The sequence below is a fragment of the Lethenteron reissneri genome, chromosome 29 (assembly GCF_015708825.2).
Source record: "Lethenteron reissneri isolate LAM-NWPU_2019-01 chromosome 29, ASM1570882v1, whole genome shotgun sequence".
Classification (NCBI taxonomy): domain Eukaryota; kingdom Metazoa; phylum Chordata; class Hyperoartia; order Petromyzontiformes; family Petromyzontidae; genus Lethenteron; species Lethenteron reissneri.
Window position 1 is genome coordinate 12979149 of NC_083807.1, and position 66015 is coordinate 13045163.

Below are 66015 nucleotides of genomic sequence, written 5' to 3' on the forward strand. Positions count from 1 at the left end.
CCGTCATCAGGTCGTGATTAATTTTGTTTTATTTTATACCTACGTGACTTTCCAGAAAGAACCAAGGAGTATGGATTCCTGTAGTGACGGAAGCTTCAAACCAAGAGAGTTGATGCTAACAAACGTTCTTCGAAGAAAAAAGCCCCAACAACCCCGTGTCTCTTCACGTTTTGAAACACGATCATGCGCTGAAGACGGATTGCTTTCAGAATAAGCTAACGCCGCCGCGAGAGCAGAGGAGAAGTTGGATACACTCCGTTCCCCGAAGTGAGTAAGCCCAGCTTCAGTACACTTTTGTGGTCGGTCTAACACCGTCTGACATTGAACAGGGAAGACAGCCCTGTAGCGTGACCTTGTTTAAGGGGGGGGGGGGGGTCATACATGAACTCAGGGGGCGCGATAAAGGCAATGTTGGCTAGGAGATGTTAACTCCCTCGCCTGGCATGCAGGAGGGCGTGGGTTCGATCCCGACCCTGACGCCTGCTGTATATTTGGAATGTGCGTGTTTCTCTCTCCCCGTGGTTGTGCAGAGTTTTCCCCTCCACGATTAGAAACACGCGTTTAGAGTATTTGGTTGCTGTCAATTTCGAGACGATAAGCCGCTTCGTTGAGCTGTCGTTTGCGGCCAGGTCGCTTCTGATAAAGAGCTCCATAGCTCAGCGGGCCTTACCTGGTAAAATACATTTTTCATCGTTTTTAAACAAATGTTAAACTATAAACAGAATGAGTACAGATACCATTGCTCTTCGTCGAGCATCCTTTCTGCTCAAGCTCTCATTCTTTACTCATATATATGAAATATGGACAATATTTATCATCTTTCATTTAGAGGAGGGGGAGGGGGGCTGAGCCCTTAGCATAGGGGCTTTGAGCCCCCCCCCTCCATCCCCACTGAAGCTACATGGCTGACGGGATGTCGAGCAGTGGTTACGTGACCCCTGGGAACATTTTGAGGGAGTGGTTGGGGTGCGGCATCGTTGGCTGGGCCAAAGGTTTCCCGGTCCATAATACAAGTTGTTTTTTTTGGGGTTAGATCGTGTAAACATATATAAATGTGTCGTTAAACCCGCCACCACCCGACACAGCCAATTAGTAATGTTTGTCACGTAAACAGAACGTGCCTATTCGTCACTGGTACAGCACACCGGTGCATTGGAGAGCCAAGCCACAACATTTACAATCTGAGTACGACGTTTCGCCAGTAATTACAACCAGCTTCATCAGGCGCCAGCCAGATGCCCGGCGCTGCCACGGCAACTGCTATATTGGGAGACGTGCACTTTCCGCAGGTTATTTCCAAGGTGCCAGGCCGTATGGGACCAGACTTATCTCAAGAGAGAGAGAGAGCAATTTGAAGGCTACCCCAACACCGAGCGGCATGAAGCAGAGTTTACAGCCGCACTGGGAGGATGTTTCCGTGAACCCGGTGATGCGAACGTGTTTGCTTTTTTAATTTTTTTCCACACACAAATTTGTTTCGTACTGGATTCATTTTCCGGTGCCGGCGGCAAATTCATACATTCATCCGAAAGATAATCTTGCAGATGTGAGGATATTTTTGCGGATATATGCCGATAATGGGATTCGGTATTATCACCACACCACACTGTTATCAAAGCGGATTAGAGCCGTTACACTGCATTTGTTTACACGATTTGACAATTATACACGTGTAAATGCAACACAGATTGTATTTATATCACGTGCGTTTTTTTGTTAGCTTACAGCATCTAAATGCAACCCAATCTCAATAATCTGCAGATAAATTGATGTAGTTGTAAGAACACTGCGGTGGCTGACAATTGAGCCGCTTGTGAGCCACACAACACCTCACGTCAGCACAAACTCCTTCTGGATGTCGTATTGCCCCATTTTGATCTGATAGGAGAGGAACGCAAAGTTTAACGTCATTATCCTGATGTCTCGGGCAGCACAACTTGTACGTTGTCAGTACGCGTGACGTAAACACGACTTGGCTCAGTAAAACAACACGTGCTGCGATAAATCACTTCTTCCCGATGCAAGACAGTTTAAGTCGCTGCCACTCCGGATGCATATTCCTATTAGGACGTCATTAAAGCTATCAACGCGGTCCCCCCGGTTGAGCAGGTGCAAGCCTATCCCTGTCTCTATGGTGCACCCATTGATGGCAGCTTGGGCAGCTGAAGACATAATTGTGTTCTTGTCGGGCAATGCGTATGATGCCCCCCCCCCCTCTCATTGGGTCTCCAAAGGCCACAGTGATGATGGCCTCCGCTGGGCAAGCCGACATGTGCCAGCGTGCCCTGTCTGGGCCAAAATTATTTGTACTATGCCCTCTTGAAATGTCGGAGACGTCCTGTACAAGAAGTGCTCGTAAAGCTAAGGATAGTGTGGCGTGACTTCATCGCGCTGCTGCTGCGCTGATACTTACTCCAACACGAGGGGAGCGTGTTGAGGCAAGGAGTTAATCAAAGTTGCAAAACTCTTTACCTACCCATGAATATCTCACTGAGGCTCAAGACTATTTTCAAGAGAGTCTTGCATGGGGATGTTTTGGATATATTCCATGAATGAGTGTTTGGATTTTTTTATTTATCGCAAGAGCAGGATTATTTGTGCGTGAAAAAAAGCACGCCACTCAAATGTGTTTATTCCAAGAGTTTAACTGAATACCGCTTTTCAGGAGGAGTTAATGGTCAAATGAGAGAGAGTTACACAATGCCATTTTTGAACCTTTTATTCAACTATTGCTGGAAGAACCTCCCCATGTCACATCGATCGTGGAAGCTGATTGACCATACTTCACCACGCTGGCCAGTACGGGTTTGTGTCGGGAGTGGGGGCCCACAATCGGTTCGAGTATCATTTGCCACTGATGTTGGCCATGGCTGGGAATTGAACTCAGGTCGCCGGGTCTACAGCGCAGTGCCCTAACCATTGTCCCAGTGCTCCACCTTCAATGGACTCAGATACACGCCTTTGGATACTATTTCTATTTTCTCTCCCCAGCTCACTCTGTGTAAGGACACCCGCCCCCTCATCTCATTCATGTGGCCTCCTCGCAGTTCTTAGCCACTGAATGGTGAGTTGGGTGGCATAAATTCTGGCTAATTGGGTTAAAAAGAGACACAGTTAAACACAAAAGTACTGCATTTATCATACCTTAATTGTTGTAAATGCTTCATAGTAATTTTAGTAGGTCTTAGCTGCCAAATACGCCAAACTTAAGGACATTTAAAACTTTTAAAGAATGCAATTCCCGTGCCCCAATGCAAAGTTCTTATTAAAATGTGGCCAGTGTTCTGTTTCCTGCCGGTCTAAATGCCTTCGTTGTTTATTTTGTTCACCAATAAAAAGAGGACATTAGTGTGGCCATATCTTGTGTGGCAGCATATGTGACATTACTTTGAAAGGATGAAAACATTTTTAGACATTTCGTGGGTGCCAAAAAAACAAGTGTGTGCAGGCTCTGCTTCCGCGTGTTTATGTTTTTGTTACATTATGAAGCAACATCTGTTGATTTTCTGCCGTCTACATTATAGCCACCCAATATTTCAAAATCAAGCACATGTCTGTGTATATCTTATATATAATGTATTCAGCAGGGAAACTGATTTTCTTTAATATATTTAAAAAAAACACCTAAATGGCATAGAACACTAACGCAGACTGGAACTAAGCGTACTTTGTTTTTATATATCCAGCGTGGCGTTTAGGGCTGGCTGTGAAAAGCTTTTTTAACTGCCGTGCCTCACGTGTGATCTTGTGCATGGTGCAGCAAAGTGCCGAGCCAAATTCTATGTTCATGAACAAAATGTTCTCTCCATTTTTTTCCCCAATTCCTTTGAGACCTTCCCAGCATGAGCGAGCTATTCTGCAAGTGGAATTAACCTCATCACAACAAAACACACGAGTGCTTGCTCGTTCATGGCGCATGTTTTCGGTCTCTTAGAATTTCAAACGTTGTAACCTTTGTTGCCGGTTTTGATGTGCCTGAAACAGATACCTCTGCACGGCGGCTTCGGGAGGGGGTAGACGTGGCCCAGCGGGGGGCGAGTTCGATCTGGCCACATATGATAGCTAATCATTAGCTCCAATTATCCCGCACCTCCGTTGAGTACAGTTTTGCTACGTATGGCGCAAAATAGGTTCAAAGTACGTACATAACATAGAGGAATTTATAGTCGTGGCAAAATAACCTAAAAGGATGTTTCTAAATGTGGACGGCAAAACCGGAGGAACCGGAGAAAAATCCACACGACCACGGGGTGAGAGAACATGCAAACTCAAAATATGTAACAGGCGTCAGGGTTTGGATAAGGAGTGAACCCACTACCTCCTGCATGCCAGGCAAGGGAGATCATGTCTCGCCACAGTGTTCATTAAAGATCCCTTGATATCATTGGCAAAACTAGGCCACTGTGTGCCGTTGTTAGAAACGTATCCGCAGAATGAGTAATTTTGGGATTATACATAGCAATCATCGCCTCCCACTGGCAGGCCGCTTGCTCCAGGTCACTCGAGAAAATTAGACTCTTCTGGTCTCTTGAAGTTCTCGCCTGGTTGTACTCAATACGCTTGAAACTCGCGGTTAGAGCAGCGAGCGGAGTTGCAGAGAGGTAGCCAACAACGGGCAGTGTTTTCATAATAGAGTTGTTGTTTTCTTTAACCCAAAAAAACAACTCTATTATGGATGATGTTGGTCGCGAAAGCCTACGTGTTAAACTGGTCAGTGTTGTGTCAGCCCATATGTTGCCTGTGCCGTTTGGTCACGCGTATCATCTTGAGGAGCACGCATTGTTTTGCCCCATTTTTTGTTTTTGTGCATTCCTGTACTTTTCCCTAACTTTAAGCAAACGAACAATTAAACAGATAGATAAACGCCCATACTGTACGTTTGTTATGTAATATTTCTCGCTCGAAGTCCGGGCAGAAATAACAACATCTGCTTATTGCAACGTAAGTAGTGTTGTAATTTTCGGTCCAGAGTTTAAGCAAAAATGTACCCAGGAGTAAGCCAACTTAAGTCACCCCAAACACTCGCAGACATTAGAGCGCAAATACGGTCACGTGTCACCCGGGCAATGCCGGGTACTTCCCGCTAGTAGGGGGCCGTCCATAAATGACGTCACGCACCTGGGGGGGGGGGGGTCAGACATTTGCGACGATGTGTGACGAGGGGGGGGGGGTTTGAGAAATGTGACGTCACATCAGAATGCGCAACTTTCATTTAATATACTTTTTTTAAATAAATGTTTTCTCCTACAACATCAGAGTGCAGCGCCACATTAAATACGCCCTACAATGACAATAGTTTAAAGCGATTTGAAGCATGTTTTATTTTCAAAATGGAAATATGGTTTGGGGGGGGCAGAGCTTTGTGACGTCATATTTGAGGGGGGGTCTGACTTTTTGTGACGCCATGTGACGAGGGGGGGGGGGTCAAAAATCGTCCAAATTCGCGTGACGTCATTTATGGACGGCCCCTAGGTAATAAAACACAACAGGCTTGTCCACAAAAGGCATTTTTGAAGTGGGCATAGTAAACGACAGCCCTTCGTAAAGCCAATGTTATTCGTGCTTGAAGAATAAAACACGTTAACATTGACCAGTGGCTGTAGCCTAACCCTAAACCCTGACTATAGGACGAGTTTATCTGGCTGTCACCATGCAAAGTTGTCGCTTCCAGTAAGAGTTCCACACACATATCGAGAGTAAATGTTCTCCGTTATAGTTTACAACACCAGTTATACACGTACAATTGGCAATAAAGAAAGTGTAGATAGGTTCAAAGAAAATAACCAAAAACTACGACGTTCTAGCCAAAGGGTTGAATTTCGTAGTCACCCCTAAACACTTCTCAGTTGATGATATCATTGCCCAGGTCGACGTAGCCCTTAAGGGTTTTGGACACCTAACTGCAAACGAGGCAAGATCGGAAATCGCTGCAATCCTCAAAAACGCTAAGACACCTATTAGCAACATCAGCAAGGATGAGCGCTTTGAGCTTTCTCAACTAAAAAAGAGAGATGATATAGTCATCCTCTCAGCCGACAAGGGCAATGCCACGGTCATCATGGACAAAACCACATACAATGACAAAATTCAGGACCTACTTAATGATGGCAGCTATAGCAAAATTAAAAGAGATCCCACCAACCGCCTCGTTACGAAAACCAACAATATCATCACTGATTCCCCATCTTTGATTGAACCAACCAACCAACCAAGTGGTTTTCCTTAAAACCCTCTGCTGCTCGACCACCCAGGTTTTATGGCTTACTAAAAATCCATAAAGAAGGGACACCCCTTCGTCCTATCGTCTCCACCACTGACTCACCCACCTACAGACTGGCCTGATTTCTGTCTGAGACCTTACAAACATTCACTGGTAAGACCACCTCAGCTGTACTCAACTCAGCTCACTTGGTATCGTTAATTAAGGACATCTCACTCTCTCCAGGTGATTTGCTCGTTAGTTTCGATGTGGTCTCTTTGTCTACCAAAGTTACTGTGCCTGACACCATCGCAATCATTGAAGATTTGGTCCAACAAGAACTGAATGCTGATGTACCGGCCCTGGTGAGACACTGCCTCACCAACACTTACTTCACCTGGAATGGAACATTCTACAAAGAAGTTGAATGCACCCCAATGTGTTCTCTCTTATCTCCAGTTGTAGCCAATGTTTTCATGGGAAATTTTGAGACAGATGCCATCCAGGAATCCACTCTACGTCCGTCCTTGTGGAAGAGGTACGTAGATGACACGTTCGTCATCTGGCCACATGGCAGACCAGCTCTGAACCAATTCCTCATACACCCAATCATCAAATTCACCATGGAAGTGGAAAAGGATGGCAAGTTACCATTCTTGGATGTTTTAATGGAAAAGAGACCAGATGGCTCAATGGGACACTCTGTTTACAGGAAAGCCACCCATACTGATGCCTACCTAAAAGCTGACTCCCACCAGCATCCATCCCAGAAGAATTCCCTCATAAAAACTCTACACCATAGATCTTGATGTATTTCCGGCCGTCACCACCTAGCCAGTGAACTGGAGCACGTACACCAAGCCCTCAAGATGAATGGATATTCAGACTACACAATCTGTAAAGCTATCACCCCAACCGTTTGGAAAGAACCATCTGAGGACCCAATCAAAACCATCACCTTACCATACATAGCAGGGGTCACTAAAAATATTTCCAAAATCATGAGCAAACACAAGATCCAGGTTCGATTTAACACAGTACATAAAATTCGTGCTCTGATCCCATCTGTGAAGGATGTGATCCCTGACATGCAATACCCCGGTGTAGTTACATTGGGGAAACTAAGCGACATGTCACGGACCGTGTTCGTGAAAACAAGGCAGATCTGAACCACGGTAGGACCAATACCTCGGCCGTGGCTGATCATTGTTGTAATGCGGTGGGCTCACACGAAATTGATTTCTCTAAGACGATGGTACTTTGCAAGCCCACTGGCTATCAACAAATATTCGTTCATGAAGCCATCTATATATATAGACACAGACAATTTCAACCGAGAAGATGGGTACAAACTGAGCAATCATCGGAAGGACGTTATCAACCAGTTTAAGTCATAATTGGCTGTGATGTTCCCATCCTGCCACCCTCCGATGTGAGTTGTGCTTTACGCCCATTTCAAACTTGTGCTTTCTTCACAGTCACTTCGCGCGCCGACCCCTTGGTTGCGGCGCTGCGATCTCCCATTAACATGCTAATCTCTCATTAACATGCTCATTTTCACCTGGCAGCCCTTTGATTGGTAAAAAACCAACCACCGTGGGGTTGGCTGCCCACCACTTACATTATCATTGGCTGCTGACATTTGGGCTACGCCCATTTCAGACCCTTATAAACAGTTTGCCTTGGAAGCTAATCCCCTTTTCCTGAAGACGAACCTATCTACGTGACTTTACTGAAAGACCCAAGAATATGAATTCCTGCAGTCACGAAAGCTTTAAGTCAATATTTATATACATATTTTATATGATCAGTTATAACCCCCTCAATAATCAAATGCGTTTCGAGCAGCCCTCGTCTCTTACGCCCAGTCGGGCAGCTTTCAGCCATCAACACCCATAACCAGATTGTTTTCAGGTTAAATTTCTCATCATCATCATAATCATCCTGTGGCTATGTACCAGTCTGGTCAACAACAAAATGTATCTATATATATAAAATCGTTCATGTCTGTCTGTCTGTGTGTGTGTGTGTGGACTTTGGCCCATACGCACTTTCATTGGACGGCGGTTGCCCCTGGCAACGGCTAGCCACGCCTTCGCCGCTTTCATTGGACCTGGCAACGGCTAGCCACGCCTTCGCCAAGGGCTGCAGTTTCATTGGACGGCGGTTGCCCCTGCCAACGGCTAGCCACGCCTTCGCCACTTTCATAAGCTCCGTATTTAATTAAATAATAGCCATTACACAGTTTTGTTGGAGCGCTAGGGGGGGGGGGGGGGGAAGGAATGCCACCCGTACCCTGCCTTTTCCAAGCCGACAATTTTAGGCGAGGCCGCAGGCTTTGCACGCTACTAGGCCTCGACACCCACCACGCCACTCTGAGGTAAATTCATCAAAGTTTTTCCTACTCTTCACTACACCCCCACCACAATGTGTGCTATTAATATTACTTTTAAACCCAACGCGCCAACAATCGATTACTTTAATGTTCACTGTACAAATACTCATTAAGCTGGGTGAGCGTACTGCCAGTCTATCATGTACACTGTAGCCTGCTTATTAAGCTCGGTGAGCGTACTGCCACTCTATCATGTACACTCTAGCCTGCTTATGAAGCTGAGTGCGTGTACTGGCAGTCTATAATGTGGACTCTTGCCTGGTTATTATAATCGATTCTTTATATGTTCTTTGTACAAACAGTCATTAAGCTGCTTGAGCGACCCCAGTTCGATTCCAACTCACGCCCACCACCGCTGACGATTATTTGAAACGGACCTGGCCCTCCCCTAGGTCCACTCAGCCTCAAAAGCGTAACTGCTGTCGTGTGTGAACATCGTCACTGGGGAGACAAAGGCGGCGGGGCATCGTGGATCCAAGTCCCGGGCGAAGCCGGGTCATGTGTATGTGTGTTTGTGTTTATGTGTATGTCTGTGTGTCTCTATGTATGTGTGTATGTATGTGTATGTATGTGTTTGTATGTATGTGTGTGTGTATGTATGTGGTTTTTTGTGTATGTCTGCGTGTCTCTATGTATGTGTGTATGTACGTGTGTGCATGTGTTTGTGTGTATGTGTGTGTATGTATGTGTGTGTATGTGTTTGTATGTGTTTGTGTGTTTACGCTCGCATTACACAAATGTGTTGCTGGTCTAAGGCGTTCCTCGCACAGCATTGCCGCTTTATTATTTCAGTCGTTTACTGCCTTACGCACCCTGAAAGTCGTGTGTGTCTGCAGCAAGCGCGTGTATGTGTACCTATGGACGCGCGCGCGTGTGTTGTGTAGGGGGAACGGTAGTGTAGTGCTTAGCGTGCTGTCTGTGTCTGTGTGTGTGTGTCTGTCTGTGTGTGTCTGCGTGTGTCTGTGTGTGTGTCTGTGTGTGTGCGTGTGTGGTGTGTGGGGAGCGGTAGTGTAGTGCTTAGCGTGCTGTCTGTGTGTCTGTGTGTGTGTCTGTCTGTGTCTGTCTGTGTGTGTCTGCGTGTGTCTGTGTGTGTGTCTGTGCGTGTGTGGTGTGTGAGGAGCGGTGGGTGTAGTGCTTAATGCTACGCTGCGCTACCAACCCGGCGAACCCAGTTCCATTCCCGCTCACGGCCACCACCGGTGACGATTATTTGAACCTCCCCTAGGTCCACTCAGCCTCAAACGAGTAACTGGTGTGGCGTATTAACATCGGCACTTGGGAGACAAAGGCGGCTGGGCGTGGTAGATCCAAGTCCCGGGCGAAGCCGGGTCATGTGTATGTGTTTATGTGTATGTCTGTGTGTCTGTATGCATGTGTGTATGTATGTGTGTGTATGTGTTTGTGTGTATGTCTGTGTGTGTATGTATGTCGGTTTTGCCGCCGTGGTGGATCCAAGTCCCGGGCGAAGCCGGGTCATGTGTATGTGTGTATGTGTTTATGTGTATGTCTGTGTGTCTGTATGCATGTGTGTATGTATGTGTGTGCATGTGTTTGTGTGTATGTATGTGTGTGTGTATGTATGTGGGTTTTTTTGTATGTGTTTATGTGTATGTCTGCGTGCCTGTATGTATGTGTGTATGTACGTCTGTGGATGTGTTTCTGTGTTTGTATGTGTGTGTATGTATGTGTGTTATGTGTCTGTCTGTGTGTCTGCATGTATGTGTGTGTGTATTGTGTATGTGTTTGTGTGTTTACGCTCGCATTACACAAATGTATAATGCGGGTCTAAGGCGTTCCTTACACAGCATTGCCGCTTTATTATTTCAGTCGTTTACTGCCGTATGCACCCTGAAAGTCGTGTGTGTCTGCAGCAATGGACGCGCGCGCGTGTGTTGTGTAGGGGGAACGGTAGTGTAGTGCTTAGCGTGCTGCCTGTGTCTGTGTGTGTGTGTCTGTGTGTGTGTCTGTGTGTGTGTCTGTGTGTGTGCGTGTGTGGTGTGTGGGGAGCGGTAGTGTAGTGGTTAGCGTGCTGTCTGTGTGTGTGTTTCTGTCTGTGTGTGTCTGCGTGTGTCTGTGTGTGTGTCTGTGTGTGTGTCTGTGCGTGTGTGGTGTGTGAGGAGCGGTGGGTGTAGTGCTTAACGCTACGCTGCGCTACCAACCCGGCAAACCCAGTTCGATTCCCGCTCACGGCCACCACCGGTGACGATTATTTGAACCTCCCCTAGGTCGACTCTGCCTCAAACGAGTAACTTAACTACTGTAGCGTATTAACATCGCCACTGGGGAGACAAAGGCGGCCGGCCGTGGTAGATACAAGTCCCGGGCGAAGCCGGGTAGTACAGCTAGTACAGTATATACAACCCCCCTGTGGCCTCGACACACACACAAAGACCCCTGCGGTGGTGGGGAGGGAGGAGGGGGGCGGCATCGTTGGTTGTGCCGCAGCGAAGCAACCGCGACGGGAGGGCGCTCGAGTCGACGACGTTTCGCATTCAGAGCACGCCCGGGGCGGCACGCGGCTGCGACTCGGCAGCCTTGGCGAGGGGAGGGGGGGAGGGAGGTGCGGGCTGGAGGGTGGTGTGTGTGCGGGCTGGGGGGGTGGGTGTTGTGTGCGGGCTGGGGGGGTGGGTGTTGTGTGCGGGCTGGGGGGGTGGGTGTTGTGTGCGGGCTGGAGGGTGGGTGTTGTGTGCGGGCTGGGGGGGTGGGTGTTGTGTGTGGGCTGGGGGTGTGGGTGTTGTGTGCGGGCTGGGTGGGTGTTGTGTGCGGGCTGGGGGGGTGGGTGTTGTGTGTGGGCTGGGGTGTGGGTGTTGTGTGCGGGCTGGGTGGGTGGGTGTTGTGTGCGGGCTGGGGGGGTGGGTGTTGTGTGCGGGCTGGGGGGGTGGGTGTTGTGTGCGGGCTGGGGGGGTGTGTGTTGTGTGCGGGCTGGGTGGGTGGGTGTTGTGTGCGGGCTGGGTGGGTGGGTGTTGTGTGCGGGCTGGGGGGGTGGGTGTTGTGTGTGGGCTGGGGTGTGGGTGTTGTGTGCGGGCTGGGTGGGTGGGTGTTGTGTGCGGGCTGGGGGGGTGGGTGTTGTGTGCGGGCTGGGGGGGTGGGTGTTGTGTGCGGGCTGGGGGGGTGGGTGTTGTGTGCGGGCTGGGTGGGTGGGTGTTGTGTGCGGGCTGGGGGGGGGTGGGTGTTGTGTGCGGGCTGTGGGGGGGGGGGGGGTGTGCGGGCTGGGTGGGTGGGTGTTGTGTGCGGGCTGGGTGGGTGGGTGTTGTGTGCGGGCTGGGGGGGGTGGGTGTTGTGTGCGGGCTGGGGGGGGGTGTTGTGTGCGGGCTGGGTGGGTGGGTGTTGTGTGCGGGCTGGGGGGGGTGGGTGTTGTGTGCGGGCTGTGGGGGGGGGTGTGTGCGGGCTGGGGGTGGGTGTTGTGTGCGGGCTGGGGGGGGGGTGTGTGCGGGCTGGGGGTGGGTGTTGTGTGCGGGCTGGGGGTGGGTGTTGTGTGCGGGCTGGGGGGGGGGTGTTGTGTGCGGGCTGGGGGGGGGGTGTTGTGTGCGGGCTGGGGGGGGGGTGTGCAGGCTGGGGGTGGGTGTTGTGTGCGGGCTGGGGGTGGGTGTTGTGTGCGGGCTGGGGGGGTGGGTGTTGTGTGCGCTGGGGAGAGTCGTTGCGAGGAGCAGAGTGGTCCCCTGATCGTCCGGCACGACGGAGCAGACACGACAACAACAACAAGAACAACAACGACAGCAAGACCGGTGCACGGCACACGAGACCCACCCCACCCCCGCCACTCCCTGCCGCGTGCCCCGTTGATAACCGAGGAAATCTTCTTGGTTCTTTCGGTAAAGTCACGTAGAAGGGAAATAATAAAATAATAATAATAAAACATAATAAAATAATTATCTGAAGACGCTGTCTTCCCGACAGACCTGTTCTTCACCTGAGGACGGCTGCTTGCGTTGTGGCCGAAACGTCGTGAGAATTGAATTATTTAATGTTTTATTTTTATTATTTTATTATTTCCATTCTACGTGACTTTACCGAAAGAACCAAGAAGATGAATCCCTGCAGTCACGAACGCTTTAAATCGAAATTTTATTATATTTTATAATGTTTTATTTTTATTATTTTATTATTTCCCTTCTACGTGACTTTACCGAAAGAACCCAGAATATGAATCCCTGCAGTCACGAAAGCTTTAAATCGAAATTTAACCTAGGAAATGTACAGGGTGGTCCGGATGTCTTGTGACCCCCTACGTTGTCGAGATGTTAACTACTTCGCCTGGTATGCAGGAGGTCGTGGTTTCAATCCCGATCCTGTCGATCGCTGTATATTTGGAGCTTGCATGTTCTCCCTGTGGATCACGTGGATCTTGCTCCGGGTCCTCCGGTTTTCCCTCCACATTTAGACACGCGTTTAGCGTATTTGGCTGCTATACATTTCGACGTGATAAGCCACTTCGTTTAGCTATCATTTGTGGCCAGGTTGCTTCTGTAAAGGAGCTCTGTGGCTCAGTGGGCCTTACCTGGTAAAATAAAAAAGATAGATTTGACACAATCTGCATATTCATTCATGTTTTCAAATAAATCTTACTTAAAAAAATACACATTACGTCTTGGAGAATTAAAGAGGGCCACATGACATCTGGACTGCTGTTTGTGTTTAGTTTAGTCCCCTTCCCCCGCACCTCCGATTAGCATGGTTGGCTATGTACGGTGCAAAAGAAGTTCAACATACAGACGGACCACCCTGTGCGCATCCTCACTAATTCACGGGTGTGGGGTTTTAAATATCCCTTCTTCTCAACAGCGTCCTTTTGAAAGTGCTGCGGAGTAACATCAATTATTAAAGTGGAAAAGCGTTGCAGCCGGAGTGAACGAGTCTGTGAAACCACTGGTAAATGAACCTCGCAATTTTTTTGGGATTTGTTTTAACCCTTGGAGGTGAAATATCTCCATGACTACTGCACATGTGTACATGTCCATGCACTGCTGGATGATTTCTGGCCAACGCTGCATGGGTAATCGTTGTGGTAATTGCTGAGGTCACGATTCACAGCACGCTGGTCGGCATGGCGCGGATGAGTGAAGAAAGCTGGGAGCATCGGCACATCCCAGTAACCAAACGTTGGGCCCACGGTTCCAATAACATGTCAACGTTGACACAACGTTGACACAACGTTTGCATGTTTACAGTACAGCAATGTATTTTTCTGCACTGCCTGCTGCTGCCCACAATGTAGTCCCACAGCAGCCTATAACCATGCTTGGTTCTCGTTGATATAACTACAATACATACGTACCCAGTCTCAAACCCTCTCAACGCCCTGGGATATGACAAGATCGGGCACATGCACATCGCGGCTAATTTGGTCATTGGCTGTGAGATATGTACAGTATACGAGAGAAAGTTATTTCCACAGTCCGTATCATTTTCTTCATGAGTGCTTTTACAGGATCACCAATTTATAGAATGTACAGAAAAAGCACTCATATTTTAAATAAGTATACAAAAAAATGTTAAATGAGTGAAAACTGATGTAGCCACAAATACTGTACATTGCAGATGCATTGCAGCATTTCCAAATATGAAAGCACTTGGTATAATTTGATTTAAAATGTTTTGAATTTTTAAAAAATATTATAAAAATAACTTTGAAGACGTGCGTTTAATTACAGTGGCAACAGGGAGATGTAATTGGAGAAGAAGTCCCTTTAGGGGTTTAGGGGAGCCGGAGGTCAAGGGATTGATCCCGACCCTGACGCTTGTATATTTGGGGTTTTCATGTTTCCCCCCCCCCCACCCGTGGTCGCGTGGAATTTTTTTCTCCAGGTCCTCCGATTTGTGTTCCTCCACATTTAGAAATGTGTTTATTTAGATTATTTTTGCTGATATAAATGCCCAAGTGATCAGCCACTTTGTTGAGCTATCATTTGAAAAACAAGTTAATACCTCAGTGGGTTTTCTCTGGTAGGATGGGGATGCTAAATTTCGATTTAAAGCTTTCGTGACTGCAGGGATTCATCTTCTTGGTTCTTTCGGTAAAGTCACGTAGAATGTAAATAATAAAATAATAAAAATAAAAGATAATTAAATATTTTTCACGACGTTTCGGCCACAACGCAAGCAGCCGTCCTCAGGTGGAGAGCAGGTCGGTCGAGTAGACAGAGTCTTTACCGAAAGAACCAAGAAGAGGATGGGGATGGTTTCGTTTTATTTGTATGTTTTTGGGTGAATTGTGTTGCCTTTCTTGTACTTTGCACTTTCATCGTGTTTTTGTGCTGTTTGTTGTTGTAACGTCCTTACCCGCCCCGACTGGACATCTGTGAAAAAGAGCTGAATAGCTCATCGGATTCCGGTAGTATAAATAAAAATTATCATTCTGATTCTACAAGTGCGCATACTTACACAGTATTGTAATTATATAACGAGCCGACTGATTGGACGTGCAATCGTTTTACGCCTGGATTGGCACCTCGATATAATGGGAGATTGATCTCTCATTCGAAGGATTTTACCCCGAAATTGCCTCGAGATGGTTTCGCTGGAAAACACACAAATGCTTACTTCATCAAATTAGAATTTGGCCGTGTTTTTTGTTTGTGGAAGCATTTGCGAAATGACTTGGCACGCGCACAGTTAAGGTTTAAAAAAATGCAGAACGTGGTGTTTTTTATATAGACTGTGATTCGTAATTATGTAGCATTTATGGGCTACCAATGTGTAACAAAACACCTTCAGTGCTAGAACATGACGTGTACAGGTCCAGAAAGATTAAAATAAAGTACAGCGCTTAATATTCAACATTTGGGGGTGGTGTTTACATGAATGACGCTGCATAACATCAAACTATGTTATTGCTATGTTTGTTCTTCCCAAGATTTTCTCAGACGTCAGGAGCTTAAGTGTTTGCTGTCCCCTCCCCTGGTTCGAGGTTAGTTCACCTCCGTTGATCGTCTTTGTCTATCTCCTCGCCGGTGTTCTCGTGCCATATTCTACGTGGGGTGCGCGATGTTCAGAACACATTTCTGCAGAGGGAGCTGGTAGGAACGTTGGGTTGCTCGGTCAATGGCCAGGGTCAACGGCGGCGTGGTGTATTCCGCAAATATGCCCGACTGTGAGGGCGGGCACAAGCCGGCGTGAGTAGGTTAAACGTTGAGAGTTATAAGGGCACCACGGGGTGACCAGCCCCTCCCCACCCAGCCCCACCCTCCCCACCCAGCCCCTCCCCACCCTCCCCACCTAGCCCCTCCCCACGCATTCCCACCCAGCCCCTCCCCACCCTCCCCTCCCCACCCAGCCCCTCCCTGCACGACGGACGGACGGAGACAATAATCCCCTGTGGGCTGATGTAACCAGGAGGTTCCTACCAGTAATATTGAGATGCAATAGCATGGATTACGCGATATGTAATACAATCATGATTATTGATGTTATCGCTCTTGTCAAGCCACTGCTGCATTAAGGGCTCTCCATGCACTGTTGCTGATCATGGGGGTTGTTTCACCATACTTGAACATGCTGGTCAATGCGAGTTGGTGAACAGGGGACTGACGTTTTTCAGACATCACTCGCCACTGATGTTAACCATAGCCGGGAATCAAACCTGGCTGGCTGGGTTCATACCGTAGTCCTCGAATAGTCGCACCACCACTGCACCCCAACATAGAGTGGCAATCGAAATATTTGTGTTACCTCCAGAAATACGATGAGCTTTCAAAGCTCTTACTGGTAGGAACCTCCTGGTTACACCAGCCCACAGGGGATTATTGTGTCCGTCCGTCCGTCGTGCAGGGAGGGGCTGGGTGGGTAGGGAGAGGAGGGGCTGGGTGAGGAGGGTGGGGAGGGGCTGGGTGGGGCTGGGTGGGGAGGGAGGGGCTGGGTGGGGAGGGTGGGGAGGGGCTGGGTGGGGAGGGTGGGGCTGGGTGGGGGTGGGAGGGGTGGGGTTGGGTGGGGAGGTGCTGGTCACCCCGTGGTGCCCTTATAAAACTCAACGTTTAACCTACTCACGCCGGCTTATGCCCGCCCTCACAGTCGGGCATATTTGCGGAATACACCACGCCGCCGTTGACCCTGGCCATTGAACGAGCAACCCAACGTTCCTAGCAGCTCCCTCCGCAGGAATGTGTTTTTCACAAATGTCCAGTAGGGGCGGGGTGGGTAAGAATGTTTCAACAACAAACAATACAAAAACACGATAGGAGTACTAAGTATAGGAAATGTAAACAAATTTTACATCTTATCAGGAAAAGCCCCCCCCCGACCTGTGGCTATGTGCCACTCTGGTCATGTTCCGTGATACATTATGTACCACTTTGTGGGAAACCACCTGCGGTTGTATCATGAAGTGATTGGTCCTTGCCGTAGAGAAACGAGAAAATGGCACCCACAGCCAAGGAACGTCAACAGAAATTAGTACTAAGAGTAGTAATAGGCAATTTATGCGATTCCGTACTGTACTGATGATTCCTAACAAGAAATGAAACAAGTATATAGATATATAATTGTCCTTGTAGAAAATAGTCTGGCCACAATTTACATGTTCTCCCTGTGGTCGTCTGAATTCTTTCTCTGGGTCCTCTGGGTTTCCGCTCCACATTTAGAAACATGCATTGAGATTATTTACATAATTTTGGTGCTATGAATGTCAAATGATGGGCCACATTGTTAAACTCTTATTTGTGGCCAGATTGCTTCTGAAGAATAAGTTAATACCTCAGTGACCTTTGCCTGGTTGGATGGGGATGGTTAAGTTGTATTTGTATGTGTGTGGGTGATTTGTTTACATTTCTTGTACTTTACACTACTATCACGTTTTGTACTGTTTGTTGTTGTAAGGTTCTTACCAGTCCCTACTGGACATCTCTATAAAAGCGCTGTATAGCCAACCGGAATCCTCCAGTATACGTTAATATTCTGATTCTGATTCTACAAGTGCGCATGCTTATACAGTATTGTCATTTATAACGAGTCGACTGATTGGATACGCATCCGTTTTGCGCCTGGATTGTGAGTTGGTGGTCTAAAACCAGGCTGTGTGCATTATACACACAAGCATGGTGGTGTCACATCACATACAAGGTATGATGGGAGGACCGAGCCTTTGGTCACAATCGTGCCTTTGCTGCGAATAAATCACCTTTCGTGTATAATAATTATCATCATCAGCCGTGGTCATTCCACTGCTGGACGAAGGCCTCCTCAAGGTATGTATGCTGAATTTCTTTCGCACCGTACGTAGTCAATATCTAGATACTGTATAGTAATCCACAGTGCACCTAGACACGCGCTAATGTCATCGCTCCTCTTGGAAGCGTTCAGCTTGTCCACACCTTTTTATTCGTACGATTAATCATTTACTGAAAGTGCTAGAATTGGTTTACAGATGAATGCTACTCAATGATCATGTGCGAGTGGCGGAGATACACTTTGTGTATCCACACTACTAAGGCACTTACTGGGCCGTGTGTAAATGGGTGGCGTGCGGGAGTTGCGAATTCCCGTTCGCACGCATCACATCTCAAATGCGGACCACGAATCGGAGATGAGTCAGCCAGCTCGCATTACATAAAGCCCCACTCGTGGAATGAAAAGAGGCCCGGTTTCCCGTAACCTCTTCATTATCATCACAGCCATTGCTGTGAAGTCAGCGTGGAACGGTTGGCAGGGCACGTTAATGGGCGATGGGGGTTGTTTAAGGATGATCCACATTTAGCCATGTCACTGGATAGCCAGTCAGCGGAAATTCTGCATGGAAGCTGTTGTGACAAACCAAACACGGTTTATAGGAGGGCAGACACAACTGTGTGTAGGAACACAAGTCAGGCGGAAGGGAATACGAGTGAAAATTATTATAATTATGTGTGGGCTTGCTGGAGTGAATATAAAAATGTTCTCAACCTTAGACCGGTGTTGAGAGCATAAGGGTTGACAGCAACAGGAACATTAAAAATGCGTTGTTCGGAAAATGGAAGGAACCGGGAAGAGAAGAAGACCTGGCAGAGAACGACTTGACGACATTTAAGATTTTGTGCCAGAAAGCTGTTGCACTACTGGAGCATATTGGCACAAGGCAGAGGAAAGTGGAAACAAATGCGAAATGTGCAGTGGACACCTTTTGGGCTAATTGCCCATGGATCGTGATGTTGATGATCATGCTGTACATGCAATGTGGCGGTGACGTGACATGCATGGAACACGTGATGGAAGTCGTACACGCCCTGGCTATTCGTGAGCACACCTTGCCGTGTTGTTATATAAACAATGGTCTGCAGGTGCGAGGTGTGGATTGTTGCATAGCAGGATTTGGGGAGGCCTTCATCCAGCAGTGGCTGATGATGGTCTGTTTCAACACAACACATCAATAGTCCATCAACCTCTGTGCCACAATCCTCTGATGACAGACAAGCCTTAAACCAGCTGACCCACCACCCCTACGTCTTTCCACGTTTACCAAGTTACTCTCATTCAAATACAAATTAACTCGTACCACGCTGCACGCGCCCAATGCGTCATGTGGAACACGTGCACATACACACGTGGAACACGTGCACACACACACGTGGAACACGTGCACACACACACGTGGAACACGTGTACACAAACAGACATATATCAATCTTGATTTGAAGCTTTCGTGACTGCAGGGATCCATACTCTGGTTCTTTCGGTAAAGTCACATCTTAATTTGAATGACTTTATTAACTAAGCGTTAATCGCATAGCACGTCACTTGGGGCATATTTAACAAACATTGGGCGCGTGCAGCGAAGATCGACTGAATTTGTATGAGAATGGGAGACAATTGGTCCTCTAACACGGGGAGTCGGAGCGCGGTGGTGGATGGCCGGGAGGACCGAAGTTTGGGAAACCCTAAATTACGTCCATTTTACGAGGTGCATGGATCAATGTTCATACGTCTCTTCTTCCCCACAAGTTGGAACCAACGTTTCTGACTGTGTAATGCTGCAGCCTTCGCCACCTTATTAATTACATTGTCACATTTGAATTTCATTCATACCTTGCCCTATGCGGTTTTATTGAACGCGTGTTTCGGCTATACGCGGTTTACATATTGAGGTCCATTTTCCGGAACACTTGGGTGATATTTCGGCTCGGCGCGGTTTGACGTTGCTAAGATTCTCATCTCCGAATGCTGTTTGGGGTCTCCACCTGACCTTGATCTGCTTACATAATCATTGCAAGTCAAAACATGATTGATTTTCACTTAATTTCATTCAGTCTTAATATATAGTTTTATTATATTTACATGTACATCATTACCAAGCGGGCAAAAATAATGTAGAATTACTGTAGTTAAACAAAGAGGAAAGGGTGCTAATTTCGGACGTGGTTTGCCCAACACTGAATTTTCCAGGAATGCGTTTGGCGAGGTATCAACTCTACTCTTAACCTATTACAACAGACGTATCACCAGAGTTTTTCGAATAAGGATCATGTGTTTTAAAGCTTTCGTGACTGCAGGGATTCATCTTCTTGGTTCTTTCGGTAAAGTCACGCTGTCTCCCCGACAGACCTGGTCTTCACCTGATGACGGCTGCTTGCGTTGTGGCCGAAACGTCGTGAGAATTATTTTATTATGTTTTATTTTATTATTTTTATTGTTTCCATTCTACGTGACGTTACCGAAAGGACCAAGAAGTTAGGATCATGTGCTCATGGCCTTAAACCATTATGAAATATCTCCAAGTATTGTGGACCTTTCTACTTGTTCAGCCATACTCTATCTGCTGCTGGGCAACACGTGCCATGCTGGGTTCGGTGTCTCGCTCCCACAAGTTCCCCGATGTCAGACATCTCCTCGTGTCCCCGTCAACATGCAGCCCCATAGTGAAAACCAAAAACGCATGTCAGCATGCCACATAGAAGAAGAAACATATTTTAATAGACATTTCGAACAGTGGCCCTTATTCACAGCACTCACGTGTAGTGGGGGGGGGGGCTGGGTGGGCCCATTTTCAAAGAAAACAAGATACATTTCACCGCAAACTATTATAATGATTAAACCTCTGTGACATGGGCTTTCCACGTTCCCACCCGCAATGGCCACGCGGTGGTTAACACTCCCCTGACAGCCGAGGTGGGTGCAAGTGTACACAATAAATCCCGACTAATGCCCCCCCCCATCCACTAAGGCTACCACCACCAATAGCCGCCAACCACCCCAGACGTCAACAACAGCAGCAGCAATGCGCAACAGATCAGAGGCGGGCGAGGGTGTGTCGGCTCCCCTCACACAATTAAGCCCCGCCCATAGTGCCGTATGCCCCGCCCCCTATCTGCAGTAGCCCCGCCCATAGTGCCGTATGCCCCGCCCCCTATCTGCAGTAGCCCGCCCCTAGCCACGGTAGACCACGCCCCTTGCCCGCATTAGCCCGCCCTAGCTGTGGTAGCCCCGCCCCTAGCCAGGGTAGACCACGCCCCTTGCCCGCATTAGCCCGCCCTAGCTGTGGTAGCCCCGCCCCTAGCCAAGGTAGACCACGCCCCTAGCTGCGGTAGCCCCGCCCCTAGCTGCGGTAGCCCCGCCCCTAGCCGCGGTAGCCCCGCCCCCTGCCCGCATTAGCCCCGCCCCCTGGCCGTGAGTGCCGCAGCGATGCAATCGCCCCGCAGTGACGTCATGGCTTTGCGACGGAGTCGGGCAGAGAAGAGCAATTTGTGAACTTCTCTTTGAATGGACCCCACTGGAGATTGTTTTATTGGAAATGACCCATCCTTTTTGGCAACACACATAAGCAGACGAGACGTCTGCCTCGCGCAGCCGTCTCTCTCTCTCTCTGCACAAAAGTAACACGAGTTTGCTATTGCGTGACCCATCTCGTGGAGCGTTACGCAAGCACATCTCTGTGGGCCGGTTTGAACACTCAAAATGGCTCATCAGCTGAGTTCGAACTCGTTTGAGTCAGTGCAGGTGGAACTGCCGATCATAAGGGCAAGGACGCCTCTTAACCATATGGGTCCTCGTTGGACGCAGATGTTATATGGTGGGAATTAACTCGGGATAGTTCAGCATCCTGCAATGTCTCCATGTAACCGTCTCTCCACACAAACATGCTTTCGCACAACCCATCATTTTTTGGCATTTGAAGGTGTCACGGCGTATACTTGAGTCGTGAAAAGTCTTATTGCTTAGCATTTGATGCAGTAGCACGTATAAATAATAGATTTTCTAAACTGACAAATCTGTCGGGTGGTGGAGGGTTCACGAAATAAATTTTGGTATAAAGCCACCACGTGACCCAACCAAAAAACAAATATGAACATTGCATTGGCTATGAAAACTTGTTTTATTTCATGGTTCATCTGTTACTACATACATACTGCTCATGTGCCGAATTAATATTTCATCTGGAAACATTCCTAAAATGACATCTATATCAGGTCCCCATGATTGTATAAAGGCAAGCAGTCTCCCAACTTTAATTCACTCAATTATCTCCGATCTCTGAGCAAGCTCTTACAAACTTGCTCAGTGGAAGACATGTCAGCTCTTAACTTTTACAACTTTGACAGTGCTCACCAACTGTTAAATACATCTGGCCTCTTTGTGCTGTGACGAAGGGACATTGTCCAAACGTCACCGATTGCAGAACTGTATGCTGTCCTTTTCGGGCAGCACTATTTGATCTCAGAATATTTGTAGTGGAGGAATCCGATGAGCTATTAAGTTATTTTTCGTATGTTGAGCTTTTGTTAGGTGTCCGTGTGCACCACTGCCAATAGAATATCACAACAACAAAAACACATTTAGTTCATAATCTTCAGGGCATATTCTATCTACTGCTGTATATAAAAAAGCTTGCTTCTTACAGTCACCACCATGGGCCATAATTTGTGTCAACTCCTGCACACAAGCGAATTCAATCTCCCCATCTGCGTGGTGGGATGTCTTCTCGGGCATGTGCCCTGCATGGGCTACCATTCCATTACCAGTCTCGTCCACAGGCCATCAGCCTCTGTCGTGAATGTGTCCTCCTGTTCAAGCCCAATTAGCTTCCTGAATTAATGTCTGTGTTTGTTCTCTGATCCACTGTGTCCTCCTTTTCACTTCTCACTGTAACTCCCAAGAACATACCTGTCAACCCATACGGTTCACACTTATTCTTGTGCATGGAAATTGAGCTTTCAGGTCTAAACGGCAGTAAAGACGTTTCAATGGTAATGTTTTTGTCTGTTTGTGTTTCTCCCTAGTGATGGAACTTTGTATGGTGAACGTTGAGATGTATAAGGGCACGGAGGTGACTCATAAGGTCTGTAATAAGGTAGGCACTGATAAGGGGTTGACAGTTATGCAAGTATGACATTTTCTTTGAGCTTTTATTCAATTTGTCAGTGTCCATGTTTCTTGATCCATGCCCTGGCAGAATGTACAATCAGACTCTTCATTTAGACTGGAGGAATCCGATGACCCACCAAGCTCTATTTCGCAGATGCCTAGCAGTTTCGGTGAGTCAGCGAGATACGCTAAGTGGTAGTGACGTCAGAACGGTGTTTGTGCCAGGCTAGGTGCACTTTGAGGCCACGTTAAGTGTCAAACGCCCGCTGACAGGTCACGGGACAGACCCAGGTTCCATGGGTTGGCTGAGTCATGGCCGATGCATCATCTGATCCTCCTACAATAACACAGTATGACAATCATTGAAGGCGGACCCGGGATCAGAAATTATATATTCGGACAAGCAACAAAAAAACATGATGGCGTGATTCTTTGCGGAAATTTCACTTTAGTCATGAAAAACCAAAGCAGTAGCAGGAGCACATGCCAACGCGTCCCGTCGTGAAATGTGGGCAACAGGGAGCGGGGTGGCGGTAAAGAATAAATAAATTTCCACTATTTTTGTCTCGCGCGACGCCGCCAACCAATGGGCGGCTGTTGCTGGGGCTCCGGCTCGACCAATGGGCGCGTCGCTGCCGTCCAAGGCGGCGACCTCGCCACGTGCGACGAGACTCTGGGGGCGGCCATCTTTCTCAGGGTTTGTCAAACGCCTTTGTGTTAACGCTCGTTTGATCGATTTTAATTCGATTTAAAGTCGATCCACGCGCTTTTAACATCCCTTTTGGTAACATCGCAGCGATAAACTGAAATGTGACATTGTAGTCGTTAGTTCCCTGCATAGTCGCATCAAGGACGGAATGGAGCTCCTTGGGAAAGACGACCACGTGAGGCTGCTGCAATTTTAGATTAAAAAATTATCTTCAAATATACACGCGGATGTCGTGATCGCGAATGCGGAGGGGAGGAGTAGGCAGTGACGCCAAGGGCTTGGGGGAGGGGGGCTGCAGGGCGGTGCTCATCTCCACGCTCCCTCCCGCCTTCTCCCCCAACCACCGTCGCCTCCCTTCTTCCCTGGGCTGCTCCTCCTCCTCCCTCTCCCCTCCTCCTCCTCCCCAACCCGGCCCGGCGACGAGGGGCAATGGTGCTGCTCTCTTGCGATCTGCGCAGAGACGACAGCCGTACGATGGACGCGCGGCCCCGCCAGCACGCGGTGTTCGAAGCGGGCGGCTTCACGTGGTCCAAGTACAACGTGAGTTAGCCGGCACACGGGGAAGGGGGCAGCGAGGTAGTGGTGGAGACGTGAGGAGAGGTGGACAGGAGGAGACATACTTGGAGCGAGGAGGAGGTGGTGGTGGTGGAGACGAGAAAGAAGACAACACGGGGCAGGCAAAGACGACGACTGGACGGTGGTGATGGGGGAGGAGGTGGCGGCGAGGAGGATGGAGGAGGAGGTGGTGGAGGAGGTGGTGGAGGAGGAGATGATGATGGTGGCTGGTGGAGGTGGCCGCTCCGTTCCGGAGCTGATGGGGACGAGCAGGAGGAGGAGGAGGCCCTGTACAGCTTCTGCTGCCACTGCTGTGGTGAGAGAGCGACCTTTGTTTATTGCGATTTAGATGTTCCCATTGTCACTCGGCGCGGCTTGTGTCGGTGCAGATCTGTGTGCCAAAGTGTCATCAGCGGACACTGTCAATGTGAGTCCCTCCCCCCCACCCCCCTTTGTTTCTCAGGATGAAAAGACACGTCTCATTCGGTGTCACGATCAAGGTTGTTGGTGTCGCCTTCTGTGTGCCACATTGTGTTTCTGTACGGCAGGTGTCACTTGTGTGCGTGTGTGTGTTCTCTGTTGAGTGCTGCTGCCAGGGTGTCAACGTGTGTGTCAGACTCATGAGGGTGGCATTGTTTTATGTTTAAATTGTCAACGTCGTAAACCTTTATGCCGCCCGATGTGGTACATATTGCCACCGTGGCTGGGTTCCTTGTGTTGAGTGACACAATACGTTGATCACCGCATTGCCAAGCTGTCAATAGAATGTCAATGTAAAGATGTCTTCATCACACTGGGTGGTGGGTGTGTAGATGACACATATAGGCCTTTATAACATTTGCAAGGTTAAATGAGAGCGATTTCGTCCTAGGTTATCCATTTAGACACGCCACTAAAATAACATGAAAAAAATATCTTACAAACATGTTATTGTAAAGCCTCTACATCATTCATTCCGCCAATCTCAAGACACCATTTTCGACCTTTTGGCACACACCGCTTATTCAATCGCACCATTCAATCACCTGTTGAAAGGGAAGGATTAGAAATCGGTAGCATGTCGACAATTGTTATTCTCTAGAGTAGCGCGGTCCGTGATGTGCGGTGATCGCTGTGCGTGCCTGCCTGTGCACGTGGCGTGTCCTTCATGCCAATGCCGCCTTGTGGTGGTGGTGGGTGCCTCTTGATCGCGATGCCCTCTCTGCCTTCGCCCTGCCCGATTGAGTCTTGCAAGTGAGAGACGTTTATCCACAGAGCTGGGCTGCAGTCTGGGTCCAACGCGTGTTGGTGTTCCTGAGCCCTGCCCTGTGATCGAGAGTACATATGCCACCACATATGTGATCGAGATTACATATATACCACATCGGCCGTACATACAGGTGCAGTCATTTTGTCAGTCCACCCGTTAAATAAAAGCCTCTTCCCCCCCAGCGCGTTAAATCGGTGCCGTAGACTGTGAGAAAGTTGGTGGCAGATTGACGGGCTGCACCCAAAACAAGATGATTAAACGTGTTTCATTTCCTTTTTTCCAAAAGAGTTTTTTCTTCCGAGCGCAGTCGCGCCGATAAGAAATTAATTGGTGGCCTTTGACGATTTAATGTACTTTTTTTAACACATCCTGGAATAAAGAGTTTTTTTAATTGGAAGGCTTCATATGTTTATAGCACTTAACATATTTATGATATCCATACAGTATTTTTGTGGTTAGATCGTGTAAAGATATAAATGTGCCGTTAAACCCGCCACCACCCGACACAGTCAACTAGTAAGGTTTGTCACGTAAACAGAACGTGCCAAGTCGTCACTAGTGCAGCACTAACCGGTGTGTTGGAGAGTCAAGCCACAACATTTACAATCTGAGTTCGACGTTTAGCCAGTAATTGCAACCAGCTTCATAAGGCGACAGACACATTTGTGGATAAAATCCTCCTTAAGTAGAGGGGTAGATGTAATAGATGTTCATTTCTTATGCACAGTACATACACGTAAAGTCCCCTTTGCTGCTCCACAGCTGCATAATGATCTCCCAACTCCATGCATATAGTGCATGGCAATTTGACCATATTTCACATTGGTCTGCGCGGGTTGGTGAAGGAGGGGAGTACAGACGTAGGAGCATAGAAACTACAGTACAAAGTTGATTTTACTCCACTGCCCTCTACTGGCCACCACGTGGCCCTGCAGCAGTTTACAACAACCTGTGTATGCATGGTGGTTACTTCAAGCACTCGCCCAATCCTGATTTGCTTCTGAGAACTGATGACATCTGGAACATTCTGGGTGATTTGGTCATTCACTGTAAACTGCCGATTATATTAAACGAGGGGGTTATTTACTTAATTGGCTTTGGGATATGTTCAAAGATGTGGGCAATACACATGCTGGAAGGAACAACCTTTTGGAATTAGTGACCATGTGGCCAGCATGAATATCTGAGGGCACTAAGATCATCAAAATCTAGTAGCAGCAATGTGCCTACAAGAACTGTGGGCTGATTAAAACTAGGCTGTGGTTTCCACATAAGATGGGCCAACATCTAGCAGTGGATCAGAGAATGGGAACTATGTGCAGAAAATCTATATCACGTTGTTTGGAATACATAGTGACATTTGGCACAAATTGTGCTTATGTTTGGGGGTCAATATTTAAGCAGAGGACATGCTTGACAATGTAAATTGGATAGAATGACATTTATGGAGATGGAGAAGCCATATGGGGAAAATGGGGAGTTATTTGGTGATGGAGAGAAATCTTTTGGCTTTCACAGGCAAAATAAAATGCTGCACCGAGTCTTACTTTTGGAACAACATGGGTGTACTTTCCAAGTGAATTTCAGGGGAGTGCTGTATAATGATGCAAGTGCATTTATGAAGTATACGGGGACAATGTGTTGCAGTACATCTTAAAGAATACGATGTTCACGTGGATGCATTTACATTCAATCTGGTTATTTTGTCAGCCTTTTCTAGTGTTCAGCAAGACAATTTACTGATAGACACGGTGCTATCTGATGAAACTGATGATTGATGATGATGAGGATGGCAGCTTGACCATCTGCTTATATGTAGCTGCAGTTTTTCTTACTTTTAAAATTGTGTCAATTGCTTCCACGTAATTCTAGAACATTGCAAGTCTTACATTTTTATATTCGGCTGTACTTGTACACCCCCTTTCTCAATCCACTTCTGGATGAGTGCCTCACCACGGTGTGCAGGTCATGGGAGAGAGGCGGGGGGGGGGGTTAATTGACCTTACTTCCATGTTGGGTTGTGCTGGTTGATGGACATGGTAGCATGGAAGTAGAATACATATTGCCACAATGAAATGTTCTTCACGGCCCTATGTTGCCCACCTCGGAGCCCCACCGATGATAACAACTGTTATGCATTGTGCAGACCCATCCATGCACTGTCCAAGTTCAAGCGGGCTTAGCTTTCGAGATTTGACGAGATTGGGTGAATTTCAGGGGATCTTGGTCATAGGTGCAGACTTTGAATGAAGCATTAAAACTTATTTGCTTCTGAACTGTTTTCTATGCTATTCGTTATTGATAGTGGTTATGCCAGTCTTACCATCTGTAATGTAGCTAGTAACACTGATAGTTAATTGACGATTTTTACAATTATGGCTCTTAAGCCACTGTTAAACTACTTAGTCAATGCTGATGAGTATTTAATTCTACAATCTCTCTACATGCACTATCAGCACTATGAAAAATTAACATGCTTCCTTTTGGCAGTTTTCGCGTACATTTAATCCCGATGACGATATTTTAGCATTTTAAATGAAATACTGTTTTACAAAGCAGACCGTCTAATTACGATATTACTAAAAGCATGTCCACCCTTGGTATTTACTGGCACCCCGATTCACATCTCTCCCTTTTATGTCGTTTTGCAAATACGTCATCACTTTATTCGCACCACTACCTGATTCTGCATCGCCTGAACCCAAACGTCGCTGACGGCATCGTCCGTCCTCTCTCGTTATCGGTCACCTCTCGGCCTTCGCCTCCACCACCGAGCCTGTAAATCGCTTTGATTTGCATCGTTTCGATTATTCGTAGTCGCACCTTTCAGGAACTCATTCCTCCCCCCCCACGTAAACCGGGATGTTACTTGTATGTCAGCCGCATTGAAATATAAGCATTTATTTTTTGACGTTGCATCTATGAAGTCAGAGCCATCCGTCTTCAGATGACTGGTCTCGGCAGAAACGTTTAAAATAGGGGCTTTAAAAAAAATCAACCGTCACCAGTAAATGACCCCGACCTTTCTATGCAGCCTGTGACAGCACGCGATAGCTGACATCTCTCTTACAAAGTGTCTGCTAATGTTTGCACGCCGCAGGAAGCAAAATATAAAAAAGGAATAACCAAATTGGAGAGAGGTACTGGACCACAGATGTTCGGTGGACCATAAAGATTTGCACTTTTTTTTTTTGGGGGGGTGGGGGGCTCGAAATGCATTACTCTGTCACGTGGGGATATGTGTTGCCAATTTGTAGTGCTGATAGTGCATGCAAAGTGCTCCCCGGAATCCTATTGTTGATAGCTGCAAACATCTGTTCCATTTCAATTGTCATCTAGCGAGCTCTTATGTGCAGGCTAACTGTACGCAATTTAAAATATTTGATAACGTAGGTGTCACTTTATAGGGCTGCTGTATTTTTTTCTGCATTGCTGCACACAATTTATAAATACTCTACTGTACATTATTAGCGTGTTTTCTTTTCTTCCATTGATTTCATAGAAATCCTTTGAAAGCCCTGCTGCCATGGATATGTTTAGTTCTAGCCTACACACATTTTAGAATAAACGTTGAGGTCGACTGGTGGTTCACCAGTTGCATTACTTCAGGCAGGGCAGACGTAAAAATAAGAATGCACATTTTTTTGCAGAAAAACCTCGCTGAGTGTCAAGATCTTATGAGGTGGGATCTGCATTGGAATATTTGGCTAATTTCTTGAATGAGTATTGAGGAGAAACACGCAGAAGTGGGGTAGCACTCAACACTGCCATTTCCTGGCCACCTTATAGCTCCACGCCTTCACCACGTGGCAAGCCTTTTCAGTCATTCAAGCACAAACCAGGCTCAACCCTCATGAGCTTCTGAGATTAGGCACACGAAGGGGAATTTGGTTTATGGCTTTTGGTTTGTTTAACATGTAGGCTTTTGTGACCACTATCCATAATGCAGGTTTTTTTTGGGGTTAGATTGCGTAAATATAATTGTGTCGTTAAACCCGCCACCACCCGACACAGCGAATTAGTAAGCTGTCATGTAAATAGAACGTGCCAATTGGTTACGAGTACAGCACACCTGTGTGTTGGCGAGCAAATCCACAACATTTACAATCAGAGTACGACGTTTCGCCAATAATTACAACCGGCATCATCAGGCGGACAGCCAGATTTGTGGAGAAACCATCCTCCTACTGTCGTTCCTTAAATAGAGGCGTAGATGTGATGATGTCACTGGTGAGCCCTTCACATGCGAAGAGGGGGATTCATGAATGCATATACATTACAATGGGTATCCATTACCGGTCGGGTTCTTCATATGGTAATCAACGCACATCATGCATGCACATTTTTCTTGTCCCTCCTGTCATTTGTGTGCACTAAAATAGCAGTAGCTGTTACTGTCAGCCCACAGGTAATCCCCATTAACGTCTGTTGACCTGTATCGGCATGTATTTAAACAATGTATCATTTTATGATTCGCTTCCAAGCAGAGCTAAGCCTGTAGGCATCCGAACGGTTAAAATTATTTGTATTTCTCTCAATTTCGATAGATACTATAATTCGTCTTGGCCAATCTTAACTAGTTTTGCACAGAACTTCAACATTATTAAAATCAATTGAGTGTCATTGTTGGCACGCGTGTTCTGCCACTACCGACAGTTGTATTTAATAATCCTTTGGTGTTCTTTTAGTCTCATGCTGATCATTCGTCTTTTTTGCCCACCATAGCATTTGCCACAATATCAATTATTTTGGTACACACTTTCAGTTGATAGCTTCGGTAATACATCTTAAGTTCCAGGATATTAGTTTGTGTATTTTATGTAGCCGCATCAAATCTGACTCGGATGTTTTTTTTTTAATCGGACTAGTTTATCAGTTACTCTCACAATGTATGCTATTTTAATAGTTTTAATTACTTGGTCAGTTTCATTGTAACCGTTCAAATGCAGTGCTTTTTTAACATGTTTAATTTGACTTCTCAGACTATCACCATCTGACACTTTCTTAGCCTGATGTATGAGCGTCTTGATGAGAGAGGATTTCTGTGCGGGGTCATGGTGTGACTGTATTCAGGCGAAACGTCATACTCAGATTGTAAATGTTTACACCACGCCAAAAGGCGCGTCATCTGTTCCAACACCAGTGCGAGACTACGCTCTAAGGAAAGCTGTCTCGGGTGTGGACCAATCAATTTCAAGGACAGTGCACATTATCAGAGTTGTGTTTTTTATTTGCATTCCGACTGCAGGTATTGTGGTCAATGCAAACATGACTCCTTGTAAAAAAGGTGTCAGTTTTGTTGCAGATAAAGGGTAAAAAACCAATTATCATTGTAAATGTTGTGGATTTTCTCTCCACCACACCGGTGTGCTGTAGTAGTAACGAATTATCATGTCCTGTTTACGTGACAAACCTTACTAATTGGCTGTGTCGGGTGGTAGCGGGTTTAACAACATTTATATTTAAGCGATCTAACCCCAAAAAAAACCCCTGTATTAGGGCTTTTGGTTTGTTGGCTGAATTATTGCCGAGCCAATACAAGTGAAACATTTATTTGGACATACATTCCTAACGACTGCGCACTCTTTTGTCAACCTTCACCTCAACAGCACCCTCCGTCATCCCTTCCACCTCGTTCTTTGTTTGCCATCCTTCCCCCCCAATGCCCCTGCCAACTCCCCCATTTTCCATTCACGGTGCAGTGTCCTGTAAACACAGCGTGGCGCAGGCCGACATGAATAGCCTCGGTGCCACTGTGTCTTTCTTTGAACCGTAATACGATCGCCACGCTGTATAACACCACACAAGCCCCTCTTGAATGTGACCCTCATCCCAGCCGGCGTGCACAAGTAGATCTGCTTTCTGGCTGTGTTTATCCCCGTGCCGGAATGGTTGCACACTGTTGCCATCGTGCGTGTGTGTGGGCCGCCCGAAATGTATTTCCTTTGGCTACACTCAGCGCTCGGGTTACGGAGCAGGTGTAACCATGTAATGGAGCTGTCAACACTGCATTATTTAAAAAAAAAACAAAAGCAAACATCTCTCAGGTGTTCCATTACTTGCTGATGTTAGCATTTTTACAAGGAGCATGTGTAATGTTTTAAAATTAAACCGTGTTACATCTGAAACATGTTAAACATTATGTGGTACAGGATATAAAAAATGTCATCTTTTAATTTTAGTGGTGTACTGCACTTATCAGTCGGCTTGTCATCAATAGCTACCTCGTTTATTTTATAAATTGTGACGATTCCGTAAATTGTGTCAATTTGATGATTTAGTGCATTTTGCTGTCCACCTGGCAACCCGAGTATTTTTCTTCCCAGCCACAGATCACATCAGCAGCGAGTGACGTCTGTCCTGGCCCTTTGCCATCTCACCTTACCCAACCCCCACTTACCAGCGTGGTGCATTATGGTTAAACAACCCTATGACCAAAAGTATGGGGAGGCCTTTCATATACCAGTGGATTGACAAAGGGCTGAAAATTATTATGTTTATATTATCCTCACTACAGAACATACCAGAAGCCCTTAACCTGGTCAATGGCCAAGTGCTTGCCAGCTGTTCCTTTTGCTTTTCTGTATCCATGAGGGAGATATTATTTGTCTACATCAAACAGATGTATTCGTCATTTAACTGTGCGAACTTTACTTCTGCAAACTGTTACTTCATGCGTGCCAACAAAAGAACAAAGTGATTAACATTTATGGAATTAAATGTGTCTTCGGGGATGCTGTGGATGATCTATCTCAAGAAATGTAAACCTATTATGGAAATAATTGACAAATTTTCATAATTGAGTATTACATTTTATTGGGATGTATTGTATATTTCATATGGGAATACATTTAATCGTTGGCTCTGGCTGAAATAGCTGCTTTTACATAGTGCACGAGCAATCAAACCGTGATTCACGAACCACATGTGGCTCCCGGGCAGTCCAGCTGCGGCTCGATTGTGCATCTCAACTTGTCAGTATATAACTTTATTTTAAGCAGGAAATATCTGTGGTAACGTGAGCGGCCCGGGACACTCGATCCTGGCAGCGGAGCGTGACACCAGTACATGCAGGAATATTCACGCCAATTTCTAAATTCTAAGTTCCACAGCCTCTCGACCATGTTAAGAAGCATGTGGCTCATCGGTTTAGGGAGTTTCTGCCATCCCTGACAGTGTATCTTGGGGTTTACATTGTAAATCGAGCCTCCCTCTTCAACTTCAGCCTCGTTGGCTTGGTTGTCGGCTCATTTGGGTCTTTAAAACTGGCCGTGCCTATTGAATGTTGCAGAGGTGTGGACTCGAGTCATGTGACTTGGACTCGAGTCAGACTCGAGTCATGAATTTGATGACTTCAGACTCGACTTGGACTTGCATAACAATGACTTTGTCCCACCTCTGGAATGTTGTATTTGCCACAGAATCTTTTGCCAGCATCTACCAATTAAATCGAGCCTCTCCAACCCCCCTTCCCCCGCCTTACCATAAGTGGGCCTTTTCCAGTTGTTTCAATTCAAACGCAAATTAAGTTGTTGCGCATTTCTTGCATCATTTTTTGAGGGTGAGGAGTAAAATTTACAACAAAAAATGTTCAATCGATACAAAAGGGACAACAAACAAGAAATGTACAAACGAGACTGTATAAATAAGATGAAAAAAAACTATTCTAGCATCATGACCCTGCATTGTGACGACCTCAAATTCATTGAATCGTGGCGAAGTTTGTGGCATGAATGCTTACATAACCACTACTGATTAGTGTTACAATATTTAATTGGCATTGCAGCGCATTCACGTTTGAGTATTCATGGTGACTTCTTTTACACTAGCGGCCTTTACATCACCCAGAAGGGAAGTGAGGTGACTTTCAAACTTTTCAACTGCCGCGGTGCAAGTCGGAGACCTTTGTCCAACAGCAAATGCTTGTGATAACGTGGTCACCGGAACACCCCCCGCTGTCAAACAGAACAGAGTAACCCCTATGGGAGCTTTTGGTGGCCGTAATTCATCGCATTGTCGTGTCTTCACGGGCGGCTGGTGGACAATTTGCGACCCACATTTAATTCATCAAGAGGAATTTGAATAATCTGAAATAGCAGCGGAATATGATCTGCCAATAATTGCCTGTGTATCACGCATGGTCTGTTCTGCTTGTGATTTAAATAATCCTGTAGTTTATTGCAGCCCATTGTCATGAGTCATAGATACTGTAATAATTGGCCCGATAAATATTGCACTGTTGCATAATCTATTAAAATATGCATGGTGCATCTAGCCAATTAGATGAACTGTTATGCCACGTATATTTATTAAAGGTGCAAAATTAGTTGCCTGTTTCCATGGATATATTGGGTGTGTTTTTATTGTGAAGTAAATTAATTACATTGTATCCTTCTGTCCATTGCCTAGATCGAGCTTTACCACAAACCAATGATGTTAGTAGACATGCATGCCTGCTGAGCATGAAAGAACAGCTTAGAAGATACACTATACAGTTTGTGAAGGAAGACTTTGCCAATTACAGTAGTCACATGTACCAGCATGTTTTCTTTTGCATTATTGTGGTCAGACTAATAGATTTAACATAAATTTAATGGAAAACAAAAGTAATTAACCATATTAACCTACCTTGCATGAATACTCAGATACATTTTTCTGATTGGGTAGCAACAAGGTTAATCTGTGGTGGATTCCTGCATTTAGTAATGAAGCTCACATGACGACCGCATTGTAGTGCCATTAGTGCATACTGGCCTGTAAATGCAGGAGCAGTTTGCAACCATTCCACATGACTTGACAATATATGCACACAAAATGTCTGTCTAATCACGCAGCATGCAGGTCTCAGTCAGGCAGAGGCAGAACCATGCTGGACACCAAACGATGAGCGTACGGCCGTACCCGTCTCGCCATTATGTAACATAGTGGGATGTTGGTTGCTGCGTGCGCCAGAGGTCGCAAACGGGTTTTGATTCCTTACCCGTACCCGGCCGCACCAGGGTCGCAAATGGGTACCCGTACCCTACCCGATACCCGGCTACCCGTACCCGGCCGGGTATCGGGTAGGGTACGGGTACCCGATTGCGACCTCTGGGATGAAGCCATGTTGCAGGTGCGGGTGGGTTGATTCTAGGTACTTAAATTGTGAGAAGAGACAAGACGTTGGGAAATGAGTGACAAACGGTTACTCACCAGTGACTCACGGCCTACCCGTACCCGTACCCGGCCGCACCAGGGTCGCAAACAGGTACCCGTACCCGGCCGGGTACGGGTAGCCGGGTATCGGGTAGGGTACGGGTATCGGGTACCCGGTTGCGACCTCTGGCATGCGCCCGCGTGTCGGCACCGATGTTGGAGTGCCAACTGCAGCTCAAGCGTTCGTGCAGGAGCGCTGTGCATTCTCCTCTTTGCAATTCACCCGTCGTGCCACCAAAGTGAGGGTTTTACGAGTGGTCAAGCTTTGTGTGTGTGAGAGATGCCACCTCAAATGCACAATGCGGGCGTGCTAAACGCCTATTTTCATTTTGTTGCAATGTTTATTTTTGTTTCACAGCCGTTGAACAAAAAATATTACTAATGGCTGGCAGTCCACTGCTAGATGAGGGCTTCCCTATTCTGTGAGGTTTCTGGAAGTTATTTGAACACTTAATCACACTGGTCAGTGCGGGTTGATGAAGGTGAAGAGCATTTGATGCGTTAGTATAGAACCACAGGCCAACAGTCGATCTTTCTGCACTGTCCTCTGCTGTCAGGAACATCGCAGGGCCCTGAAGCCACCTAATAATACCTGGCATGCAGTGGAGCCACCCATCCGAGCACTGTCCAGGCTCAACTCTGCCTATCTTTCGAGATCTGACGAGATCAAGGCGCTTTCCGGATGATTTGGTTGCATGTGGAACACTCATACTTGGCTATGAGTGGGAATGAGGAATCATTCGACTGTCAGGAATGGCCCATAGCAAGCATTGTGCAATTTGCTGGTTGCCCACTGTTTGCAGTGACCATAAAAAGGTGTAAAAGGAAACAACACATTTTTATGAAATGACCAAACATTCCTGTGCATTCGTGATGTTATGGTAAATTATTATACTTTTTACTTTAACTATGTTCATCAGGAATATGATCTGATTCATCTTTTTAATTTGGCCGATCGTATTTTACATATTAACACTTAACAGCATTCATTTAGAATATTAGATTAGTAGGACAATAGTGGGTTCTGAGGAGTGAACGTTAGGCATTCCTCAACTGGCACTTAATTTCCAATTCTCGCAGACGATGGTGGGTGAACATCGAGGCATCGTGCGCTGGAAGGAACCAATGGGAATGTTAACTCTGAACACAAGGGCCACAGCCGGAGAGATTTTGTCCAGATTAGTTTTGCTTGCCTGCTACACAGATGTACGCGCTTAGGGATGCGACACACATGTACGCCGCAGTAATTAACAAGTCGTTACGGCACGGCGGGTCAACACTGGCGCTCAAAATCTCACTTGGCTCGAAAGTAATGTTTAATTGCTCACAAAACCATTGTTTCACATTAGCTCCTGAAACATTTTAATGGTTGAAGAAATATTTTCAAATTTTTCAAACGTTTAATTATTAATTGCATGCCCTGCAGTTCTAACTTTTGCTTTGTTTCTGTCATCTCGACAGCTGTGCTTTTGGTTTGCTGTTGGTGCTGTTGCTGCCCAGAACCCCAACTATGCCTCCAACTCAAGCCAACTCCACCTTTTGCCCCAGAGCTATGCAGAACTGGACAATGGAAACGCTTCTCAGCTCCGTGACTACTCTGGCCATCAGCAAGGCGTTGAGCACGCAGAACCATCTGAAGGACACATCCTTATAGTCGAACAAGCTGGAGAAGCGGGTCCTTCCGTCGCTTCCACTTTAGGCCCTACTCCTAATCAAGACTATAAACAGCCAAAGTCGCTGCCAAGTCACGGCAATCCACGCCGAGAGCTACGTGAGAAGCCTGTTCACGGTCGCACCGGAAGATCCACGGAAGACGGCGAAAGCGCCCAGTCCAATGTTCTGCTCTCAGGGATATCCCAGCACCGCCGACTGGACTTGAAGGAAGCAATAGGTGGAAGTGGAAGAAATGGTGAGGACATCGGGCACCTACGTGGAAGGAGGACCAGGAGCGCCAGGGAGACGGACATGTTTACAGAATTGGAAACAAAACTACCAAAGAATGTGAGAAACCATGACGTCGATGGCCTGTCCGAACAAGAGCACAGGCTTAGAAGCTACCATCGGCATCATCCATGGATTGGAACGCCCTATGATGGTGTCTCAGGACCCACGGAATCCAGAGAAGGCCACTGGAGAGATTCACCAGGCGAGCGGAGAGTCGGCACCACCAAGAAAATCAGACACAGGCGGAAGAAACCAAGCGTGCAAGAGAAACGCAGACCCAGCATCGGCACCATCCAAATCAAGGAAAGCAGCTCCCCAGAAGACATGCACGATGCTGACTCCATGCCTCGACCACCTGTTGGCCACAGCTCTCGACACATCCCGCTGCGACGTGGAAGGAATCCCAGGCTGGAAGGAAATGCAGAACATCTGCTGGCTGAATTGGTTGAAACTCATCGAGGAAGGCCAGAACCGCGGTTAGGTCATCAGAAGATGGCAGCTGGAGTGGCCAGACCAAAGCAATCAACATCCCAGCAGGGCCAACTCGACACAAGCAGAAGGCAACACCATGATGAGAAGCCCATTGAGCAGGTTGGTTTCCCAGCAGAAGGTGAAGATACACTGGACAGTATGTCGAGGGAGACACTGGCAGTCGATTTGCCAGCCGGGCATGAAATGTACTCAAATCCACCAAGATTCGCGCCTATTTATAGAACTTCCGACAACTCGGCAGCACCAACAAATGAAGACAACCACGGCTTGGATGTGGAAATGGCAAGCGCGGTGTCCGCGGCGCCTGGCAGTAGCAGCAGCAACAACAACAAGAACAACAACGAGAGCGCCGGTGAAGAGAGCCAGTCCCACTACTGGCGCGTGGACCCGCAGTCCGGGATGGAGGTGCTGTGCGACAAGTGCCCAGCTGGCACGCGCGTGCTTTCGCACTGCACGGCGAACGAGCTGCGTGTGTGCGTGGCCTGCAAGCCGGGCACCTTCTTGGAGCACGAGAACGCGGCGAACGGCTGCCGGCGCTGCGGGCCGCCCTGCAGCGAGTCTGATGCCGTGGAGCGGGCGCCGTGCACGCAGCGGCACGACCGCGTGTGCGCGTGCCCGGCAGGATGGTACGCGCGCGACGGTGGCGACGGTGGCGACGGTGACGACGCGGTGCCCGGGCGGCACCTGCGCTGCGCTCCGCACACCATGTGCCCGCCCGGATGGGGCGTCCGACGCAGGGGCACGGAGACTCGAGACGTCAGGTGAGTGAGTGGGGGAGGTTGGACAGAAGTGACCCGATGCGTCGATGCTTTGACATCAAAAGTCACCTACTATTGACGTGCACAATAAAACGAATACGCATGTAGAGTAGGCACGTGTTCATATAAAGATGTGCGATGAAACCAATAGGCCATATTACTGGCAGCATGTGCAATAAAACCTAGAAGCATGTGCAACAGGCATTTTGTAGGCATGTCAATATTCACTGCCCAAATGCACAAACCTTACCCCAATAATTGGAATGAATTGTCATTCATTGTCACTTTTGAATCAAGAATATTTTTTGGCCCATTTTTACCATATCCCCTTGTGTTATCTGTCTCTTATCTGTCATCGAGTTTATTTGGTCAAATTTTTTTTCATTAGCACAAAAATTGCATTAGCCTATGTGCATTTTCGAGAGGATCGACTATGTTTTTCAATGGCAATTTTTTTTTGTTATAACAGTGTATAAAACTCCTGGGTCTGGATTGGCTTTTACAGATTTACATGACAGCTGTTCATGTAAGAACACCTGGGTGAAGTCACTTGAATGCTTCAAGGATGTGTGTTGCAGGCCACACGTGGAAATTGCACTGGCTTTTGCATTGTCATCATCTTTTCCTCACTGCTTAGTGAACAGAATCCTGTCTATGCTGATGTCGCTGTTGCTGATCCTGTGCAGCTCTAAATCCATGCTCAGCCCCCATCTTTGCTAATTTCCTTGTTCCACCTCCGCTTCGGTTGTGCCTGTTATGGCCATTCGTGGCCGCTCTTGTGCCACTTGGCTTGAATGTCGGCTTACTTTCCTCATCGTAGGTTGTGTCTTTCTGAATTACTCTTCATTTATATAATTAACATGTTCCTTTTGAGTTGTATTTGAGCTAAATGGTTCATGATTTGAAGTGAGTGGCCTGTAAATAGTCATCCAGGTAATTGTGTTCATGGTGTTCGCTTGTATGAACATGTTTTGTTAGGTTCAGTGTAGTCCTTGACTTTATTGTTTGCAGTTGGAAACATGAACCAGTGTAGGGTAGAGACTGTAAGAGGTTGCAGATAGTGTTGCGTAAACAAACTCTAGGACAATATTGCACTCAAAGCTCCAAACATGATCTGGCAAGCTGGCAGCTGTGCAGGATGCGGTGCCATTGTTTATTAATTTCACAACGTATTGCAAGTTCCCCTCTGATGGATGGATAATTTTTTTACCCATATTTTTGAAACTCACAGGAGTTTGTTTCCGACCTTGGTTCAGTGCTAATGACACTAAGCAGTTCAACTGGGTCACTGCCTGCCCCTGCATAGGCTTTGCATGGGCACGCAGCACTGTCTGATACAGAGCAGCTAAACTGTATGTCTGTATACATGACGGATATTTAGCAGGCATGGCTAAGGGGGGACCATGTTCATGATTTACTCCCGCATATCAGGCTCGTCTCCTGCCTCCTGGACAATTTGTATCTGCCATCGCTATTTTGAGCACGTGCGTTGCCTTCCAAGAGTTTAAATACATTCACCTTTTAGGGAAGTGCAGGTATGGACACATCGCTCTGGAATGAGGGAAATATAATGCCAAATATATTGCCGCCAAAATGCAAATGTATGTGCTTTGTAGCTTTAAGAGACATTGCTTTCCCTCGCCTTCTCTGCCACACACCCCCTTCCGCGCCCCCCTCTAACGTGTCCCGATGCAGATGCAAGCAGTGTTCCCGCGGCACCTTCTCCTCCGAGGAGTCGTCGACCACCCGCTGTCGCCCCCACACGGATTGCGCGCTGCTCAATCTCCACATTGCCTCCCCGGGTGACGAACGCCAGGACAACGTGTGCGGTGGCAACGCGGGCTCGGCAGAAGAAGAAGGTGGAGTGGTGGACGCTCAGGCAGAGCCGAGCCGCGTCCCCACGCCAGCCAGTGCCGCCCTGCCTGGTGAGTCAAGTGTTTTGTGGTGCTTGACCGTGTGGTCTGTGCGGAAATAGCCTGGCTTCCTGTGTCAGAAAGTTGTTGCAGGTGTATGCAAATGACTGACAGCTGGGCTACTCGAAAGTCCGTATCGATTCCCTCTTGTCATAGGAGGCACGTCGGCCAGCCCTACAGTATCTGTGTACATGTACAGCTGGAGATGTGGTTTGGTGCAGCGATAAAGGGGTTGGGCATGAGTGAATCACCATAAAGAACGCTGCTGCTGAAGTTCCATGCAGTTCCTGGGTGCATGCATTGTCACGTTAAAGGATGAATTCTGACAGCTCAAGTTTATTTTGTTTAACTAGTTGAGAACTCGGAGACCACGATAGTCTAATTTTCAAGAGCGACCTGGAGAATTAGTCTCTCGTAGAGGGCTATATGAGCACTGTGCATAATCACAATTGAGTAATTTTGGGAGCAATTTTCGAATTTGGCAAATTTGGATCCTGACACCTCTGCACCATTGTGAAAGACGTCAGGGGATCTTTAACATCCATGTGATGCAGGTGGCCCGTTTTTTTGTTACGGTTACGAGTAAAGAACCTGTTGCTGTGCAACGGAAAAGAAGGCCCACCTGTGGTTTTCATACTCTTCTCACTTCCTGCACTTGGAGGACTTAACGTCCTTTTTTCTGTAGTAAAAAAAATATTACGTATCGTCAGTTTTTTTGTACAGTTTTCAGGATTTAATAAATTAATGAGCACAAATTGAATCAATATGATCACACGTGGAAACAGTTGGAGCAATTTTAAATGAACCACGCTGGACTTCTGTATTTGTTACTCACGCCTCTTTGACGTCGCCGCCTATTTTGTAGGTCTTCCGAACTTCTTCCGCCGTTTCAAAGCAGTGTTTATTTGTAACGCGTAACATCCCGTTTTATCCAAGTGCCCCATCCAGTTTCGATGGCAATGGGCCCGCAGAGTTATCGTTGGGGTTGAAGAGGTGCCCAGCCAGCAGCCAACCAGGAAACTCAAGGCCATAGATTCTTCTTAAGGGGCGTATGATTACACCCGCAATAATTATCGGGATGGCCACTGGGTTCGATCGGTGAACCTCCGCAACAAGCAGCGAACGTGCTCCCACTAGGCCGTGGCACCATCCTGAAATAGAAATTGGCACTTAGGTTGCATTGCGCTGTCTGAGCTTTGCACATGCTGAGACCAAATTGATGCATCAGTCTGACACGGCAGTGGTCAGTGACTTGCACTACTTGCCAAAAAGCCGATTCTTTCATCGGTAAATGTACGAGTTTATGTATGTTTAACTGAAAAATTGTTCTGCTCGCATTAGTCCGGTAATAATTTATTGATTAGAATCGAGTCCTATGCTCGATAAATGCAGAAATGTACGTGCTTGAGAATCAATTTATTACGATCTATGCAATTAGATGCCAATGTGCCTTTAGACCAATTGAGCAAAGAGAGAGCACAAATGTGACATACGCTGCAATGAAATAGACCGCGCAAATAAAACGGTACAAACAAGACAAAGGTTAATCAATCCTTAAGTAAACTTTGATTCCAATGACATTCTACCCGAGGAATAATCATGCGCAAGCATAATATTATATCATTAGACCTCCTTTGCCAGTACCAACATATAATAATAGGGATTTTCCCCTTTTTTCTGGCAACAAAACTGAAACCTTTTTATGAAGAATCATGTCTGCATTAACCACAATATTTGTGGTCAAAATGCAAACTAAATACACACTCTGACAATGTATGCATTGTCCTTGAAACTGATTGGTCCACACCAGAGACGGCATTCTTTTGAGCCTCGTGTCAATTGGTGCTAGACCAGAGGACGCCATAAGGCGTACAGTAGATGCTCACCCCGAGCCCTCATTACTCTGATAGTGCATTGTCCTTGAGCTGTACGCCTTTTGGCGTCCTCTGGTCTGGCACCAATTGAGACGAGGCACAAAAGAAAGCCGTCTCTGGTGTGGACCAATCAGTTTCAAGGACAATGCGTATATTATCAGTGTGTTTTTTTGTTGCATTTGACCACAAGTATTGTGTGGTTTTTTTTTTTTTACAAAAAGGTTTCAGTTTTGTTGCCAGAAAAAAGAGGAAAAACCCTATTATAATATTATACATAGTCCAGCCAAGTTAGTGCAGCGTTATTGCCAATCAATCGGTGACCGTGTGACCAAACATAAGGCTGCACATGTTTGGCCTGGGTCCTGAGCCATGTGCGTGCACCTGCCCGTTGCGAGGTTTGGTTTGGATCGTTGCAGGACTTGCTGGTTTTGAAATGAATGGAGCGCACAGATGGTGATGTTGGAAGGTTCGAAGGCATTTGAACAGATTGAAAATTAGCCAAAGCATAAATTAAAAACTAGCAGTTATGACATTATTTACTGGCACACTTTCCATTTATCGCAAAGGATTTTAAAAAATGTATAAATAATTCGGTAAAAGTTGTGTAAAGGTACACAGAGGTTGACAGTACAATTTTCAAGAAAGCATTTTAATTAAACACACTACATTACCTCTTGCAAGCATTGTCACAGTATATTTATTGTTATTTAGCTAAACTTTATATGAATTGGGAATATATTTCAGCAGCACTTAAGAGCAGAATGTCAGGAAAAAAAATCCCGTTGTATTTAAGTTTTTAATTAAGTTGTTGGCAAAATACAGCTCTTGTTGTGATAAAGAAATTAAAGAAACTTGCTAAATACAGTGACCTAAATAATGTAGTTTTTCTACCTGGAAAAGCCACAATGAGTGTCAAGAGACTTTATCAGAAGGGTCCTGCCTTGGGATGTTTGGTCAGACAGAAAAACCCAGTGTACCCAGAGGGAACCAGTGCATCTCATACACACTGCTTTTTTCTGGCTACTGGTCACCTCCAATTAACACGGTTGGCTACGTACGGTGCGAAAGAAGTTCAGCATACATATATACTCACATTTACAGCCGGTGATCCACCAACCCTTGCCTCAAAAGCGGTGGATCACCGGTGAGTGCCACGTAACAAATGGGATAACACTTGTGAAATGAATGTTGTTTGAACAAGACGTTAAAAACATATTTTTGTCTTGTCCAGGTGGGGCAGAGGAGGAGGGTGGGGTAGAGCTGGTGGCCCCAGCCACACCACGTTCTAGCGGTAAGCATCACCTGGACCCACTTCCTCTGCCCAGTGGTGCCGACAGCAGATATGCACCTTCACCCTCAGGGCTCCAACCACAGCCAGGAGATCCTCATCAGCAGGGCCTGGTTACATCACCACTCACTCTGGAGAGCCGAGGTAGCGCCATTTGGCAAACCAATCCCGAATCTGATGTCGCTACCACTGCCTTCAGCTCCGACATCCCAATCACACCAGCGGGCGACAGCGCGCACACCTTCAGCGCTCAAAACGAGAGTGGCAGTAACATGACCAAATTGCCAAAGCGCGCAGTGCCAACTATATCCGGAGACAGCACCTCCGGTGAAATCCCCACGATGCAAGCGCGGCCCTCCCTCGACGATGTCGACCGACGCGACAAGGCATCGCCACCGTCAAGGGAGCCACCCCGTCGCTGGCCACCCCTCTCTGGCTCATCGGCGGCGAACATTCCGCCTGGGCTCAGCAGGATTCCTTCCCGCTCCTCATCAGGCCGCGCTCTGGCCAAGCCTCCGCAGCCTCCGCCAGCGCCCTTTGACATCAACGAGCACGTGGCCTGGCTGGTGGTGGTTTTCATCCTGCTGCTGCTCGTGGTGGCAGTGGCGTGCAGCGTGTACCGCAGCTCGCGAGTGCTACGCAAGGGGCCTGGGGAGCCGCCCGAGACCATCCGCCAACGAGCCGTGCCGCCCCAGATGCAGCAGCAGCAACAGCAGCAGCAGCAGCATCAGCAGCTGCCCCATCACCACCATCACCACCACCACCAGCAGCAGCATAGTCAGAGGGCGAGAGGGCAGTCCCGCACGCAGCTCAACCTGCAGATTGCAGAGCCGGCGAACAAGTGGGTCTTCAGCTACCAGGGCCAACGTAAGTCTAATTTCACCTAACTATTTTTATTTATTTAAAGCTTTCGTGACTGCAGGCATTCATATTCTTGGTTCTTTCGGTCAAGTCACGTAGAAGGGAAACAATAAAATAATAAAAATATAAAACAATAAAATTATCACGACGTTTCGATTGCAACACAAGCAATCATCATCAGGTGTGAAAACCACAGCAAGAAAATTTGAAAAAACGTGACTTTACTGAAAGAACTAACTATTATTGCTCGAATGTTCATTGTTTGGTCCTGAACCACCAATAAAAATTCCACATTCCTGTGGCAGAGATCATTGACATTAAACCATGTTTGTGGAATTGAAGCTGCAATCATCTTCAGTGAAAAATGTTAAAATAAGTAAACTTTTGCCAAAAGTGGACAGTGGACCAGTAATTACACTGAAATGCTTCACCCGGCAGGGGTGACATCCAGGGGATTTTGAACGGAGTTTTATCCTGACTACGGCGTATAAAATTACACGTTTATGTATTATTATCCAACTATGTGGCTACCAACTTGATATGAATGCCATACCCATTTGTGAAACAACATATTTAACATATTTTGGTTTGGCTGAACAAATTTAAATCATTCCTATCTTACTGTTTGAGATCCATTTTAGGCAAGACACATAATCATACAAAGTTTGAACATTTTCTTCTCGTGTATTTATCTGTGGGGACATCACCCTATGATTCCCATTTATTGACGCTGTTTAAATCTCGTGTTTAGCAAATTATTGTACTGTTGCACATTTAATTTTGCAGGGCCAAGACCACATGCTTGACATTGTATCATAAGCTAAAGTTCAATGATGATATCTGCTATAGACGGCACTGAATTTTGTTTTATTTTTGTATCTTGAAACATTTCTCATGCCAATTTGTCAACAAAGGTTGAACCAAGTAAGTATTAAGAACCTTCAACAATTGCCCTTTTTTTAGAACTGCCTCTTTACAACATTTGTGAAGCAAAAATATAATTGCAGTGTCATTTTTTGTTTTTAATATCTGTTTGCCATGACTCGTCTTATTTTGTTGACAGAGAATCTAAAATAAACCAGCATTGAATGAGATGGTGTTAATGTGGGTTATAGAGTTCATTGGGATCAAAAAATAGCATTTTCCAATCACGTGCCATGTGCTTGATAAATATATCTTTCCATAAATTTAGATCCCCCCCCCCTCCATCCCCTTTTCATTTAGTGAGTTTCTAAAAGAGTTGACGAAGAGTGGCTTTAAGACAGGCACCAGTATAACAGATATGAAATTAAACAACGATTGTGATGGAAATCAAACTGAAAATGAAAGAACTGCATCCGTTGGCGGTGTACAAGCACGAACGAAAGCATCAACTTGTGTTCTTAACGCTGCCTCAAGTTTCGTTCCTAACAGAAGTTATGGCAGGCTGAAGTTCTCGGTATAGTGGCCCTCTTTCAGAGAACGGTGAGCTAGGGGAGGTGATGTTTTTGGCTGGCCATCGAACAAAGACGGTCACCGCATCGCACACTCTCAGGTGCGCGTCTGCGGCCGTCTGGGGGGACGCTCTTCCTTCCGATATTAGGAAGTGACTGGAGCTCTGCACTTTTAAATCTGAAATTGAAAACGAATTTTTTTTAATCCGATTTTTTTTTGTTTAGTTTGTTGTCCTTCCCGCTCGCATCTGATTAGCGCGGTTGGCTACATACAGCGCGAAAGACGTCCGCCGTACGTAAATACAAATGACCTACGGTTGGAAATCACGGGGCACTGTGGTGCCCTGAGTAACCAGCTTATTAACGGTCCATTTGCCTTTCCCAGCTCGCTGCCATCGTAAGTCCAATTGGCAGAAACATTAGTCTTTCGTATATATTTGTCCATCATAAACCGGTGTTAAATGGCGTCTCCACCATCATCGTTTCTTTCTCCCGTTCCCATGAGTGCCATTCCTTCTGTGTCCCCAAGGGGTCAGGTCCCCTTCCATCCCTTGAGCTTCTAAATGGATAAATACGGTTCCCGTACATTCCCGTGAGCATCACTTCCGTTCCCGCCCTTTCCTATTATTTTAAGGATCATTACCGTTTCCGTAAATAAGTGTAACACGTATATATTTATGTACGTTGAACTTCTTTTGCATCGTTACCGTAGCCAGCCGTGCTTACCGTGGTGATCGGAGGTGCGATTATCACGGTAAGAAGTGTAATGGCCAGAATCTCTTAGTTGATGCTGATCCACCTATTTTCAGCTTCTCTTGCACAGTGCTTCATTGCGAAGGAACAAATGTAGCTTTGAGTAAATATAGCTTGAGGTTAGCCTGGGCTGCTTCTTGATGAGTTGTTTCAAGCTTACTTAATGAAGTTGTTTTCCGTGATGGTATCCGAAAATTACTTGGTGCAAGATTAGAGTTGTTTTTTCGCCAATTTAAACAAAAATGGTTGACGTGGCCTTAAATACCGGGCCGTAAGGTCATTTGATGAATAATTACGTAAACACGTCACGACTGGAGTAGAATATAACCCTATTTTTAGGTAAGGGGACGGTGTTGTTGTGAAATGTACGAGACTTGACAAACGCTTGTCCTTAATTTTACACTTATTTTTAGGCTAGCTTTTTTAAAACCTAATCTGCCCATGTTATCGAGATTATATTTGCGTAAAATCTTGACTTAAAGCTTTCGTGACTGCAGGAATTCATATTCTTGGGTCTTTCGGTAAAGTCACGTAGATAGGTTCAAAGAAAATAATAAAAAATAACAAAAAACTACGACGTTTCGATCATCGCAGCACAAGCGGTCGTCATCAGCCACCGTTGCTCGTTTTCCTCGATGTGGCGGTGGCTCTGCCATCTTACATTGACGTGCTAATCTCTCACAATACAATGGCCACCTCCTCAGCTTCGTCGTCGTGGAGGTAGCTCTCCGATCTTACATTGACATGCAAATGTCTCACTTTAACATCACTAGCCCCGCCCAACTTGCTTATGACCCTTGGGCTACACACATTTCAAACCTTTAAAACATCCTGCCTCAGCAGCGTTCCCGCTATTTTTTCACCTGATGACGATTGCTTGTGTTGCGATCGAAACGTCGTAGTTTTTTTTTGTTATTTTCTTTCCACCTATTTACGTGACTTTACCGAAAGACCCAAGAATATTTATTTGCGTAGCCAATCTTAGCTTCTTGGAAGAACGGTACCATAAAACAGAATTCCTTAATTTAAGATCAGGTTAAAAGTTATTGAGACGATAAGGCCCTTTTTTAGTGGAGACCTGGGGAAGTAGAATTTAGGGTTGTTAAACGACCCTAAAAGTGTTGGAAGAGCTAAGTGTGCACACGATTTTTACCCCACCACACCTACCCTGCCAAACAATTAACTGCGGGGGTACCGAATGGTGGACAGAGGCACGGAAGTTAAAGAAACGTGTCCGTTGTTTTAATTTCTTTGCTGGGAGTCTTGATTCGAACCACTACTTCTGGATTGCAAGTCAAGTATGTTAACCATTATGCCACATATATATAAGATGACAAACGGACACACAAACATGCAGGGTTGTACATTTACGGTAATTGTTGCACATCGTGTGTGCGGCAAAACCGGTAATGCTTTTTTTTAAACCGGTTTTTACAACGTGCTCACCGATGATGAAATAAAAATGTTTTTTTAATAACCCTCGTGTAACCACATAGCAAGAGCAAGCGGGGTCAAGTGCAACACATGATGACACAGTTATCTGCCCTTTAGTAACTTGCTGTATTCCTCACTTAAAGTAATCGCACACGAGAAAGTCACTGAATCACTGTTGCACTCAGGGAGTGTGGAGTCCAGCGGTTCTGATGAGTGAGCATGCAGCGTGCTTCCGTAAATGCTTTTGGCACAGGGCAGGATATGTGTCTGCGCCTCGGCACATGGGCAGAAGTTGTGGGCACAGTGAATTTAACAAAAACAGCAGGTGCAGAGCAGCGTGCAAAAATAACGTTCGCGTATGGTGAAGGCATCACCATGTATTGCATTCACATGTTTTATATATCTTCTTGGTTTTTTCGGTAAAGTCACGTAGAAGGGAAGTAATAAAATAATAAAAATACAACATAATAAAATAATATAATATTATTTATTTTTATTATTTTATTACTTCCCTTCTAGGTGACTTTACCGAAAAAACCAAGAAGATTAATCCCTGCAGTCACGAAAGCTTTAAATCGAAAAATGTTTTATATAATATTGGCCGTGGCTTCCGTTTGCGTCAGTGAGCTGTATAATAACTCGGGTTATTTTTTCAGTCTCGTGTAGTAAAGATGCGAGAGATTCGGTTTTCAGATACCCGAGTGATGGCACATGTTTGAGGTCGCCACATTTGTGGGCTTGGCTCCGTGGTCCACTGCAGTCTGGTTCAAATTCCCTGTGTTCTTGGCATCCCTGCTGATGTGTTAGTTCCATTTTGATGTAAACATTAGTGTGGAGTGGTGTTTGGGTGGCAAGACAGACTTAAAACGTTTTGGCATAAACCTCCAGCATTGGCCTTTTCTTTTTTTGGTCTACCGACCTCTTCGTGAGTTAATCTGCACGTAAGCTGGCCCTATATTTGTCTGGTTGTTTCCATTGTGAGTGCACTTGATGTTTTGGGTTGATTTTAAATGGCGTGTGGAAAAGAAAGTGTGTGCGTTGCGTACATTCGCCACGTATTGCCGATTGCATTCACTATCCCACGCAACTGCTGCTGCCTCTCCCCTTAATATCCTTCATAGGCGTTTGGGAATTCTTCGACTTGGTTTAAAACCGTGGGTGAGTTAGCTATGACCTATATTATTTGGGTCTTTCGGTAAAGTTACGTAGATAGGTTCAAAATCATTTTAAAAAACTGTGGTCACTTGATGACGACCGCTTGTGTTGCGATCGAAACGTCGTAGTTAAAAAAAAAAAAAAAATTTGAACCCATCTATGGGACTTTACCGAAAGACCCAAAGAATATGAATTCCTGCAGTCACGAAAGCTTTAAGTCAAGATTTATCTGTAACCTCTTAGGCAAGATACGGCTTAAGCCAAACATCATATTACAATGCAGTGCAGAGTAGGCACAACTGCTTAGTCACTATTCACCGTGGCCTAGTCGTAAATAAACTACGTGTGTGTTCCAGACAAGTCGTTGGAAGAGCATAAATGCCAGCTAAATTAAGTCCCATGCCAAAACCGTAGGGCTGTGATTGATAGATTCTTTGAGATTAAGCCAAGGTGTAATATATTTTGACATTTTAAGTTATGTCGCTGGGATGTATGATTGCACAGTTATCACCAAGTATGCATGCTTTACAATTTTTACTTAAGGAACACGGTGTTAAATCTTGACTTAAAGCTGTCGTATTTCAGGAATTCATATTCTTTGGGTCTTTCGGTAAAGTCACGTAGATGGTTCAAAGAAAATAACAAAAACTACGACGTTTTGATCGCAACACAAACGATCGTCATCAGGAGGAAAGATGACGATCGCCTGTGTTGTGATAGAAATGTCGTATTTACACTATGAGACCTCCTTTACCAGTAGCAAAATATAGCAATAGGTACCAGATAAAAGGGTAAAAACCTATTACTATTACAATAACAGAAACGTCGTAGTTTTTTGTTATTTTCTTTGAACCATCGACGTGACTTTACCGAAAGACCCAAAGAATATGAACACAGTGTTCCATTTAATATTTTCTTTGCTTTTGACTGACTGTTCAAACAAAAATCAGTCGGAACACGCTATTCCAGAAGGCATTGTACATCCAGCAACTTTGAACGTAACTTAATATTCTCAACACGCTGCTTTTGAAATAATATTATAATGCAGTACATCATTGTGAGCTTGCTAGCACAATTGCATTATTCATTTTGAGAAAAAATATTCCTTTTGTTGCAGACTGTATTAATAGTAATAATTTGTTTTGGAGCCTGTGACCGTATCACCCAGAATGTGCCTGATCTTGTCAGATCTCAGAGGCTAAGCAGGATGGAACCTGGATACGCCCTTGTATTGGCGACCACCATGCATGACAGGTTGCTATAGGCTGACAGGCTACGTGGTGGGCAGAAAAATGCAGTGAAGCGAAAGCCATTAGGTGTACTACGCCTATTGCTGTAGCTTCGTAAATTAAACATTTTCTGTCTTCATGGGTTAATCTAATTATGATTCGCAGAAAGATTCACGAATATTCCTGGACACATGAACAGCCAGATTTGTGCTATTGATGTATTTAAGAAAGCATTGCTTCCATGTGTAGTTACTCACAGTATTGTACGCCTTTTGGCGTCCTCTGGTCTAACACCGTTCTGAGACTAGGCTCAAAAGAAAGCAGTCTCTGGTGTGGAACAATCAGTTTCAAGGACAATGCATATATTATCAGAGTATGTTTTTTGTTTGCATTCTGACCACAATTATTGTGGTTAATGCAGACATGATTCCTTGTAAAAGGTTTCAGTTTGGTGTTTTAACATCTTAACACCTGTTTTGTTGCCAGAAAAAGGGGAAAACCTATTCTCAATATTTTTTTTGTCTCATGCCTTTGCTGCGGTTGTGTTGTTTTGACTGTGGCTTTTTGGTTGCTAGAGCTTGATTATACCCGCATGCATATTGTGAGTGTTAGCTGCAGGAGTGACCCTCGTGGTGGAGAGAGGCTCAAATATCGAGTGCTGTTTTTGAGCGAGGTTTTAAAACGATTGGCCAGCCAGATGCATTGGCAGCCGTGGACCCAGATCTTGCCAGACTTGTCAGCGATTCGTCAGACCTAAAAAAAATTGATGTAAAGGTCATCCATAGAGTAAGTCAGACATGTATAAAAGTTTCCGGTGTTTTCATACATTGCTTCAAGGATATGACGAGGTAGGAGTCTCTCACCGAGACGCTGACACCAAGCATGCAGAGAAAGTACCAAAGTGAAGCTTTGTTTTGAATGAGAGCCAATCCCAGCACCAGGCGTAACGAACCTATACAGAGCATCTTGTCTGTGGAATAGGCACTTGCCTGAGTTGATGCAGCAGCGGGGCATAGCACGGGCGTCTATGGTCTTGTCTTTCGAGGCACAGTACCTCTGATGATTAAGACATTGTGCATTCATCTGACACGCGTAATTATCAGATCAATCATACATAGAAATGAAAGAATGTCATACGGGCTTGCCCGAATGGGAAACAAATATCAACTTTAGTTTACCCCTTGGACATGCTCAGTGCGTGACCTGCCCGAGGCACAGCAACTTCTCGTCACTGGACGTCATGGCGTCCAACAGCCAGGCCAGCTTTGCTAGCAAAGGGAGTGGATATCGTGGCTTGTAACGCCTTTGTAGGTGATATGGTGACATTGTATTGCCAGGATATGTGGCCTGTCTGCGGCTTTTCATTTTGGACATGTAATCTGTACGGGGTAATTTAGGTTAAAAATTTAGCTCTTGAATTGTTGTCACTGAAAGGTTTTTGCTTGTTTTTTCATTGGGGTTCGAGGGGGGTGGGATGGGGTGGGGAGAGGGCTGGGAACTCTATACTCGTTCAGAGTTGTGATCCAATGTCTTGATCATTAGCCTACCGCTGTTCTCAGCCAAGACTGGAACACCAGCTGTTCATTAAAAGTCTGCTGAGATTGGCTGTTCCACCAGCAAAAAAGTTTACGGAATATTTTTGGTTCGTGTTATCTTAAAGTATTTTCTCCCACGGTAGTTTAAAAGTAGGATACATAGCATGTGTGCAGCATGTGTGTTGTTTAAAGCAAGTTAAGTTAAATATGGCTAAGGCATTGGTGCATTATTGAATTATGCATAAAGAATAGCAACCTCCCTGATCACTGTAGATTCTTGTAAGTGTAACTCATCTTTTTTTTGGCCCAATTTTATTGTAGCTCTGCTTTCAGTACCATGCCATGAGATAGCTGAATATCCTTTCGGAGAACAATTCTGTAAATTGATGCCATCGAGCGACTTCCGATGTCGACTCGTCAGCCCTCGTTATCCACATTAGGGGGTGCAACTTTTTGTATATCTTACAAAACGTGCTCATTGCTTCTCAATCCAACACAACAAATATATTACTGAGAGCCTGGAATAAGCTGATGAAAGCCCATATGTCATTATTATTTGTTCAGTAACTGGACTGAGGCCAACAATTCTTGACATTCAGACGACACTACCCATTTTAATCATGGGCGGCTGCCCAGATTCAAATCCATGGGGTGTCCGCTCAATGCTCTCATGCAGTATTAGCCTCCTAAGCTACCCATCCTTGAGTAATCTCTCCACTGGTGATGAGCCCCGACTATGACGTTTTAAATCTAGACTTAAAGCTTTCGTGACTGCCGGAATTGATATTCTTTGGGTCTTTCGGTAAAGTCACGTAGATAGGTTCACGAACACAGCGGCCCACCACTTGCATTGGCATTGGCTGGTGATATTTGAGCTACACCCATTTCAAACCTTTATAAGCAGTTGTCGTTAGAAGCTAACCCCCCTTTTCCTGATGACGACCGCTTGTGTTGCGATCGAAACGTTGTAGTTTTTTGTTATTTTTTTGAACCTATCTACGTGACTTTACCGAAAGACCCAAAGAATATGACGTTTTACCAAGGGGATTTTTTTCTCTGTATTATTTCCCCTCTTATCAGAGCAGCCGAATTTATGGACGATCCAGCACTCGTTAATTCTCACTTCCAGTCACTCGCTCACTCACGGTTGGTCACCTCTTTACCGCTATTTTTTTTTTGCTGCCGTGATTCCTGTTTCCGTGGACCTCATTTATTGATTCCTCTACCCATGTTGAGGACACAGTGTGCCAGGCTGACTGCTTCATCTTGTCCGTGCTGTGTTCATCGATCATACTGCAGGTCAAAACACTTCTCTTCCTGCTTGTTTCCTCACACTGCTCGATTTTTGGAGTTCCCCTCCCACCATTCCCTCCCTACTGGACATCTGTGAAAAAAGAGCTTTATTGCTCATCGGATTCCTCCAGTATAAATACAGATTCTGATCGTGCCTTTTCCGAAGCTCGTATAACGTAGCTCATTTCAAGAACCACGTTAACTTTCATGGTGAGGTTGGAGAGCACATATATACAATACAACAGCAGATTTTGCTGCACCACCCTTCAGCTGTCCACCATGCAACTTACAGTTGTCTATAGAACGTAACGACATGCCAAGCATGGTTATCGCCCATCCAGGCGATATCCTTGTTCAACTTTGCATGTCTGCTGGGATTTAGTGCATTCCAGGCAATTTGGTCATAGGGTAGTGGGCTCTTGCGGCTAATAATTTCCACAATTCACGACGCTGGTCAGTGCGGTTTAGGAACAATTGCACCCAGAATCTGTTAACGTATCGCTCGCCACTGACGTTAGCCATGGCCGGGAATGGAACTTGAGTCGCCAGGTTCATCGTGCAGTGCGTTAACCACTGGCTCTTACCTAGCTTTTAGTAATGTCATGTAAATAATAATTTAAGAAATGCAAAATCAAGCTCTTGGCATCTCGAATGTGCATTGCTGTCTGGTCGCACTGTGTTCATTATATTTATTTGAAGGTTTTTATTATTGAGTTTGTCGGGTAGAGAATTCCATCCGATGGGGCCCAACCTTCTGAAAAGCGTGGGTGTTGCGCGTCTTTAGTCGGCTTCGTGTAACAACAACAACAACGGGATCACCACGAGTAGCAGCAGCAGACCGAAGGTGTTTCCGTTTCCGATAGTTGGCGACAGGCGCGCATAACGCCGACAAAGAGCGCCGCTGCATTACCACGTAGACACTTGTGCGGTGAATGTCTACGTCTGTCTGTGAGAGTTAACCGAGGTGAGGTGCCCTCTCGCCCCCCATTCTCCCTGTGGGCGCAGGCGTGGACATCCTGCTTCTCGTCGCCGGCCACATCGGCTGCCAGTGGAAGGAGCTGTACCGCGCGCTGCTCGCTTCGGCCGCTTCCTCGTCCTCCGCGGTGGCGGCGGCGGCGACCGAGGACCCGACGGCGCTGGTGGACGAGTCGGCGCACGCCTCCTACCAGGAGGCGGCGTACGCCGCGCTGCTCGGGTGGACGGCGCTGGACGCCGAGGCCAACCTGGCGCGTCTCATCGGGGCCCTGCGCACGTGCGGCTGGAACAGCCTCGTGGAGCGCATCCGCGCCATCATGGAGGACTCCGCGCTGGTGGGTCGAGTCTCCCCCGTTGTGCGCGGTCTTCGCACGCTCGCTCGGTCTCCCGTCAGCTGTCTGTATTCCCAGCTCTGAGATGTGGTTGGGGGTTAGTCCCACGTGTTGCTCTCCAACACACCGGTGTGCTGTCCTAGTAACATGTTCTGTTTACGTGACAAACCTTACTAATTGGCTGTGCCGGGAGGTGGCGGGTTTAACGACACATTTATATATTTGCACGATCTAACGCAAAAAACCTGTATTATGGATGATAGTGGTCGCGAAAGCCTACGTGTTAAACTGACGGTGTCTGACGTTTCGCTAAAAGTGCTCCCGGGATGTGGCGTAAAACGTCGGATTGTTCCGCGTGTTGTGCGGAATGATTTCCGACGTTTCGCTTCGGCCGCTGGGAGCTTCCTAAAGGTGCTTCCAGAAGAAGCTCCCAGAGGCACGTGGAGGGAGATGTTGGACATTTTGCAACCCCTGGAAAAAAAAACTATGCAGTGGTCTTCAGAAATATCCTTCAGACCAGAGAAGGGCAACTGCCTTAAATTTTATTCTTGAACTGAAATGTCTTTTTTACCAGGTAATGCCCCCACTGAGCTATGTAGCTCTTTTTCAGAAGCGACCTGGCCACAAATGATAGCTCAACGGTGTGGCTTATCAAGTGGAAATGTGTAGCAATCAAATACTCTAAATGCATCTTGATTCTAAATGTGGAGGGAAAAACAGGAGGACCTGGAGAAAAGTCCACACGACCACGAGGAGAACATGTAGACTCCAAAATATACAGGCATCAGGGTTCAGATAGAACTCGCGACCTCCTGTATGCCAGGTGAGGTAGTTAACATCTCCCCACCGTGGTGCCCATATGCTTCTACTACATTATACTACTATTGTCAACGCTGTCCCTTATAGTTTTTGTGCAGATACAAAGAAAAACATTTCCACGTCAGAATTGTATCAGTTGTCTATAAATTAAATCCTCCATACCCGGTCGGTACGAAATTTTATGGAAGCTAAATTTAACATGATATGTGTAAGTTATTGGTGACTGGTGGAAACCTTCAACTTGCTACATATGTAAAGTGCATTTAATACCGAGTGTCTGCGCAGATTCAAAGCCAGGATCCAGTGGTGCTGGATCATTGATTGACATGACCAGTGGAGCCCTCTGATACACCCCAAGTCACCTGTTCTCTCCGAATGTACACATTGTTAAACGTGTTTTTTTTTCTTTCACATCGTCATATCTTAATAATGTTTAAGTTTAACATGTATATATTTCCTTAGTTGCTGCGGGCATTTATTACACACTCGTAATTTATTTCATGTTTAAGACCCTTTCACTTGTTGCGTTTTTCTCGATGGCAACCAGTCATTTAAACACCTTGAGCCGCATATGGAGACTAATGATTGAGATTGTTGTTCACCCAGTATGAATAATTCCTCTTCTAAATGATTACGTAACCAGCAAATGCTATAAGGAGACAATAACAAGTGCATCATGAGCGACAATTAGCAGAGTGTATTTGCATACCACATCTAAAGATTGGTCACTAAATGGTCCTGTTAAGCAGTCACAGATCAATGGACATGCCTCTAGCTATTGCAATACTAAGAGCTGGCCTATTGATATATCATACATTTTTAATCTGCTGAAAGTACCCAGAAATAATGGGCTGCTTTGGGTCAGAAATTAAATAGTCCTGGTTGTTATCTGATCCACCATAACATCGTTTTATCGTTTTGAAAGAATAATAATAATAACACGAAGAGTGGAAATATTCTGGTTTGCATTCTGTGATGTGCCTTGTCGAGGGTAATGCATCTCTCCTGCCTTCCAACTGTCATGGCTTCATCATCCCATTAAGGGCGACAGCAAGTGGATTGGTCTTGGCACACGCGACTGCTTGCTATTTCTAACACATTGTAAAATAATTGGCATTCAAACCAATAAAGAATTACCACGTCAAATTTTTTTATTTAGTTCCCATAATTGGTCAGCGTTTTGTAAAGTGTGATTTACACAGTACGTGAGCGCCAGCTGTTTCCATTTGGTGCAATCTCAGTTCTGCTTTCCTTTAACGCAATGTTCCCTACGGATCCTTGAATTAAATGAATAAATAACCCGAACAACATTGCATGACAGGAAATAATGGCATTGGCCATGAAAATCGTTGCTATGTATATATCATTTGTAGAAATCTCTCAGAGAGAGAACGCTCAAAGCACTGCACCATTTGGAAATTTGATTACATTTTTTCTTGCACATTTCCTTGAAAATGCTAATAAATGTGGCTTTGTGAAGTACAAGTTATTATTTCAAACATCTATTCATTGCAACGTGGTGCACAGCGAGGCCTCTCTCTGTAAGCATTAGTCACAACTGACTGTTAGTGATCAAACCGCTGGCAACATGTTGACTCCCGTATTGTGATAAATGCATGTATGGAATGTTGGTAAACTGAGGTCCTTTTGGTTTAGCATCGTTTGGATTTTTTGTTGTAGATTTTAGTTTTTTCCCATTGTAGATTGCATTCCTTATTAGAATATTTACATTAAAAAAACAAATTATTGGTGTTATTGCCAAAAGACCTGGCTGCACTTTGTGTCGCATTAAACCTTGCATTTGCGCAATGACAGAGGTGTCTTATTAAACAGTCCGCTTCTGGAACGTGAGCTCTATGAGATAGCACGGCTGTGGTCAGTGGTAACGTAATGGCATCGTAAGCATCTGCAACGAAGGTACTTCGCCAAGTGCCTTGTTTCGTTTGTGTGCCGAATGTGCACGTGCAGGAAATCCCTGTGTTCAGGTGTGAGATGAAGTGGTGTAGATTTTCTGTACACGATATATATCTGAGCAGAAACATACAAGGCGGATTAATTCAAAGGGACGAGCAACTCCAACCTTGTCACATCTGCATGATGCAAGGAGCCTGCATGGCTCAAGGCTAAATTTGGTGAGAGAAAAAAAAGACAATGAGCAGAACAGGCCATGGAGTAGACGGAAAAAGACATTGCAGCGATTTAGTGTTGACAAAATAGCATTTTTCTACATTGTTATTCAAAAGTCGCAGTCCATGAAGGTATAATTAACTTGGTGACCTTGAGCAGAAATCCTCAAAATGAGATGGGGCGGCAGTTCATTGCATCTGTTTTCCCGAGGTGACGTGCTGGAGGCCGCACCGTGGCAATGGCTATAAATCTTATCACTGGAGAGAAAAATGCTGACCTGCCAAAGACTAGGAAACGCCTTTTAGCATTTATTCTGCGGATCACGGCATCACATTTGGCGTGGAAATAAGATCTAACAGGGTTAAGGCAAGGGTGCAACCCTTGGATATAATATCTATATATAATCATGTAATCTCCCACGGGCCGTTCGATTTGTTTATTGTGAGCATAAGAAAAAAACTTGAATAGAAAAAATCTACGCACCATTGGGTGCCTAACTCACTTTATCCCCATAATACAGGTTTTTTGGTTAAATCGCGTAAATATATAAATGTGTCGCTAAACCTGCCACCACCCGACCCAGCCAATTACTCAGGTTTGTCACATAAACAGAACGTGCCAATTCGTTTGGAGTACAGCACACCGGTGTGTTGGAGAGCAAAGCCACAACATTTACAATCGGAGTATGACGTTTTTACAGCTAGCTTCATCAGTCGACAGCCAGATTTGTGGAGAAATCCTCCTATTTAGTTCCTTAAATAGAGGGGTAGATGTGATGACAACACGTGTGCGCTCTTCTGCGAAGTGGTGGGGGGGGATTAATGAGCGCCTATAAATGACTATGGGTATCCATTTCCGTTTGCGTTAATTATATGGTAATAAAGGTATATTATGCATGCGCATTATGCAAGCCCATTGCTGTACTTCCTATCGATTGCGTGTACTAAAATAGCCGTAGCAAAGGTAGTCCCGATTGAAGTATGATGACCTGTATAGGCATGCATTTAAATGATGAATGATTTGATGATTTGCTTCCAAGCAGCACAAAGTCTGTGGCTATCCAAATGGTTAAACATTTATATATTACACTTATATATTTACGCGATATAACTGTATTATGGATGATATTGGTCGCGAAAGCCTCCGTGTTAATCTCACTTGATCCCACCGCACGTTTGTGCACTGGCATCTCGAATCTGCCGCCCACTAACGACGGGGATGCTCCCGAAAATGCTCTCGTGTGCGCCCCTTTAGACGGAACGGGACGAGGTGGGTCCCCTGCCGATGGTGCTTTGTGCCGGGCGGGGTACGCGAGGCTCCCTGGCGCCGGGGTCTGACGCGGGGACGCTGTCGGGGGCCGGGGTTGGGGCCGGTGGCGAGGGGCGGCTGGGCCTCCACACGCCCGTGGGCGGGGCCTGCAAGCCGGGCCGCACCGCCCCCTTCCAGGACGAGTCGGAGCCGCTGCTGCGCTGCGACTCCACCTCGTCCGGCTCGTCCACCGGCTCCGCCAAGGCCTGGTCCTTCATCGCCAAGGGTGACGCCACCACCCGGCAGACGCGCGGAAGTTCCCCTTGAACGTCGTCTTACTCGAGCGTTTCGTGGCAATTTGTAACGATTTGTACGTACGTACGTATGTTGAACTTCATTTGTACCGTACGTTGACAACGGTGATAATATAATCAGAGGTGTGGGATTTGCCCCCCCCCCCTCATTGCAATTTGAGGCCACGGTTCGATTGGATGTTTATTTTTAGATACGAGTTGATGTGTTTCTTGAATTGAGCAAGGGAATACAAACGTTGATGAGATGAAACGGTCCAGTAGACAACCCTTAATATGGGTTGAGGATTCAAGAGTGCAGTTCACGGGAACAGTCACTGTGCTGCATAGGTTCATGTGAATCGATTACTTTACAACAAAAACACCTCGCATATAATCGATTCTCATGTGATTTGAAGCATGAGAATAATCAAATTTGATGTTAATCAATGATTGATGAGATGCCGCATGATCGCCATGTTGAAATGTTAAAGGCTTAAGGCTACTGATTCATTAAGGTTTTACTTGAGGATGAGTCTGATGTTTAAATTAGATTTACATGGCGGTGGCTAATGAGCTGATGAAACTGAGCAACAAAATGTATACGCAAATAAACGGACGCGTCCTTCACGAACACCAATGCATGTATGGCCTTGGTTTTTAGGCCTTGGGGATGAAGGGGCGGTGCACTAACCCTCACCCCTTCTGGGTGCGTGCGTGCAGAGAAACGAGACACCATCCTACGACAGGTGCTGGCCGACTCGCTGCAGCTGCAGCCCATCTTCGACGACGTCTTCTCGCTACTCTCGGTGGAGGAGCTGCGCGCCGTGGAGGCGTGTGGCCAGCCCGACGAGAAGCTGGAGCGCATCTTCGACATCCTCGGCTGCAAGAGCCGCGAGGCGAGCCAGCGGCTGCTCGACTCGCTCTACGAGCACCTGCCCGAGCTGCTGTGAGGCGCCGTTTGACAGGAACCGTCGGCGCCGGAGTGGCCGCCCTCTTACTAGGGTCACGGGCCGAGCCGCTGTAAAACTCACGCACGTGCGCACGCTCCGAACTCCTCTCTGCTTTGCGTCATCTCCGCAACGTAAACGCCCTGTTTTTTTTCGAGCAGAAGAAGATGTTGCAGATTCACTGGGTTTCCGCCAGGTCGGAAAACGCATTCACGAGTTAACTTTTTCCCACCTCCGCAAACAACCTTGAGACTTGCCGGCGGAGACCAGTCGGCTACAGCCTGAAACCAGCTGCCGTGCTCGCACACGCACACACGCGAGCGTACACACGCGCGCACGTTTACCCGTGAGTGAGCGTCTGTGCGCGCATCACGTGACTTCCTCACAAACACGGTCAGTCTGAACGCTCCAACCGGGCGGTCACGCCTGGTGTCGCACATTTCTTGGTGTGGACACCTTACAACATCTTCTTGGTTCTTTCGGTAAAGTCACGTAGAAGGGAAGTAATAAAATAATAAAAATAAAACATATTATGTTTTATTGTTTTATTTTTATTATTTTATTACTTCCCTTCTACGTGACTTTACCGAAAGAACCAAGAAGATGAATCCCTGCAGTCACGAAAGCTTTAAATCGAAACCTTACAACATGTGTAACGACAGGTTAAACAAAGACCTGGAACAAGCGCCAATGGAATTATTGCGCCCCCCACCCCCCCCCATAGGCGTGGAGCTGCCACAGCAAAGCTTTCCTCCCTAGATGCACCGAGCGGGCAATTGTTGTTTTATCGTACACGTAATGTTTGTCTGCGTAAGCAGTTTCTGACTAATATTCAGTAAACCCAAATGCATGACAAGTAATTGTCCGAAAGGGTAACGAGTAAGTGCACCGCCAACCCGTTAACTCCCTGCACGTGCATGCGTGTTCTAATTCAAATATGTACACTTCAAGCACTTGCCTGACTGGCATTCGTAAGGTGGTATAAGCAAAGACAAGTTTATTCATAGGGAGGCTAATCGTGTTTACTATTTGATAGCGTTTTCTTATTTAGTACATGAACCCCTTAAGAGCGACAACGTTTCTTCATCATTTGTGTGGTTTCCCTGCACAGCGCTTATTTTACACATTGCTCCGAGTAAATCCCTGAGCATCTTCTTCTCCTTACCCATTTTAGTTCCTTTTTTCATGGAAACAATGCCGCAACGCATCAATGTGGATTTACCATTCTATGGTTGTCGTCAATGTGCGTGCCAAGTTGGTTACGTGATCGTTTAAACGTTTTTTGTTTGTTGGCAACCTCCCAGATGAGTGCGCAAGCTTCTCATGTGCAAGTGGGCATAGTTACTAAGTACTGTATATGTTTCATGCGTTCATAGATTATTAGCACTTTAGCGGCCATACAAACATCAGTTAAAGAACATGAAGGGATTTTTTTGTTCGATAGAAGGATATGGTTTCCCATGCCCTCTTTGTAATGTAAAACTGTATATACGTAAGCATTCACGTTTGTAATGGGTGTGTTATGTTTCCATATTTACTTGCATGTGTCTTTCCATGTGTACACAGCATATACATGTGTGTGTGTGTCTACCCATGTCATCAAATTATTACTCCAGAGAAAATGCTCAAATCAATTATCTCGGTGACAAGCAAACAATGTGTGGCTTTATATAAAACCCAACCTCGCAAATTTCTGATAAACATTACAGAGTTGTATTTAAAAAAAATACTTGTATACTTTTGTAGAGGTGGTGATACCTACAAGAAAACCTAAATTTACTTTTAAACATAGATTCGTTTGTGGAAAGTGGAAGTGAATAAAGTTAGAGCAGCACTTTTGATGGACAACAATTACTTACAAGTTATTATTCTGGCAACGCTTCACGTTAACAGAACTCGGGTAGCACATGATTGTAAAACAACTAGGCCCCTGTGTATTTCAGACAATGTTAATATTGACGTTAGAAACTTGTGCTCAGAGCTTTTGGGGAGTTGCTTTCTCTGTTGTCCTAGAATATCTGCAGTCAACGCAATTGAGAACGAGAGTGGCATAAGCATGGAATTGACAAAAGTTAGCAGGCGTTGAATTATCGCCCTGATCGAGCCAGGTTGTACTTTAGCCATCGTATTTCTGTGACCTGTCTGCTGGACATTAATTTGGTTGTTGATGAAACATTAATTGGAAACGTTTAACGCAGCTTCGGCATCCTACAAGTGCACTGTTTTGACGAGCTGCGCGGAAGCTTTTGAGCAAGAGCCGCCTGTGATCATTGCTTCATAACGGCTGGACAAGCACTCGCCTTAAATTACATGAATCGAGACTGATGCACCGCAGTGGCACCAACAACCGGGACCAAGGCATTCTCCTGTAGAAGATAGCGAAGACGCTTTCCGAACCTTCCCATGTGACTTTGGAAAGTGAACGGCATTACTCGTGGACCTTTCGTAGTGAAATTTACCGCTGGCTTGAGAAGACGACGTTCGTTACGGCAGGCCTACATATCCGCAAGGACAAGCGAAGTGAGCGCACGCTCGCACGCCCACAAGCATCTCGCGTCCCATCTCGAGCAGACCGGTCCATTGCTCTGGGAATAACAACGCGAGGCCTTTATTTCGCACAGGGTATGCATCTTAGCCACTGAGCGAGATCCGAAAATGTGTCGCTGATGATTTAAAAAACGTAACTGTTGCGGATTAAATATATATTGACCACAAGCACAGCTTGTATTGCTGAGTAGTGTGGATAAACCTCCCCCTGCCCATGCATGCAAGTCTTCCGTCGGTGAGTGCTGTTGTGCTGACGTGATGTACGTTGTGTAGACAAAATGCACTGTGCGCGCGTGTGTTTGTGAACGGTTAGACTCTACAAATTATCCTGTGTGTTCTTGCCGAATGGTGTTGCTGTAGTTGGGATATTTTAAAGCTTTCGGCTCAAAGCCTTATTTAACGATTGCCTCTTAAAGAAGTGCTTCTGGATATGTTGGCTATGAGGCGCGCACACGTGTTTGTTTATTTTTTAATTTGTGACGTGGAAGTTTCGCCACTGAGCGATTGGTATTCGCCACCGATTTCAGTGGTTCTGAAGGGAACAAGTGCAGTTCACTTTGGAGTGGAGTGTGTATACGAAACACGTGGGAGATACCCTTTTGAGACATTTACACTATACTCTTGAACACCAACCACCACTTGATAGTTAATGCTCTATTTAAATGATTACTAAACGCACTTATGAACACCTTTTGGCTGTGCAAGCCATTGCCATCGGAAACGTGGCATTTCAGTACGTTTGTGTAAGAGCGTTTGCTGCGCGTTACTTTTGGTAGCTACTCCTTCAAATGCTGTACTATTTTTTAACAAAAGTGATGTGCGGCAGATTTGCAGGGCGAGTGATTCCTCTTAATGGCTCCATGCCAACGGTGCAATGATTGTTTAATGTAGGTGTAATCTTTCAGGTGCTTCTGTTTTTATTTGGTATGCTGATGTTTTGGCACATCTTTATTGAATTACCACGTTTGTCCGGTTTGCTGTTTTTGGAAAAAAAATTCCTTATTTGTCATACGTTTAGATTTTTTTTTGTATGTGTGTGTGTGTTTGGTGACATGCGATCCATTCCTGCCAGTCTTGCAGGAAAGGCCCTTCGGAGATTGTAACAGACATCGCCCCGCTCATTTAGTTCACCTTACCTGTTTAGCCATGGGTTTGTTTGCTTGATGCACAATTAAATGTTCAACATTTAAAAACTCTTACCGACTTGTTTGACATTTAATGATCATCTTGGGCTTTGCCTCCCCACCCCCCCGTGTGGTGGTTGAAACATCGGGAGAAACGTTCCTAAATCGCACCCATTTCTGTCCCCGCGGCGGTATAAATAGGTACACCGCAGTCGATTGTCAGGGCACACGTCGTGAGGTTTAATGTGGGCACTCCCATCCTTTTCAGCACAGGAAAGTCAAACAACATACCCACTGGAGGGGCTCCCTAGGGTTTCCTCCATAGTGGAGGCCCTTTTACCTGCAGCAGCATGGGCAAGCAATTGCTGGGCTGCACCTTTTACCGGCTTGAGAAGAGGGTTTCCCCTTTTTTCTGCCAACAAAACAGGTGTTAAGATGTTAAAACACCAAACTGAAACCTTTTGCAAGGAATCATGTCTGCATTAACCACAATACTTGTGGTCAGAATGAAAAAAAAAACTCTGATAATCTATGCATTGTCTTTGAAACTGATTGGTCCACACCAGAAACAGCTTTCTTTTGAGCCTAGTCTCAAAAGGTGTTTGACCAGAGGACGCCAACAGGCATACAGCACAAAGACAATGCACTATCAGAGTAATGAGAGCTCGGGGTGAGCAGCTACATCATGGGACCTCCTTTGCCAGTACCAAAATATGAGAATAGGTTTTCCACTTTTTCTGGCAACAAAACAGGTGTTAAGATGTTAAAACACCAAACTGAAACCTTTTACAAGGAATCATGTCTGCATTAACCACAATGCTTGTGGTCAGAATGCAAACAAAGAAAGCTGATCTGGTGTGGACCAATCGGTTTCAAAGACAATGCATAGATTATCAGTGTTTTTTTTGCATTGACCACAAGTATTGTGGTTAATGCAGATATGATTCCTTGTAAAAGGTTTCGGTTTGGTGTTTTAACATCCTAACACCTGTTTTGTTGCCAGAAAAAAGGGGAAAACCTATTCTCATATTTTGGTACTGGCAAAGGAGGGGTCCCATGATTTTACCGGCTTGTTTGAACGCTGCACGGTAAATGCTCAGAAGTGGGTTCAGGCATGAGGCAGAGGAGCAGTGCGCTGGACCGCTTTTTCTTGGTTCTTTCGGTAAAGTCACGTAGAAGGGAAATAATAATAAAAATAAAACATTATAAATAATTCTCACGACGTTTCGGCGACAACGCAAGCAGTCGTCCTCAGGTGAAGAACAGGTCTGTCGTAAAGACAGCGACCTGTTCTTCACCTGAGGACGGCTGCTTGCGTTGTGGCCGAAACGTCGTGAGAATTATTTATTATGTTGTATTTTTACTATTTTATTATTTCCCTTCTACGTGACTTTACCGAAAGAACCAAGAAGATGAATACCTGCAGTCACGATAGCTTTAAATCGAAATTTGGACCGCTTTTGTTTGGGAAGACTGGGGAAGAAGAGACGGCGACAGCGAACCTGAAGGGATTACAGCTGCATCGTGCATCCTAGGCAAAGATAACAATATGGAGGTCTTAATCCAGCCCAGAATAAAGAATAGCTGATGAAGATGACATCTTTTCAACAAGACTATAAGGCATTGTTTGTAGATGTATCATTTTTCACCAATGGAAATGTCTTCATTTTTTGGACGTCTGAAATTGCTTGGCATGACATATGAAATGTGAACACGTAGAAGGGGTTTTATCCAAAACGTTAACGGCGGATTGAGAAGCTCATTTCACACCAATTCTGCAGCAAGTTTCCCTTTCGTAGGTGAACGAGGATCCTGGAAACTGACATTTAAATTTGATGAGAGATGCCCTTAAAAACAATTGTAATGCTTGTTGCATACCGTATGTGGCCCCCGCTGTTGGCAAGGAAACAGGATTAGGTGCTGCCACCAGAAAATATATCCCTGCTTGAATTTGTTACATTTACATGATTTGTGTCTGCTGTTCAATCGCTCACGTCTGTTTCCTGATACTAATGCATACTAATGCAGCTTCCCACCGATGGATTTTAGGTAGACCTGTGGTCCGAACCACAGAAAGAATACGGTCAACAAAAAACTCCATAATACAAACAAAAAACCTCCAAATGAAAGTGTTAATGAACGCAATATTTATACAAACTATAACATTGCTTGCAATAGTGTTTGTTTCAGGACAGTGTACGCAATCAGGATGTAATCATACGTGGCATCGCAAACTATAGGATTCAAACGTATGTGGTTTCTTTTGGATTGCTGCAAGAAGCTTTCATCCTGGCATAATAAGAAATAACATTTAAGGTGGCATTGGTCCCATAATTCTGCGTTGGGAAGGACGAGTTAACCCCATGGATTGCGGGATTTTGATGGTGGGAGGAACAGCGCTGTAGCAAAAGGGAGGTGGGCACCCCCCCCCCCCCCCAAATGTCCGGTCGAATTATCGGAAACGAAGTGAGCAGCGGCGGTGTGCTGGTGATGCGGTGTGCTGGTGATGCGGTGTGCTGGTGATGCGGTGTGCTGGTGATGCGGTGTGCTGGTGCAGAAGCAGTCTGGGGGTGGTGGTGGATGCGGAGGAGGAGGGCGCTGTCGGGAAGGATGGCACCTTGCCCCAGGTCCTGCAATGTCTTGCTATGCCTCTGATGGACAATGGATGTGTAGTGACTGACTCAGAGACACTAAGAGTAGGAGGCACTCTGGTTTATGAACACGGCCTGACAGTAACGCTTAGTAACTAAAGTTCCCAGTCAGGACAGCTGGTAGACTGCCTGACTGGCGATGCCGAGATGGTGAAGACTCCAGCAGCAGCACCACGGGGACCCCCCACTCCACACGACAGCCCCGAGGTCCCCTCCCGGGGGGGCCCCTCTTATACTGGGGGGGCGTGGCCTGCTGGCTCCGCCCCCAGCCACACCTCCTTTCTGGAACCTCCTAACGGGTTCTCGATGTGCCCCTTCGTAACCTTCCCCCTACATCTCTCTCTGGTCTATCACGTGGCCTGCTGTCAGTCAGGGCTGCTGTAAGCTGCAGTCCCCTTCCCTGCCAGCAGCCAGCGCTATGCT

General features: G+C 46.1%; 1 protein-coding gene across 1 annotated transcript; it reads left to right on the forward strand.

Annotated features, from left to right (window-relative positions):
* The first annotated feature begins 23560 nt into the window (after positions 1-23560).
* TNFRSF21 (TNF receptor superfamily member 21) lies at positions 23561-59726 on the forward strand. Its single transcript, XM_061562628.1, has 7 exons — positions 23561-24439; positions 36029-37764; positions 39457-39686; positions 42780-43703; positions 53535-53839; positions 58037-58316; positions 59044-59726. Exons 1-7 carry the CDS (start codon positions 24272-24274, stop codon positions 59271-59273), a joined length of 3873 nt encoding a protein of 1290 aa, XP_061418612.1. The 5' UTR covers positions 23561-24271; the 3' UTR covers positions 59274-59726.
* Positions 59727-66015: the final 6289 nt, after the last annotated feature.

Excerpts from the sequence above, each read along its gene's own strand:
- TNFRSF21 (XM_061562628.1), top strand. The coding sequence starts at position 24,272 with ATGGGGGAGGAGGTGGCGGCGAGGAGGATGGAGGAGGAGGTGGTGGAG. Across the intron at positions 37,765-39,456 it reads ACGGAGACTCGAGACGTCAG|ATGCAAGCAGTGTTCCCGCG; the intron begins GTGAGTGAGTGG and ends GTCCCGATGCAG. Across the intron at positions 39,687-42,779 it reads AGCCAGTGCCGCCCTGCCTG|GTGGGGCAGAGGAGGAGGGT; the intron begins GTGAGTCAAGTG and ends TGTCTTGTCCAG.